At 37.2% G+C, this 72,089-nt stretch overlaps 1 pseudogene across 1 annotated transcript; it reads right to left on the bottom strand.

Moving 5' to 3' along the window:
- Window positions 1-18,823: 18,823 nt before the first annotated feature.
- LOC307061210 (nuclear pore complex protein Nup50-like) lies at window positions 18,824-70,788 on the bottom strand (annotated as a pseudogene). Its single transcript has 3 exons — window positions 70,743-70,788; window positions 19,558-19,728; window positions 18,824-19,466 (listed from the first exon to the last, which is right to left on the bottom strand). The product of its transcript is annotated as a nuclear pore complex protein Nup50-like (transcript).
- Window positions 70,789-72,089: the final 1,301 nt, after the last annotated feature.

Below are 72,089 nucleotides of genomic sequence, written 5' to 3'. Positions count from 1 at the left end.
TTTTTTTATCATAAATGGGTGATTTTGGCAAAACTTTTTCTGCATCAATTGAGATGATCATATGGTTCTTATTTTTCAAGTTGTTAATATGGTATATCACATTGATTGATTTGCATATATTAAAGAATCCTTGCATCCCTGGGATAAAACCAACTTGATCATGGTGTATGATCCTTTTAATGTGTTGTTGGATTCTGTTTGCTAGTATTTTGTTGAGGATTTTTGCATCTATATTCATCAGTGATATTGGTCTGAAATTTTTTTCTTTGTAATATCTTTTCTGGTTTTGGTATCAGTGTGATAGTGGCCTTGTAGAATGAGTTTGGGAGTGTTCCTTCCTCTGTGATTTTTTGCAAGACTTTGAGAAGTATGGGCATTAGCTCCTCTCTAAATGTTTGATAGAATTCACCTGTGAAGCCATCTGGTCCTGGACTTTTGTTTGTTGGAGGATTTTTAATCACAGTTTCAATTTCATTACTTGTGATTGGTCTGTTCATATTTTCTATTTCTTCCAGGTTCAGTCTTGGAAGGTTATACCTTTCTAAGAAGTTGTCCATTTCTTCCAGTTTGTCCATTTTATTGGCATAGAGTTGCTTGTAATAGTCTCTTAGAATGCTTTATATTTCTGCTGTGTCTGTTGTAACTTCTCCTTTTTCATTTCTAACCTTATTGATTTGAGTCCTCTCCCTCTTTTTCTTGATGAGTCTGGCTAATGGTTTATCAATTTTGTTTATCTTCTCGAAGAAACAGCTTTTAGTTTTATTGATCTTTGCTATTGTTTTCTTTGTTTCTATTTCATTTATTGCTACTCTGATCTTTATGATTTCCTTCCTTCTGCTAACTTTGGGTTTTGATTGTTCTTCTTTCTCTAGTTCCTTTTGGTGTAAGGTTAGATTGTTTACTTGAGATTTTTCTTGTTTCTTGAGGTAGGCTTGTATAGCTATAAACTTCCATCTTAGAACTGCTTTTGCTGCATCCCATAGGTTTTGGATCATCGTGTTTTCATTGTCACTTGTCTCCAGGTATTTTTTTATTTCCTCTTTTATTTCTTCAGTGATCTCTTGGTTATATAGCAACGTATTTTTTAGCCTTCATGTGTTTGTATTTTTTACGTTTTTTTCCCTGTAATTGATTTCTAATCTCATAGCATTGTGGTCAGAAAAGATGCTTGATACGATTTCAATTTTCTTAAATTTACTGAGGCTGGATTGGTGACCCAAGATGTGATCTATCCTGGAGAATGTTCCATGTGCACTTGAGAAGAAAGTATAATCTGCTGTTTTTGGATGGAATGTCCTATAAATATCAATGAAATCTGTCTGGTCTATTGTGTCATTTAAAGCTTCTGTTTCCTTATTTATTTTCATTTTGGATGATCTGTCCATTGGTGTAAGTGTGGTGTTAAAGTCCCCCACTATTATTGTGTTACTGTCGATTTTCTCTTTTATAGCTGTTAGCAGTTGCCTTATGTATTGAGGTGCTCCTATGTTGGGTGCATATATATTTATAATTGTTATATCTTCTTCTTGGATTCATCCCTTGATCATTATGTAGTGTCCTTCCTTGCCTCTTGTAACATTCTTTATTTTAAAGCCTATTTTATCTGATATAAGTATAACTACTCCAGCTTTCTTTTGATTTCCATTTACATGTAATATCTTTTTCCATCCCCTCACTTTCAGTCTGTATGTGTCCGTAGGTCTGAAGTGGGTCTCTTGTAGACAGCATGTATATGGATCTTGTTTTTGTATCCATTCAGCAAGCCTGTGTCTTTTGGTTTGAGCATTTGATCCATTTACGTTTAAGGTGATTATTGATATGTATGTTCCTCTGACCATTTTCTTAATTGTTTTCTGTTTGTTTTTGTAGATCCTTTCCTTCTCTTGTGTTTCCCACTTAGAGAAGTTCCTTTAGCATTTGTTGTAGAGCTGGTTTGGTGGTGCTGAATTCTCTTAGCTTTTGCTTGTCTGTAAAGCTTTTGATTTCTCCATGGAATCTGAATGAGATCCTTGCCAGGTAGAGTAATCTTGGTTGTAGGTTCTTCCCTTTCATCACTAAATATGTCATCCCACTCCCTTCTGGCTTGTAGAGTTTCTGCTGAGAAATCAGCTGTTAACCTTATGGGAGTTCCCTTGTATGCTCTTTGTCATTTCTCTCTTGCTGCTTTCAGTAATTTTTCTTTTCTTTAATTTTTGCCAATTTGATTAGTATGTGTCTCGACGTGTTTCTCCTTGTGTTTATCCTGTATGGGACTCACTGTGCTTCCTGGACTTGGGTGGCTATTTCCTTTTCCATGTTGGGGAAGTTTTCAACTATGATCTCTTCAAATATTTTCTCTGGTCCTTTCTCTCTCTCTTCTCCTTCTGGGACCTCTATAAGGTGAGTGTTGTTGCATTTAATGTTGTCCCAGAGGTCTCCTAGGTTGTCTTCATTTCTTTTCACTCTTTTTCTTTATTCTGTTCCACAGCAGTGAATTCCACCATTCTGTCTTACAGGTCACTTATCCGTTCTTCTGCCTCAGTTATTCTGCTATTGATTCCTTCTAGTGTAGTTTTCATTTCAGTTATTGTATTGTTCATCTCTGTTTGTTTGTTCTTTAATTCTTCTAGGTCTTTGTTAAACATTTCTTGCATCTTCTCGATCTTTGTCTCCATTGTTTTTCCGAGATCCTGGATCATCTTCACTATCATTATTCTGAATTCTTTTTCTGGAAGGTTGCCTAGCTCCACTTCATTTAGTTGTTTTTCTGGGGTTTTATCTTGTTCCTTCATCTGGTACATAGCCCTCTGCCTTTTCATCTTGTCTGTCTTTCTGTGAATGTGGTTTTTGTTCCATAGGCTTCAGGATTGTAGTTCTTCTTGCTTTTGTGCCTGCCCTCTGGTGGATGAGGCTATCTAAGAGGCTTGATGGGAGGGACCAGTGGGGGGTAGAGTTGACTGTTGCTCTGGTGGGCAGAGTTCAGTAAAACTTTAATCCACTTGACTGTTGATGGGTGGGGCTGGGTTCCTTACCTATTGGTTGTTTGGCCTGAGGTAACCCAACACTGGAGCCTACCTGGGCTCTTTGGTGGAGCTAATGACAGACTCTTGGAGGGCTCATGCCAAGGTGTACTTCACAGAACTTCTGCTGCCAGTGTCCTTGTCCCCACGGTGAACCACAACCCCCCTCCCCCGCCTCTGCAGGAGACCCTCCAACACTAGCAGGTAGGTCTGGTTCAGTCTCCCCTGGGGTCACTGCTCTTTTCCCTGGGTCCTTATGTGCACACTACTTTGTGTGTACCCTTCAAGGGTGGAGTCTCTGTTTCCCCCATTACTGTCGAAGTCCTGCAATCACTTCCCACTAGGCTTCAAAGTCTGATTCTCTAGGAATTCCTCCTCCCATTGCCAGACCCCCAGTTTGGGAAGCCTGACGTGGGGCTCAGAACCTTCACTCCAGTGGGTGGACCTCTGTGGTATAAGTGTTCTCCAGTCTGTGAGTCACCCACCCAGCAGTTATGGAATTTGATTTTACTGTGATTGCGCCCCTCCTACCATCTCATTGTGGCTTCTCCTTTGTCTTTGGATGTGGGGTATCTTTTTTGGTGAGTTCCAGTGTTTTCCTGTCGATGAATGTCCAGCACCTATTTGTGATTCTGGTGTTCTCACAAGAGGGAGTGAGAGCACATCCTTCTACTCCACCATCTTGATTCCTCCCCCCCCCGACCTATTATTTCTTATACTGTGTGTGTGTGTGTAGATATAGATATAGATACACAGGTGTAGATAGATGATAGATGATAGATAGATAGATAGATAGATAGATATAGTGAGTGAAAGAGTGGGGGGTGAGAGAGTTTCTGGATGAAATCACATATCTTCCACTTTTATTTCTAGTTGGTTAGATGTGGAATGGTTTTTAAAAAACCTTCTTCTCATTTTATATATTTCTTCAATATTTATCCCAAGCATACATAATTTTTATAAAATAATAAAGCCATTAATCTAAAAAAGTAAAATTTATGAGCACAATTTTTATGAAAATATTCAAGAGATCACCAGAGATATTCATTGTTTAGATTTTGTAGGCAATGCAATCAAATATATCTTTTAAAAGCCAAATGCTTTATAGTTAGGTAAAGAATTCCTCAAGCATTTTCATTATTTCTAATGGTATTTAACTGATTTGATAACATTCTAAAAATATTACCTAGTTATTTGGAAATATGCAAAAGTGTTTACATAATCATTTTTACCATTGATATTTTGGGCTCTATGGAATAGTAACATGACAGTTATAAATAACACTTTAATCTGTTTTATTTCTTCCAAAATGAAGTGTAATGATTGTCTGTCCTATCATTTTTTTTCCTTTTGAACCTCTAGCAAAAGAAAAGAATTTATGATCTATTGAAAGATCATTGAAAAAGAAGAAAATTGAAAGAGATAGAAATATAATTTTAGTTTTTTTCTCATTTGTTTGACTTTTATTATAAAACACATGAGAGGTTGCATGTCTTTTTCAAGAATTGTACAAATTCTATTGATTAAACAATATAGTAGCTTAAAAAAATGAAGAAGAATGTTGTAATGAGACAGAGAGAGAAAAAGAGAGATTGCAGTTTTTCTACTCTTTATCCTGTGGATAAGGGAACATTTTGTTCCTGATACGCATTTTTAAATCCCTTTGGCAATCTTTCTCTCATGGGTAATCTACCAACATTCCAACATTTTATGGTCTTCAATACTCTCCAAAAGAAACAGATTCCTTTAAACCATTATGTTCTTCAAAAGAGGTTGCCTTTCCACAGTCCCCTGCTTGGCTTTGGATGCAGTTAAAACAAGATAAATGGGGAGAGAATTTAGGATGGCTGATCAGATGCACCTGTTAAAGCCAAACCAGAAGGTCCCCTGCCGGCTCTCTAGTCCACGTGGTTCATCATCAGATTATTTTACTCTCCTGCCTAAAATCTTCCTATTGCTTCTCCTGACTTTTAGAATAGAGTCAAATTTTACCAGAGCCCACAGAGCCCTACACCATACGGCCCCTGACTACTTTTCCTACATCGTCTTTTACAGCCTGTTTCACTAGAACCCCACTACTTAATTTTCTTCCACTTCCACAGGTGATCAATCTTGTTCCTGCCCCTAGCTTTTCACACTTGGGGTCCCTCTTCTTGGGGCAGGTTCCCTCAAATTTCCACATGTCTAACTGCTTTGCATATATCAGGTTTTGGAATAGATATGTCTCCTCAAGGATGCCTTTTCTATCTCTATACCTAAAATACTGCATTCTCCAGTCATTATTCCCATATTCCACTACCCACCTTTATTTTCTTTATAACTCTGAAAAGCATTTGAAATGTTATCATTTTTAACATTTGTCTACATATTTCCATGCTGCCTTCCCCCAGTAGAAAAGAAACTCCATGAGAATAGGGAATTTGCTTGTATTGTTTACTTAACACCTGGTATGTGCCCAGCAAATAAATAAATGAATGAAAAGAAACAGAAAACGCAAATAACCTCTCTGTCAATCTTAACCTGAAAATACTCTCTGAAAGTCTGAGGAGTTGTTATCACCCTGAGGTGTTATGTGTGTGAATTTATATAAAACTGGCTTTTAGTTAATTTTATGAAACATATCTGTGTTAAGATAAGGTTTTTCTATCTACTGTTACTTATACCTAATGCCCTTTGATTACCATAAAAAGTTCTTTATTTACTATATACATGTCACTTGTTTATTGATCATATTTAACTATATACTCTATGTACCATTTTTACAATTACTTAATATGTCAATGATATTAAAGAAAATATAAATGTTGTCCCAAGGTACACTGGCTATTAAGAAAGAATATAATTAAAAGCAAAGGTTGAAATGGAGTGTATAAGAGGAAAGGGACACACATAGTAATGTTTCTATTTTGTTTCACTATGCTTATACTTTCAGATAAATAAATACATATGTATATACATACATATACATATATGCTAACCTATGAAAATTATATAAAAACATTAAATGGAGTCAAGTGATTTAAGAAAAACATTAATATTTTTGATATCTAGTCAGGGTTTTAAAATGTTTTATCTTTATATATCAAGATAATTTTAAATGATGCCAAAAGCAGTTTTGTAGGAGAAAAAATAAACCAGCTCCTTTTCTGACTTGGAGATGTTCTGTATATTAATTACAGAAATCTTCATTAAATATCTTTTAATATTGAGTTAGTACAATGTGATTGGTGGAACTCTGTGTTGTCAATAATTCAGATATAAAATGGAAGAGATAGGGCTTCCTTGGTGGTGCAGTGGTTGAGAGTCTGCCTGCCGATGCAGGGGACACAGTTTCATGCCCCAGTCCGGGAAGATCCCACATGCTGTGGAGCGGCTAGGCCCATGAGCCATGGCTGCTGAGCCTGAGCATCCGGAGCCTGTGCTCTGCAACGGGAGAGGTCACAACAGTGAGAGACCCGCATACTACAAAAAAAAAAAAAAAAAAGCACATACATATAAAATCTATATATATATATACACATATATTTATATATGCACATATATGTGCATAGATATAAATTAAGTCAACCTCTTTGCATTAAGTAACAGACTTTAACAAGTTTAATTTAACTTGTCAGAGTCACACAATTTTCCATTTATGCAATAAGTATGTTTTTCATTATTAATGTGAATATACCACAATAAAGCAATATTTTTAATACTATGAAATTGCAATGCACTAAGCACCTAACCAAATAATAATGGAAGAGGGTAATGTCCATTTGAAATGGAATACTACTCAAGTAGTAAAGTGATTATGAAATAAAAGTCTTATTATGTCTTTGAAGAATTCCCATTTTAAAATATAGCCTCAGTGTGTTTCTTTTCTTTGTTTGATTTTCATTGACTGAAATAATTTAACAGGAAGACAGGCATGCATGACTGTTATTCTGCTTCTTTGGAAATTCAGTCACTAATGTGCTCCGGAAGAGATAATGCTTTGCAATGGAAAATGGCATTGAGGAAACAAATTAATTACATTCTTGAAGGATGTGGATTTTTGCACCAAAAAATTTAGATAAATGTTTATTATATTCACTTACTTATATAAACTATTATCAGTAGTATAGTATTAATGCACAAACTGATTTTCCAGGAAATTATCATGAATATGTGTTTGAATTCAGTTTTGTGTCATATTTATTCCCTAAAATAATTTCTATATCTCATCACCTTGATCTGCTGCTTAGTGCTACAAAAACCTAAGCTGTGGTCTCCAACAATGTGTGTACAGGATATTTAATATAACATTACTTGCAAGGGCAAAAAACTGGAAACAATGTGAATACCCTTCAGTATGGAAATAGTTGAATAAATTATTATATATCTCTACTAAGTATGAAACTAGACATTAGAAGAATAATTTAGAACTCATACACTTTAACCCATGGAATATCCAAAAATATTGTTAAATCAAAAACATAAGTTGCAACAAAATGTGCATAATATATATGAGTTATCTCAGGATTTTTTTAAAACATGATTTGAATGTTTTCCTTCTTTTACTTGATTTGAAATCATTCAAACAGTATTGAAAGTATCTGATCATTAACAAGCTGATAGAATTTCCCTACAGAACCATCTTGACCTGGTATGTGTTGAACGTTCATTGGGTGGGTGAGCTTTTCTTTCTCTATATTTTCTGTGGTAATTAATCTGTTTAGATTTTCTGTCTTTCCCAACGTCAATTTTGATAAGTTGAACTTTTCTGGGATTTTCTCCATTTCATCTAGAGTTTCAAATTTATTTGCAAAGTTGTGCAAATTAGTCTCATCATTTTAAAAATTTTCTCTTTTTTGATAGTTATTTTCCACTTGTCATTTCTAATTTTGTATATTTGTGCCTTGTTTTTATGTTGGTAGGATAGCTAGTTGTTTGTTTGTTTCATTGGTAGCCTCCAAAATGAATTTTCTTTCAGCAAAGCATTTCCATAAACAAAATGGATATTTTTCAAATAATTTCCATTTAGACTTATTTATTAGGTCTACTATTTTTCTATTTCCAAATTCATTAATTTCTATTTTTATACTTACTAATTTCTTCTGGTGTTTAATTGTTCTCTTTCTACTTTTTTTAAGTCATTAATTTTATTATAGTATATAATAGTTACTTGAATATATTGCTGATTCTAGAACTGAGGCAGTGAAAATATGAGATGAGCCTGGAGTATCTCATAGTGCCACAAAGGAATGAAGTATTCAAAAGAAAAATGATGTGGTGCTGTAAAATAGATATAAAAGCCAATCTGAATAAGATTCTAGTGGCCAAAGAATTTGAGCAATAAAAAAATAACAATAGCACTGTTTTATAACCCAAAGTATAAAATAAATATATATGAGTACATACTGGTATAAATAAATTATTTTAATAAATAAACGAGGAGAAAGGGATAGTTTTTTTTTTTTTTACAAAAGAATTCCAAATACTGTATATAGATATTACTCTCTCTAGGAGTGGAGCTTAATAACGACCCCCTGGAATGTGAACTTGACCTAGTCATGCACTTCCAAAGGACACAGGCAGGAAAAAAATAATAGCCATGCAGTGGAGAAACCTGGAGAAACCTGACAAACACAACCTTAACTGAGTGATCAAGGTTAATATTATCAATATCATGTTGATGCCATATACTCCTAAATATATATATGTGATGAGATGGGTACTTCTTTTCTGTGGTATTCTTCCAAAATCCACAAACCCAGTCCTCATGAGAAGAACATTAGACAAACCCTAATGAGAAACATTATATAAAGTACCTGACTAGTACTGTTCAAAAATGTCAGATCATAAAAAACAAAGGAAGACTGAGAAGTCGTCACAGATCGAAGGAGACTAAGGAGACATCACAACTAAAGGAAATATATTATCCTGGATTGGATTCTGGAAATTAGTGGAAAAATTATTAAATAATTGGTTAATAGTAATGTACCAATGTTGATTCCTTAATTTGGACCAAAAGTACTATGATACATATGAATACAATAGACTCAGTGGCTTATAAACAATAGAAATTTAGTTGTCTCAATTCTGGAGACTGGGAAGTTCAAGACTGAGGTGTCAGCAGATTCTGTGCCTGGTGAGAGCTCACTTTCTGGCTCACAGACTGTAATCTTCTCCCTGTGTGCTCTCATGGCAAAAGGGTGAAGGAGTTCTCTGGGTTTTCTTAATAAGGGCACTAACCCCATTCATGAGGGCTCCACCCTCATGACCTAGTAACCTTCCAAAGACCCACCTCCTAATTCCATCATATTAGGAGTTAGGATTTCAACATAATGAATTATGAGGGGATACCTTCAGTCTATCACCGATGTTAACACTAGGGGAAACAACGTAAAGAGTATATGAAAACTGTCTATGTTATCTCTGTAACTTTTCTTTATATCTAAAATTATTTCTAAGTAAAAATTTTAAATCTAGAATGGGTTGCAATGGCATAAGTAAAATATAGCTTTATGAATTCAGGAAATGGAAATTCAGATATTAATCCATAGTTTCTTCATTAAGTTATTTATTCATAAATATGTATTGATAATTTACTGTATGAATAGCATTGTGCTAGGTTATGGATTGTAAAATGACCAAGTTATAATCCTCAAGGCAACTCATCATCCTAAATAGATATGCTCAGATTCTGTCAAATAAACTGTTGAGGTTTAATTAGGGACAGGGTATTATTTTTGAAAATGTAAGGGAAAAACTGACTCTAAGAGACAGATGCAATACCTGAGTCTTCAGAGAAATCCAACTATTTTTATGTCTTTTAATATGATCTTTTTATTGATGAATTCAAACTACTCTAGCTTTTTTAAATTATATGATCAGGCAAGTATTACTGTCAGAAACTAGCTCAAATCAAAATTATCATGTAACCAGTTAAACTCATTGCATTTGAATATTAATTTCTGTCAATCCATAATCTAATTGTTTCAAAATAATCTGTTTTTTACCAAGCCTAATGATTTCTCAAGGAATTAAACACTTGGGAAAACATTACAATGTGTTTTGCTGGGTGCAAACTAGCCCTTTAAATCTGTATTTTTCAAAACATTTATAGTGACCTATGGGTGAGCCATGATATTTTTAAGTATGTCTCTATAAGTATTTCATAACGAAATAGATAGAATATAACAGAGTACAATACAATACAAAATGGGAATAACCAAATGGCATTTAATACAATAAGGATAAATATTGTTTTGTAAAATTTGTTTTAACTTTGGGCTTCCCTGGTGGTGCAGTGGTTGAGAGTCCGCCTGCCGATGCAGGGGACACGGTTCGTGTCCCAGTCCGGGAAGATCCCACATGCCGCGGAGCGGCTGGGCCCGTGAGCCATGGCCGCTGAGCCTGCACGTCCGGAGCCTGTGCTCCGCAACGGGAGAGGCCACAACAGTGAGAGGCCCGCATATCGCAAAAAAAAAAAAAAAAAAATTTGTTTCAACTTAGATGTATGTGTGGGGTGTGTGTGTGTGTGTGTGTGTGTGTGTGTGTGTGTATGTGTGTGTGTTATGTCTGGCTATAAAATATACTTCTTATATATGGATCAAGAAAAAACAGTTCAAATCTTCTGCTCTTATGCCTTTTTCAGTGTTGTTCCAGGACCAGAGACATAGCATATAAGTCTTATAAGAGGAGTCATAACAATAAGCAACATGAAGGTAAAGAAAATATAAAACATCTTCCTTGGGGAATCAGAAAAGGCTTTTTGAAGGAGGTGAGATTTGAACAGAGTTTGGAAGAACTCATAATTACATACAAGAATCCCAATAGGTCGACATACTAGGAAAACGATACTTACTATAAGGTGGCTGGAAAGATGAAGACAAATGCTTCATGTGAATCAGAATCATCTAGATGCTTGTCAAAATGCACATTTGGAGGCCTTGCACCCAGATATTCTGATTCAATAGATCTGGAGTGTGACCAAGAAATCTGCATTTTTAATAAGCACCTGCTCCATAAAAACACTCCCTGGGATTCTGATTCATGGGCTCCAAACACCCTGCTAGCTTAGAGAAATAAAAGCATAAACAAATTTACAAGAGGTCAACTAGGAAAGTTTGACTGAAATAAAGTGAAGGTCCATAAAGGAAAATTTTAGAAGAATAAGCTAGAAAACCAGATTGAGCCGTGTTGGAAAGAGCTGGGTATTTCGATTTAAAGAGTATGCACTTTACCTCAAAGCCATAGGGAATAATTTTTATGGAACAGAGAGACACCACCTACAGTGATTAATTTGATGTTGGTATTAAAAGAAAGATAAATTGAAAGTGGAAAATTGGTCATAAGCATGTTGAATATTTAAGTATGAGTTAAAAGACCTGGCTTATTGCAGAGGAAGAGAAAATTTTGCACTTTGAGAGTGTCTTGGTTTTTACATAAAATATCAATTTAAGTAAAGTAATAAATTTTCAGACGACAGACTAGACTTAATCAGAATGTTTAACCACATATATCAGGTGCATCCATGACCACTAAAAGAACGGCTAATATTTTGTTCCAATCGAAATTCAGCATATCGTGTTGTCCCTGAGATTTAATAACAATGTTGTCCCCTGCGAAACCTCATTCTGTCCCTTGAAGAAAATAATAATCCTTTTTATTCCTAACAAAGTAAGAAAGCATTCGGCAAGTTTTGAGGCATTAAGTTTCAGCAGAATTGACATTAATTTTCAAAATAAACCACCTTTGTATTAGAGAATAATAATTCATTCCTCATTATATCCATAATGTTTTCATTTAGCCTTAAGTATGCGTAAATGCAATCTCCAATATCTGCTTATTTTACCTAAATTATGTGTTTCTGGTAACAAATCTTGCTTGTTCAAAAATGAAAATAAATTAGCATTAATTTTCATATCCTTGAACCCTGATATCTATCTATAAAGTCACTATTTATTAATCTATTTTAAATGGTCCCTGCTCATTTGAAGGGATATAAACGTGTTTCTTCTGCAATGTGAACAACTCAAAAAAAAATAGAGCAATGGAAATGAAGCCAAGGTGAACTGCAGAATGCGCTAGATTTTTTTTTAATTTTACTTTTTCACAAAGAAAACTGCATGGGGATGTCTGGAGGCCAGGGTTGTCTTTATTAAGGAAATTGAACTTTAAGGAAAAACAGATTTGACCTCAAGCTACACATGCATAGATGGAACTTGGCAAACTTTCCCGTGGTCTAATGATTCTGGGAGTAAACAGGGTGCATGCATCCCCACCAAATAGCATCGTGCAGTCAGAATAGAATAGGACTCCTTCCTCTACAAGCCTCAAGCTGAGTAAAACAACACATTTTCAGATTATAGACTTAATCAAAACACTTAACCACAGATGGCAGGCACATCTATGACCACTAACACAATTGCTAATATTTTGTTCTAAGAGCCTACACTGGGTTCTGTTTCTCTAAAGCACACTTATTTTAATCATTAGAATCATTAGAACTAAATTTGATCGTTCGAATTTCAAGGCCACAACTCAGATTAGAGTTTACAAAAGCAGTTCTCTAATTGTTCAAGCACAATAACCACTGGTGTCTCGTGTTGGAAGTGACTTTACAGCTAAATTGAGAGTCTTAATATTAGCAGTGTTTTCTAAAATCAACTCATATACCATACAGTCTTTGCTTTTGAATTTTTCAATGCTTATAGGATATACACTATACTAAAGGCCAAATTTACTTCTATTAATAAACTGTGTCTATGGGGTTGCTTAAGCTAAATGTCTATGGCAGCATTTATTAAATTTATGTTTATTAAATGCCTGGCATTGTACTAAGCGCTCTCTATATGATCACACACACATACCTAGAAGAGGAGTGCTATTGTTACATATGAATGAAAGCAAACTGAACCTTCCCATGGTAACACAGTTAATAATTGCAGATTTGAGATTGAAAACCAAGCAGTCTAGCTCCAAAGCCCATGATCTTAACTGAAATAAAAATTATAAATATTTATTGATGAATATCTAAGGAAACCATAGCTTTAAAGGATCCATCCCTATGTGTTCTGATTACCTTTCACTACTGAGCCAAAATAGAAGGTAGAAATGAGAAGCTATTTTCCTCTGTAAGCTCCCATTTGAAAGCAATAAAGGAAATGTTTTTCGGATGCCTTCTGCTCTATTATTGCACATTATCAACTGGATCACATTTCCTATTACTTTGCAAATTATTTGGCATTTATTTGTTATATTTAGCTGCAATTGGTCATTAGTCTACTTTGCTGGGTAAGTTGAATTCTCTAAGTAGGGTTTTAAAAAGTACTAAAGAATGTATTTTTGCTACAAAAAGTACAGGGAAGAAATTTAAAACCATTATTATTCCCACTATCCAAAGCTAACCACTCAACACATTTTGGTATAAATCATTCCAGGCATTTTTTTTCCCCTCTGCTTATATGGACAGATAATTTGTTCAGTGTTTTCTTCTATCTGCTGTAGGTATTTTTCTTCATTTATCCTGAGAAGTTAGCCAAATCTTGTCTTTCGGTAGCTTCTATATTGCAGAAAAACCACAAGACGTGATGGGACTTTTGTTGAGAAGCTAAGAGATATGCAAGGTTCCCCAAATTAAGAACTGAGCCGTGGAAGGCCATAGGAAACTATGCTGGACCAAGGCCAGCAAGAATGCACTCAGGACCCCCACCAACAAGCTCAGAACGATTACCTCAGTGGTAACCAACACAGAATGAGGCTTTTCCTCGAATGGGACATGTAGCATAAGACAATAAGAACTTTTTTATGCCCCCTGAAGAGACAGCAGGGAGAAAATTAAAAATGTGATGTCTCTTGTACTCTGTATCAAAATAAATTTATAAATATGTGTAATTTCAAGCTGAGTATAAATTGGTATGTGAGTCTGTCAAAGTCCCATGCATTTACTTGCCTGAATTAATGTGATAAAGACTTTTGTTTGTGACTGAAGTCCTCCTTCAGTTTTTTTTAAGCGTTTTTTTTCTTTTAATTAATTTATTTTATTTTATTTATTTTTGGCTTTGTTGGGTCTTTGTTGCTGCACGTGGGCTTTCTCTGGTTGTGACGAGCAGGAGCTACTCTTCATTGTGGTGCTCGGGCTTCTCATTGCAGTGGCTTCTCTTGTTGCAGAGCACGGGCTCTAGGCATGCAGGCTTCAGTAGTTGTGGCTGGCGGGCTCTAAAGTGTAGGCTCAGTAGTTGTGGAGCACGGGCTTAGTTGCTCCGTGGCATGTGGGATCTTCCCCGACCAGGGCTCAAACCCGTGTCCCCTGCATTGGCAGGCAGATTCTTAACCACTGCGCCAGCAGGGAAGCCCCTCCTTCAGTTTTTGTATTTTTTCATTAAGATATAATTTACATACCATGAAATTCACCAATTTAAGGTATGCAACTCAGTGGTTTTTCCTACATTCAAGAGGTTGTGCAGCCAATACGACTATCTAATTTCAGAATATTTACAATCACTGAGAAAAAAAAAACCAACAAGCAAACAAACAAAAACTTGTAGTTGTTTGCAGTCACTTCCATTCCCCTCCTAATCCCCAATCTCTGGCAACCACTAATCTACTTTCTGTCTGATTTTCCTTTTCTAGACTTGTCATATAAATAGAACCATATAACTGTGGCCTTTTTTGTCAGAAAAAGGAAAGCACAAAGCATGTTTTCAAGTTTCATCCATGTTGCAACACTTATCAGAACTTTATTCCTTTTTCCAGTAGAATAATATTGCATTGTATGGACATACTGCTAATATTTATCTATGCATCGGTTGGTAGACATTTGGTTTGTTTCTACTTTTTGGCCATTATGAAGACTGCTGCCGTTAATATTTGTATACAAGTTTTTGTGTAAAGTGTTTGTGTGTTTTTATTTCTCTCGTGTACATACCAAGGAGTGCAATTACTGTGTAATATTGTAACTCTATATTTAACTTTTTGAGGAACTGCCCAAGTTTTCCACAGTAGTTGCAACTTTTTGCATTCCCACAAGCAATGTATGATGGTTCCAATTTCTCCACAACCTTGCCAGCACTTTTTATCATCCACCTTTTCTATTATAACTACCTGAGGGGTTGGAAGTTGTATATCATTGTGGTTTTGATTTGCTGATGATATTGATCATCTTTTCATGTGCTTATTGGCCATTTGTACATCTTCTTTAAAGAAAAGTTTTCAGATACTTTACTCATTTTTAAATTGAGATATTTGTATTTTTATTGTTGAGTTGTAAGAGCTCTTTACATATTCTGGATACTAGATGCTTATCAAATAAGTGATTTGCAGATATTTCTCTTACTCTCTAGGCTGTCTTTTCACTTCCTTGATGCTACCCTTTAAAACGCAAAATTCTGAATTTTAATGTTGTCCACTTTATCTACTTTTTCTTTAGTGTTGTGTGCTTTTTGTGTTATAAATAAGAAATCATTACCTAATCCAAGGTTGTGAAAACTTACACGTATGATTTTTTCTATGAGTTTTATAGTTTTAGTGCTTACATTATGTCCTTAATCAATTTTGTGTGAATTATATTATATGGTAAAAATAGAGGTAAAAATTCATTTTTTTTTTTGCTTATTGATATCCAGTTCTCTCAACATCATTTGTTGAAAAGAGCACTCTTCTTCATTGAATTGTCTTGGCAACCTTGTCAAAAATAAATTGACTATAAGTGTTGATATCTGGATTCTCAATTCTATGCTATTAGTCTATATGCATATCTTTGAGTACTACAGAATCTTGATTTATGTATCTTTACAGTAAGTTTTGAAATCAGGAAGTATGAGCTCTCCAATTTTTTCTTCTTTTTCAGGATTTTTTGGTTATTTTGGGACACTTGCAATTCCACATAAATTTTAAGATCATCTTTTCCATTTCTGTAAAAAAGGAAGTTGGAATTTTAATAGATATTGTGATGAATGTGTAGATTAATTTGGGGATTATTGCTATTTTAACAATATTGTCTTCTAATCCATGAACACAGGATGTCTTTCCACTTATTTAGGTTTTCTTTCATTTCTTTCAACAATGTTTTGTAGTTTTCAGTCTATAAATCTTGTACATTTTTTGTTAAATTTATTCTTAAGTATTTTTAATGTTAATGTAAATGGAGTTGTTTTCTCAATTTCATTTTAGAATTATTAATTCTAGTATATAGAAATACAACCAATTTTTATATTGATCTTGTATCCCGCAACCAAACTACACTTGTTTTTTAGCTTTAATAGCTTTTTATGGACTTTAAAGGATTTTTTACATGAAAGACCATATAATCTGAAAATAAAAGAGATCTTACATCTTCCTTTCTAATCTGGATGCGTTATTTTTCGTGCTTAATTGTCTTGGCCAGATCCAGTAGTACAATGTTGAACAGAAGTGAAAATTGCTGGCATGTTTGTCTTATTCCTGATTTTAGGAGGAAAGTTTTCAGTGTTTCACTACTATGTACTATATTAGCCATGAGTTTTTCATGTATGTCATTTATCAAGTTGAGGAAGTTCCCCTCTCTTCTTTATTTATTGAATGTTTTTTTTCATTAAAAGGTGTTGGATTTTTTCAGATTCTTTTCTGCCTCTCTTAAGATGATCAGGTGGTTCGTTTGGTGTATGCATGTATGTGTTTTTCCTTTATTCTACTAATATGATGTATTACATTGATTGATTTTCATTTGTTGAACCAAACTTGCATTCTTGGGATAAATCCCCCTTGGTCTTGGTGTTTAATCATTTTCATATACTGCTTGTTTTGATTTGCCAGTATTTTGTTGAGGATTTGGGGGTTCATATTCATATGGTGTATTAGCCTATAGTTTCCTTTTCTTGTGATATCCTGGTCTGGTTTTCCTATCAGGAAAACACTGGCCTAAAATAGATAGGAATGTTTCCCTTCTCCCCTATTTTTTGGAAGTTTCATTAATTTTCTCTATATCTTCTTTTTTCTATTTAATTGACTTTTTCACTCAAATCCGTATTATTTCTTTCTTTTGGTTAGTTTGCCTTTCCCAGTTTCTTAAGAAGGAAGAAGGAAGATTAGGTAATGGATTTGAGATTTTTTTTTTTATTGTAAGCATGTACATCTATAAATTTCCCTTTTGCTATTGCTAAATCCCATAAGTTTTGATATCTTTTCTTTTCATTTTTATTCATCTCAAATAATTTTCTAGTATCTCTGATGTCTTCCTTCATTTATTAGTTATATAGAATGCATTGTTTAATTTCTACATGTTTATGAATTTCCAAAATATCCTTCTGTTATTGATTTCTAATTTTAGTCCATTGTGGTTGGAGAACATACACTGTAAGATTTATATCCTATTAAGTTTTTGAGGCTTTTTTATGGCCTTGATATGATCTATACTGCAGAATGCTCCGTATGCACTAGAGAAGAATGTATAATCAACTGTTCTTCAGTAGAGTGTTCTATAGATGTCTGTTAGGTCTAGTTGGTTTATAGTATCAATCAAGTCTTCTATTTCCTTGCTGATCATCTTTCTAGTTGTTCCATATATTTTTAATGAGCTATAATAATAATCTATTATTGTTGATATATCTATGTTTCCCTTTAATTCTGTCAGATTTTCTTTCTTCTATTTGGGGACTCAATTCTTTGTTTGTTTATTTTACTAATTCTGCCAATCTCTTCTGCCTTTTAACTGGGGAGTTTAATAAGTTTACTTTAACTAAATTACAGATAAGATTTATGCCTGTCATTTTGCTCTTTATTTTCTATATATCTTATGTTCTTTTGTTCCTCCTTTCCTCCATTTTTGTCTTCTTTTGTGTTAAATGGCTATTTTCTTGTTTACCATTTTAATTCTCTTGTTGCTCTTTTACTATATAATTTTTAGTTTTTGTTTTTGTTTTTTCTTTTAGTGGTTGCATTGGGAATTATCAACATCATCATCTTAATTTATAACAACCTATTCAGTTTAATATTAACTTAATTTTAGTAGTATACAAAAACTTTCTTCTAATATATCTCTGTTCCCTACCTCCTTTAAGCTGCCTGTTCAAATCTGCTGTTGAATGCCTCTAATGATTTTAATTTTTTATTTCAGTATTGGACTTTTCAATTCCAATGAGAAAGTGAAAGGAAGAAAAAAATAAAGGGGATGGCTCCTCATCCTACCCTCCTCATAACAGCCTGGCTAGACCAGTCAAGGCAACCACTATGGAACACCACTTTGCTCTGTTTTGCTGGAAACAGAGACAAGAAGGTCCACAGGGCCCCCTGCAGTGCAGCATTCCTTTCAGGGGCTCTAGCAGCTGTGCTGTTGGTGAAGGGCGTGTTTCTCAGATTGTTAGCACAGTGGACTTCACATAGGCAGCCTGAGTCAGTGACCACGAATACACTATTTACTGACACCTGTGAGACAACCTTGAGGACTCCCAGGTACACCTGGAGACACTATAAAGTAACACAGAGGTGCAGCATATTTTGAATATTAAATATTAATGTGACATCATATATTCTCACAGACTCCCTCCACCTTTTAAGTAAATTTCATTTTTTAGAGCAGTTATAGGTGGGATCAAAACATTCAGCAGTGGGCTTCCCTGGTGGCGCAGTGGTTGAGAGTCCGCCTGCCAATGCAGGGGAAGCGGGTTCGTGCCGCAGTCTGCGAAAATCCCACATGCCACCGAGCAGCTGGGCCTGTGAGCCATGGCCGCTAAGCCTGCATGTACGGAGCCTGTGCTCCGCAGCGGGAGAGGCCAAGGCAGTGAGAGGCCCGCGTACCGCAAAAAACATTCAGCAGTATATTTCCTAAATTGGTGTCTGCCTGCACTAAACGCTGTGCTTCTGACTTGCTATAGGTTTTAATGCAGGGTACGTATACCCTTCTCTTTAAATTCATTTTCTTATAAAATAGTTTATAGTTTTTGGAGTAAAAAGCATCTCCTTTTTCTTGAGTAATTACTATTTTGGGTGGTTCATCATCCCTTCCTTTATCTCTACCTTTGCATTCATTTCTGCCATTTCTGCTTGGTTCACCAATGTTTTAGTGAAAAATGGTGAAGAAACTGGTTTACTTTGTGTGATATTTTTGCCAAAAAAGCTGGTTTGCCAAGGGAAAATAAAAATCCAGTCAGGGGGCCAAAGCTTAACAAGCCTAAAACAGAGGTAGCAATTTTCTTGCAAAAGCATCTGTTGCTCCTAGCAATGGGTACATTTTCTTTTCAGACACAGACTTCACTTTCTTTTCAGATGTAGCTTTAGTTTTGCTGTCATGAAACAAAAATGATGATTCTTGTTGTAATTTGTTTGAACCAAATAGGGAAAGAGACTGTGTTTCAACCAACATTTTGTTAGTTCCATTTTGATAATTATTACTGCCACTGTCCTCATGTTTAATGTTTGCTAAATATTTCTTACAGTCTTTAAAGATAGGTGCCAGATCAGAGTGGGTTTGTGTCACATGCTTCACTATCCAATCATGAAGAAAAAGTTTAACACAGCTGACTGCTTGTTACTAACATTCCATTGGTATGCTTTATCCCAATAAAGACAGGAAAAAGGCCATTAGTTTGGGGATTTGAACTCTTTTTCTCACCTTTTGAAGTAATAGAATCAAAGGCTGCCTTGGTCCACGTCCCAGTCTTTGGACTATTGAGGGAAGGGGCAGTATTTACTGCTTTTTCCATTTGACAGTCCTTGTGAAGGTTGAACTCCAGTGCCTTTACCAAATCCAGAAAACTGTCCTCCTCCAGAAAGTACAACCAAACTGTTGAAACATTTAAAAGCCCCTTCACCATCAGATTGAAATTTAACCTTCCTACACTTTGCTTTTTTTAATGACTCTATTCCTCAAGACTTCCTCACTGACCACAGAGAATGCTCCCACATCTTCTGCTTTGTCATCTTGATCCCAATTTCTGTTTATTCCTTCTCTGTGATTCTTTTGGCAAGTCCAAGGTCACAATAGAGTAGCTCGAGTCTGAGGTAGATGCTGGTCTCATGGAAGAGCACTTGGTTGCTCCCAGTGAATTTCTAGGGCTCATGTTATTCCGAAAACTTCATGGTTATTAAGCCCAGAGTCTCAAACACTGCTTTTCCCAGGGGCCTCATCACTATGTTCCAGAGTGAGGAGGAGACCATCTCCCACTTCACTAAAGGCCACTGTAGTAACAGTGTCAAGCTCTGGGCTGCCATCTTGTAACTACAAGGGCATTTTATATTTTTTAGTTACTAAATCTGGCAACCCTATACTGAGGAGTGAGATATTTCAGGGAAAGGATGAAAGACATAGTCAAGACTTAGCAGATAGACATTACTAGAAGGAGCTAAGAGGAGGGTCTTGTTTGTAGGGAGATATAACCAAGATCCCTGCACACTGGTGGTACACAGGGTTTGGTTCCCCTTGAAACCCCTAGATAAGGGAAAATCACCTGGAAAAAAAGGTATTTTTGTATACTGAACTACATATCCTGAAAGCAACTATTTTGAAACAGTGCTCCTGGAAGTGGCAATATTAAGTGTTTTCCCCTGAACAGAAATAAACACTCTTGGGAAAGTTTAAGTTACATTTCAAAAAATATGAGTTTGTGACTGTAAATTTTAACCTGTGACAGTTGCCTCTTTGAGACGTGTTGCCAGTGCCAAGATATATTATCAGGGTTGCATATAGCAAGAGAATGGGAGCAGGGGCACCCCTCACACAGCAAAGGATAGTGCCTTTACTTTGCTTCTGTGACAGTGACCACTGTAGTTGCTTCTGTGACAGTGACCACTGTAGTTCCCTGGCTACTAACCCACTTCTTCCCCAGAAGAGCCAGGGATAGCAAGACTTGTGTTCATAATTTCTTTATTTTAAAAAAAGAATTATCTTATCAAAATAATATCCCTATTTTTAACGAGAAAAAGTAAATAGTCCTAAAATCTTATTTAAAAGAAAAAATAGCAATACCTTGCCTTACAGTTCCTCATCCAGACCCCTACTCCCTAAAATTTAACTGAGACCTTTTCTTTGCCATTTGCTCCTATTCTGATTACAAGTTTATACCTTTTCTGTTCTTCTACACTAATTCAAGTGGGGTTTGTGGAAGATTTTCAGATAAATATGTGTGTCTTCAATACGAAGTCTGGAAGTCTGATTTTCTTTATACTTCTTCACGGTGGCTAGCATAGTGATCTATCCAAAAGGACAAATCAGTAAACAAAACTGAATGTTACTGAGAACATAGAAGAAAACAGCTGTTCTGAAAAACAGAAACTGGCAAATTCCCACTGGTAAATCTGTTTTTAGTGATGACCAAATACCTGTGGTCTGGATCTGCTGCACATCAGTGTTCTTGTAGTTCTTCAACCATGTGTAAACAGTCTCCAAAATTATTTGGAGATCCATAAGAGCATCAGAGCACATGCATGAAATCGGTGGCCACTGCCAATTTTTCAATGTCATGTCTCTCTCTTTTACTAGGCAATAGAGTCACAAAGTCTTTCCTCTGTGTGCTCATGGAGAGAGCGATTTCTGATGTCTTTTCCTCTTCTTATGAAAACTTCTTTTGAGGACACAATTCCTGTGGAATTAGGGCCACATTTAACCTCATTTAAATGACCTCATTTAATCGTAAATACCTCCATATAAAGCCCTATCTCAAAATACGGTCAAATTGGGGGTTAAGGACTTCAACATATAAATGGGGATGGGCACAATTCAGTTCATAACAAACAAAAATCATCTAAATAAATATTCAGTGGTTACATGTTATGTACATTAAAAAGTATATTTAATGCTCAGGGGGAAAGTTGAAAGCAGGAGTTAAACAAAGACACAAATTTTCAGTTTTCCCTCAATTTCACTTGAAAATAAAAGCATGACTTTAAATATGTCATTGCAAGGCCGGAGAACCAGCTCTATAAATCAGGATATTACATTTCAGTTAGTAAATACCTCTTCTAAAAGGAAGTATCCTTAACAGTTGCTATCTAGTTTATAGAAATTTACTAAAAATAGGTCAGACAATTATTTGAACCTGGAGACTATATAATCTCAGCACCCTCTCCCCACAGATTAATTGCAACTCTGAATGTACAAAACTTGAATAAAATGTTAACAGTAAGCATACTTCCCTTAGGAATTTATTATATTACTGGAAATTATGCAAATAGCTTTCCCCAAATTTTTTTCAGAAAATATTTATTGACAAACCTCGTGGCATTATCTCAACTATTTACATGGCTGTTAATTTCTCTTAAAGTCTGCATCAATTTATTATTGTATTTCCTATTTGTGCGGGTTGTCATACTGATGAAAAGAATAAAAATAGCTATTGCACTTATTTGTTTTTTGTTGTTGTTGTTGTTTTTGCCTGCAGCATGTGGGATCTTAGTTCCCTTACCAGGGATCAAACCTGCACCCTCTGCAGTGGGAGTGTGGAGTCTTAACCACTATACCACCAGGGAAGTCCTTTTCTGCATTTATCTGTAACTGTGCAAGTTTTGTTGCATGGAAAGGACCAGATTTATCATTAAGTTTCAGGATACTTTTAAGCAGAATTCAGTCTACAAATAATATGGGGGAAAAGTGTTTCTTTTGAAATTATGACAAAAAGCCTGTAAAATAATTATATCATTATATTACATAAGTATGAAACATGTGACCATATGGAATCATTCATAATCAGAGGAAGTGGGTCCAGAGGATGGCTGAGGGATTTGAAGGGTGTACGGCAGGAACAGGGTCCAGTGGCGCCTGCTGCTGATTTGCTAAGCAGAGAAGGGATCAGTCTCCAGTAAGAGACTCATGTTATTCAAATTGCCCAGGAGAGATCCAAGGAGAGGACTGGGGTTAGCTGTGTGAACACAGCCTGAAGGGGGCTAATGCACCACAGTTAGCCTGGGAGGGAGTCCAGGAAAATGTCTGGAACTGCCTAAGAGGCAAGAGACCATTGTTTCAGGGTGCACGAGGAGATGGGATTCAGAGCACTGCCTAAATGAGCTCCAGAGAAGGGCGCGAGCCACGGCTATCAACGTGGACACCAGAGACGGGCATGAAACGCTAAGGTTGCTGCTGCCGCCGCCACCAAGAAGCCTGTGTGCGAGCACAGGTCACTCTCCACACCTCCCTTCCGGGAGCCTGTGCAGCCTGCCACTTCCGGGATCCCAGGATCCAGGGATCCAGGGACAACGTCCCAGGGAGAACGCACAGCGCGCCTCAGGCTGGTGCAACGTCACACCGGCTTCTGCCGCCGCAGGCTGGCCCGACATTCCGTACCCCTCCCTCCGCCCAGTCGGAGTGAACCAGAGCCCCCTAATCGGCTGTTACCTTAACACCCTCCTGTCTGAGCGAAGAACAGATGCCCTCAGGTGACCTACAAGCAGAGGCGGGGCAACCCAGGCAGCTGTGCGAACAAAGAAGAGAAAGGGAAATCTCTCTTTGTAGCTCCAGGAGCAGTGGATTAAATCTCCACAACCAACTTGATGTTCCCTGCATCTGTGGAATACCTGAACAGACGATGAATCATCCCAAAATTGACGTGGTGGACTTTGGAAGCAACTGTAGACGTGAGGTTTGCTTTCTGAATCTAATTTGTTTCTGGTTTTATGTTTATCTTAGTTTAGTATTTACAGCTTATTATCATTGGTAGATTTGTTTATTGATTTGGTTGCTCTCTTCCTTTTTTTTAGTATATATATATTTTTTTTCCTTTTTCTCCTTTTGTGTGTATGTGTATGCTCCTTTGTGTGATTTTGTCAGTATAGCTTTGCTTTTACCATTTCTCCTAGGGTTCTGTCTGTCCATTTTTTGTTTGTTTGTTTGTTTTAGTATAATTTTTAGCACTTGTTACCATTGGTGGATTTGTTTTTTGGTTTGGTTGCTCTTTCTTTTTATTTTTTTATTTTTAATAATTCTTTTATTTTAATAACTTTATTTTATTTCATTTATTATTTTTTCTTTCTTTCTTTCTTTTTTCCCCCTTTTCTTCTGAGCCAGGTGGCTGACAGAGTCTTGGTACTCCAGCAGGTGTCAGCCCTGAGCCTCTTAGGTGGGAGAGCCGAGTTCAGGACATTGGTCCACCAGAGACCTCCCAGCCCCACATAATATCAAATGGCAAAAGCTCACCCAGAGATCTCCATCACACACTAAGACCCAGCTCCACTCAAGGACCAGCAAGCTACAGTGTTGGACACCCTAGGCCAAACAACTAGCAAGACAGGAACACAACCCCACCCATTAGCAGAGAGGCTGCCTAAAATCATAAGTTCACAGACACCAGAAAACACACCACTGGACGCAGTCCTGCCCACCAGAAAGACAAGATCCAGCCTCATCCACCAGAACACTGGCACCAGTCCCCTCCATCAGGAAGTCTACACAACCCACTGAACCAACCTTAGCCACTGGGGGAAGACACCAAAAACAATGGAAACTACCAACCTGCAGCCTGCAGAAAGAAGACCCCAAACACAGTAAGTTAAGCAAAATGAGAAGATAGAGAAATACACAACAGATAAAGGAACAAGGTAAAAACCCACCAGACCAAACAAATGAAGAGGAAATAGGCAGTCTACCTGAAAAAGAATTCAGAATAATCATAGTAAAGATGATCCAAAATCTTGGAAAGAGAATGGAGAAAATACAAGAAACATTGAACAAGGACCTAGAAGAACTAAAGAGCAAAAAAACAATGATGAACAACACAATAAATGAAATTTAAAATTCTCTAGAAGGAATCAATAACAGAATAAATGAGGCAGAAGAACGGATAAGTGACCTGGAAGATAAAAGAGTGGAAATAACTACTGCAGAGTGGAATAAAGAAAAAAGGATGAAAAGAACTGAGGACAGTCTCAGAGACCTCTGGGACAACATTAAATGCACGAACATTCAAATTATAGGGGTTCCAGAAGAAAAAGAGAAAAAGAAAGAGACTGAGAAAATATTTGAAGAGCTTATAGTTGAAAACTTCCTTAATATGGGAAAGGAAATAGTCAATCAAGTCCAGGAAGCACAGAGAGTCCCATATAGGATAAATCCAATGAGAAACATGCCAAGACTTATATTAATCAAACTATCAAAAATTAAATACAAAAAAATATATTAAAAGCAGCAAGGGAAAAGCAACAAATAACATACAAGGGAATCCCCATAAGTTTAACAGCTGATCTTTCAGCAGAAACTCTGCAAAGCAGAAGGGAATGGCAGGACATAGTTAAAGTGATGAAAGAGAAACACCTACAACCAAGATTACTCTACCCAGGAAGGATCTCATTCAGATTTGATGGTGAAATTAAAACTTTTACAGACAAGCAAAAGCTAAGAGAATTCAGCACCACCAAACTAGCTTTACAACAAATCCTGAAGGAACTTCTCTAAGAAGGAAACACAAGAGAAGGAAAACACTTACAATAACAAACCCAAAATAATTTTTAAAATGGTAATAGGAACACACATATTGATAACTACCTTAAATGTGAATGGATTAAATGCTCCCACCAAAAGACATAGACTGGCTGAACGGATACAAAAATAAGACACATATATATGTTGTCTACAAGAGACCCACTTCAGACCCGTGGACACATACAGACTGAAAGTGAGGGGATGGAAAAGATATTCCATGCAAATGGAAATCAAAAGAAAGCTCGAGTAGCAATTCTCATATCAGACAAAATGGACTTTAAAATAAAGCCTATTGCAAGATACAAAGAAGGACACTACATAATGATCAAGGGATCGATCCAAGAAGAAGATATAACAATTGTAAATATTTATGCACCCTACATAAGAGAACCTCAATACATAAGGCAAATGTTAACAGCCATAAAATGGGAAATCAACAGTAACACAATCATAGTAGGGGACTTTAACACCCCACTTTCACCAGTGGACAGATCATCCAAAATGAAAATAAATAAGGAAACACAAGCTTTAAATGATACATTAAACATGATGGACTTAATTGATATTTATAGGACATTCCATCCAAAAACAACAGAATACACTTTCTTCTCAAGTGCTCATGGAACATTTTCCAGGATAGAGAATACTGGGCATATACTCTGAGAAAACCATAATTCAAAAAGAGACATGTACCACAATGTTCATTGAAGCACTATTTACAATAGCCAGTTCATGGAAGCAACCTAAGTGTCCATCGACAGATGAATGGATAAAGAAGATGTGGCACATATATACAATGGACTATTACTCAGCCATAAAATGAAACAAAATTGAGTTATTTGTAGTGAGGTGGATGGACCTAGAGACTGTCATACAGAGTGAAGTAAGTCAGAAAGAGAAAAACAAATATCCTATGCTAATACATATATATGGAATCTTAAAAATATATAATAATAAAGCAAATGGTTCTGAAGAACCTAGGGGCAGGAAAGGAATAAAGACGCAGACATAGAGAATGGACTTGAGGACATGGGGAGGGGGAAGTGTAAGCTGAGACGAAATGAGAGAGTGACATGGACTTATAAATACTACCAAATGTAAAATAGCTAGCTAGTGGGAAGCAGCCACATAGCACAGTGAGATCAGCTCGGTGCTTTGTGACCACCTAGAGGGGTGGGATAGGGAGGGTGGGAGGAAGGCTCAAGAGGGAGGGGATATGGGGATATATGTATACATATAGCTGATTCATTTTGTTATACAGCAGAAACTAACACAACATTGTGAAGCAACTATACTCCAATACAGATGTTAAAAAAAAAAAAAAAAAAAAGGCCCAGGAGAGAGATCAAGTTTATTCACAGTTTCGCAAGAGTCTGAAACTCAGTGTGTGATTTTTTAACATAAGATAATGTTTTGATGAATATAGTAATTTGTGAAAGTTTGAACCATGTATTTTGAAAAATAAGAGACTAAACGGAAGCATGGTCTATGAATCATTTTTCACAAATTTTTTTTCAGTCACTGTTAGCCAGTTTTCCCTCTTTTGTCATAAATACGTCTGTCCATCATGGTAGGAAGTTCTCGTGTGAGTTCAGAAAAATTTTAAATTCAATGCCTGTGGATTCACTCATTTAAAAGTCTGTATTGAGAGTGTATTTGGTGCCTTGTGCTTGGTGCTGGGACAGAGCAGGAAGAAGCCAACCTTCATTACCTTTGCCCCCAGGTATCCCGGTCTGTGGATACTTCAGAGTTAGAGCTGATTGTCCACTGAGACACATGCAAATTGGCTGTTTATGATCAACTTCCATTCTGATTGGCCAGTGTTCTATTTTGATGGGCTACTGTCTGTGCCATAAAAGGTGCCTAAATATTCTGAATATCTCCCTGATGATAATGTTATAGCAAGTATTCAGCTTAAATTTTCAAATGGTATTATTTCAGTGATACGTGTGTGTGTGCATACACTTGTTTTCACTTTATAGTAATATAAAAATTCTGAATATCATTTGACAGGTTTCACAACTTCATAGTAGACAAAATAAGCCAATAGGAAGCCAACTGACCCTATTCTTGGATGTTGTATGCCCTACAAAGAGCACCATCTCTTCACGCTACTAAACGGTCCTGCCTAATACGAGCAGCATCATTGTATATGAAGCAGGGCCTGCAATAATGAAGGAGAGACTTAACCCAAGTCTCAGTTTTGAGAACTTGCACACATCATCACCTCTGTAAGTGAAAGCCTCCTTACCTCTAAAATAGAATCAAACAATATGACCTCATCTTTTCCAAAAGGCTGCTGTGAGAGGCAGGTGAGAAGGTAACACAAATGTGAGGTCTTATTTTTCATTTTGTTTCCACTGGCTTTTAAAATCCAATCCATGAAATTATCTTAATTTTAGGGACGATGCTTAAACCAATTCTCTTTGGTTCACTTGGATTCACTGTTTACACTGAAGAGAAAGTACCTACAGCAGAATTCTTAAGAAGTTGGCCCTGATAACTGGTTGTTCCCTCATTTTTCTCCCATTAAACTGAAGTTCTTGGACCATCTTCTATACTAAAGAAACCTAGTGTCATTGTCCCCACCTCCACGTGTTCAAGTCTCTTTCAAATACACTTTCCCCAGTATATGATATGAAGTGACTGGAGGCATATCACATTTTTATTTCATACAACAAAGCAAACATTGGATTTTTTAAACTGTCACAATGGCTGCACATGGGAGGTAAACATAAAGTGAATTTTGTTATAGCCCCTCCGTCAGAGAATTATTTTTACACTTAATAAAAAGGGGAATTTTATGACAGGTTTAAAATCTGTTGTACAGTGTGAGCTAGAAACACAAAGGCCACATAACTAACTGCAAATGTGAGACATGGCTGAGCATGGAAGAGTGAGTAGTGGGGACAAAGGGTAAGCATTGTGTGTGGGGAACAACCTCTTCTCCTGTATTTAACCTAAGTTGTAACTCTGTGGTTTTTCAAATTTACAAACACTTTGCCAATCTTATAAAGAATCCAAAGGCATACTCAGTCATGATAAAAATAGAAAATCATATCTAGCCACCTCTGTTGTAAAGTGGGCATGGTAGCCAAGAAAGGGGAATCCATGCCAGCACCTGTGGGTCAGCTGACTTCACAGAGCCTGATCACATGGATGAGTAGCTCTCGTGTCTGCTAGACAACTGAGGAAGACAAAGTATTCAGGACTAGCATTATTTTTGCTTAAAGATTCCAAGAGGGAGAGATAGACTATACTTAAAATAATGGCATTCTAAAAGTCACAGGTGGTTTCAGAAATTCATGGCAGTCCCTCTACCCAGAGCCTTTATCAAAATGTCAAGGCTGTGAGGACTTGGGAAATGTGGTTGCTGGTTGAGCAGCTGTTTCCCAGAGACAATTCTATACCAAGAAAGGAGAAGTACATGTTTGATGAGCACTAGTCATCTCTGCCACAGCTAAATCTTTGGCTTTAAAACGTTTGGGTAGACAATTTGCATACAATTTTCAAACTGAGCTGTGTATGAAACCTTGAACAATATTATTTCCTTGAGCGATTTTTATGATAAGTCTAAAATTGAGATTTCATTTTAAATGGATGAAGGGTAGAGCCCGGCTTCCAATATAATCTTTGATTACATTGTTAATCAAAGTGAGATGATTAATTTAGGGAGTGTTGTCTTACGAACGGTTTTTGAGGAGGAGCTGTCTTTGTAAGCCAGCTGAGTTTGCTTCATCTTTGGTCTCGGCTGCGTCCCAAGTTGCTGACTCTCCTTTTGTGGCCAATGAGCTCTTATGACAATCACAAATCTCACTTGTCCAAAAATTTTTCTCTATTGAAAGACTTTCCTTATGCTACCTAGTGAGCAAGATTACTACCGCCTAAGAAAACAAGACTCCCAGTAGATTAAAAGTCATTAAATGTATAGAAATTGGGGGGATTTGAGGTAGGGCAGAATCCAGATGTTTTAGAATGGTATGACGGATTTTGCATGCTTGGTTTTAGTTACTGTTACCACTAATAGCCATATCATCAAACCACTTAAGCCTAAAAACATCACACAGTAAAATCACTCAGTTTTCACTTAAATGACAAATGGAAGAGTTTATATATACACTAAAAACCCATAAGTGACAAGGAAGGAGTAAGTCAAAGAAGGACATATACTCATTTTCCTATGTGTCCTTTTTTGGCTAAATAGAATTCTAAACATGAAAATAATTTATATACGGATTAGGAAAATAAAGCTTGTAACTTACTCTCATGTTAGGTGAAATTTAGAATTTTAAAAAGGGAATGAGATGTTAGTAATCAAGGTTACAGAAGCCAGAGGATTAACATCTGAATGGGAGCAGGAGCTGGCACTTCTATGTAAAGAAACACATATAGAATATCTCTTATATTCATGAGGAGTCTATGATTATTACTGTTACAAAAGAAAAAGAAAAAGACACAACATTTTGCTTACAATGTGAATTAAGCTTGTGTGTCCTACTCTGAATGCAGAGGCATAAGCTATCGAACAGCAATAGATTTACTGAGCCAAAAAATGAGATAAAAATTTATTTTAAAATACTTAACCTCGGTTCAGGATTTCAGATACTTTGGTAAAAACAATTACGTTAATAAGAACCTTTTGCTTCTACTATCAATAAGTATTTTGTAATACATAGATATATATATAAAGGTTAACTTTAAATTTATTGTATATTTTTTAATTCAGTCTAGGAATGTATTTTGGCATCTATAAAAAAGTTTTGAATTCAAATTTAAATATTTTTACTGTCAGAAAGGTCAGTAAATTCACTGAATAAAAAAAGCCTACTATAACTTTATTAAACCTTCAGTGTTTGGTAAATTCCACATAAATCAGACTAAAAGCAGTGATCACATTTCAGCATTCTACCTTATGACAGTATAAAATACACCACAGATCAAGATCTTTAGGTAAGGGATGTTTTCTGATGAGAAAAAAAGTGGAAATTCAAAAGGATAAGCAAATTAGCTTGAAAAATATTTTTATACATAATCATAATAAAACTTTTGAATAAAAATCAAGTTTTTTTTTAGAAAATACAGTTATGAAAATAAAATTTTCTTACATATTCCCTATGGATATTTTTAAATTATTTTAAATGTAAGAATTTGTGTCTGGTTAACAGCTTAGAAGTATATATTTGTTTACAACTGTATAGTCATATTCAGCAGAAAATGGCAACTAAATACGAAGAGTCATAAAAAGAAAGCTATATTTTTTCCCTCAGCTTATTTTAGTTCTTGGATTTATTCTGGTGCATGGTCAAATGTCCTAAATCATTGCTGGGGTATGAGGTTCCCAGAGCTGCTATAACAAAATACCACAAACTGGGTGTATTAAACAGACATTTACAGCCACACAGCCTGGAGGCTAGAAGTCCAAGATGAAGGTGTAGGCAGGGTTGGTTTCTTCTGAGGGCTGTGAGGGAAGGACCTATTCCATGCCTCTCTCCTTGGCTTGTAGATGGACGTTTTTCATGTTCCTATGGCTTTTCCCCTGTATGTGAGTCCATCTCCAAATTTCTTTTTATAAGGAAAACAGTCATATTGGATTAGGGCCCATAATCACCTCATTTTAATTTGGTAAAAACCCTATCTCTAAATAAGGTCACATTCTGAGGTACTAGGGTTAGGACTTCAGCATATGAAAGGGGGAGCCCAATTCAGCCCATCACAACTGTAAGTCTCAGTAATCATGAGTGCAGGTATCAGAGGATATATGATTGATGCAGGTATATATATGTATATATACATCATCTTTCCAACTCTTGGGGAAGCAGAGGGTCTTTCCATCCAGGGGAGAGCACTGGCAGCCTTCTCAGTTTTCACTAGCACAAAGTAGTCATAACTCCTTCTTCTCTGGCTTCCCAAAGTGAATGTGTTGTTTGACAATAAGTGATATATGATGTCTGCAATCCAGAATGAGTGCTTTGTGAACATTCATTTAAGGATTCTAATGCTACTCTTGAATCAAATGAGTCATTAAAGGTCTACTTGAGAGCTCTCCATACCAAATAAATACCTTAATATTTGTTACACTAACTCCTTGTAGGGGGTTGATCACAGACTTAAAATGTAGTTTTTGCCCTTGGAGTTTATCAAGGTGAATGTTGGAAATAAACCTTTGAATTCTGATTCTACATTTACTGTAAAACTACTGTTGTCCTTTTATTTTTAAGTTTGGTAATTAGGAACAGAATTGTCTTTCTCAATAGCCAGCCTGTTCTCCCTTCTCTGATTATGAAAATATGTAACTTAAAATGCTATCTTTTTGGCCTTTGTGACTGTTATCAGAATTTATGCTGTCAGAGGAATTATGGAGCATAATTGTTTTTCTCCTCTTAGATGCATTATTATCTTTTTAAAATATTCCACATTTAATCTGTGTGTGTGTGTGTGTGTGTATGCACATTTACCTGTGCATGTGTGTGTGTGTCTCTTCTTTGGCAAGTTTTTCCTTAAAAATTTTGTAAATACATGAGGGGAAAGTGAGTCAATAACTTAAAATTTAATATCACAAGGAAAAACCAAACAGTTTCTTGTTTCTTATACTGTCTATTAATCTACACCACCACCTATGATGACACAGTTACTCTCAGTAACTAAGGAGAATTAAGCCAATTTTATCTGTCCACAAGCAAAATGGTTCTTAGAGTCTATAAATGTCAGTTATTCCTACTGCATCACGTGATTAATATGCAAACACTGAATGGTTTAAGCAGATGTCACAACTGAAATATTACAGGAATCTTCGCTCCTGCTACTGAACCATTAAATATCACCTGTTGCTTTAGTACCATAGGATTCATCAAGGACTTAAGTAAAATTAAGTCTCTAATAGTACTTTCAGTAGATTTAAAGTTGAGGTTACACTTCTCCAATGCCTGGACATTTGTGTTAATTTATATATTACTCATAGCTATAAGAGCATTCTATATCAATTCTACAAACAAATTCAGAGGCATCAAATTTAAATCATATTTCTTCTTTAATATGTCTTATAAAGTTAATTTTTTTTGCTTTGACCTGTGATATCACCAAAATGTGGTGAACAATTGAGACTAAACAACATTCTAGGCATGTACATTTATAAGTTGGGTAACAATTAAACAAATTCTTTAATTTCTCTATCAAGATCTCCCATATCAGATCATTACACGTTCACATCAGGGTTGTTTCATTATTGAGTTGTATATCCCATCTCAATAATTGATACATAACTCTTTTTTTTTTTTGTGGTATGCAGGCCTCTCACTGTTGTGGCCTCTCCCGTTGTGGGGCACAGTCTCCAGACACGCAGGCTCAGCGGCCATGGCTCACGGGCTCAGCCACTCTGCGGCATGTGGGATCCTCCTGGACCGGGGCACGAACCCGTGTCCCCTGCATCGGCAGGCGGCCTCTCAACCACTGTGCCACCAGGGAAGCCCAATACATAACTCTTAGAGATATTAAATTGCCAATTGGATAATAACCATGGGATTCTCATTTCCCCACTTCTAAGAAACTGTTTGGTATCTAGGGTATTTTTTTTATTATATAGCTGATAGGATCAATCAAAGTATTATTTTAATTCACAGATTTTCTAGATCAATTGCCGCTTTCTATCTTGTCTGTAAGAGTTTTGTGTAACAAACACTATTAATTCAGAATCCTTGCTTACCTGAAAAGTTCCTTCATTTCACGAGAAAACCTCATTATCCAACAACTCCTCTCACTAATTGGTCTTAATACCATTCTATCTTCTGGGCCTGTGTTTTGATAATTCAGCAGCATTTTTTGCTCATGATGAGGAGTATGTTTTTATTTTTCATTATAATGTGGTTGCAGACCACTGCCTGTCTTGTCCTCAGAATCACCTGTTCGCTTTCCTGGGTGCAGCCTCTGAGTATTTAATCCAAGTAGAGGGATCAGATGGGATTGTGATGCCTAGAAATGAGGCAGACAAGTGTATGCAGGGAGGAGACACCCATACTTTCAACAGAATATATTAATGAATCCTTTGTGGATTCCACAATGTTCTTTTCTAAAAATAGATGTAATATTCTAAGTTTCAATAGAAAGTCTGAAAGTCTAAATTAGAGTGTGAAACTTTCCACTCTTCAAGTTATAGAATAACGTATTTTCCCAAGCCATTCATAACAGTTTGTACCAAAATGAAATGTGTTGCTTACATCAGAGCCTTCTAGAGCAAAATATCTATGCCAAATTGTAGAGGAAAAAGTAACCAAGATCCATGAACTAAATATCTGAATTTTTAGAAGTTAATGTATCATGTTATCTGCAGTTCAGAAGTTTCAATTTGTCAAAATTGGAGGAAGGTTGTTGGGTTGCTGAATGTCAATGTCACACCTTATTCCATACACACAATAGTTTCTTTATATGCATATATTATTATATTTTCATATACTTACTATAAATAATGTCATAAATTATGTATACCATTTTATATGTATACATTTCCATAGAACAAGTACCTTTACACTTGTAATCAAAGGGATAAAATTTTCCATGTTTATTTTTAAAGTATATTTCAGTATTTGTGGGACTTAATACTAGAGATTTTGTCTAAATAGATAGCTGGATGATAATTCAATATTACTTTTCAACTACGGTTTTTTAACTAAATTGCAAAGTTCATCTTCTCTATATCTATAGTAGCTATGAAAAACCTCTCATTTCTCTTCTCTTATTCCAGGAGAAACCTGGTACTAATGTGTTAAGAAAAAGAAGTAAACAACCTTAAGATATTATAAGTGGTAGCAACCAGAGAACATTGTCAGAGCTTTAGAAATTCAACTTCATAATCCCATAACATACATTGTAGATATATTTGATGATGAGACCATCTGCAACTCTTGGTGCTAACAGGAAACGTCTTTACATGACAGATTTAGGGTATTTTTTAAAGTACTTTAATCTTATTTTATCCACCCAGAATGTCAGTTCTGCTCTCCAAAGAAACTTAACAGTTACTCTATGTAATGTTTGCATTAAAAGGTGCTAAAAAACAATCATAAGTTGGTGTTGAATAGTTTCCAGGCAGCTAAACACAGAGTGTGAGGATGTACAGAAAATATTCAGTTGTTAATTTACCTCATGAATATTATTATTAAAATACAAATCTTTTATACTTCAAGTAACAAAAATTTATAGGATTGATAACATGCTACAGTAATTTGCAGTCAAGTTTCCGTTTGTCAGCCTACATTTATAAAATTTTTAAACTTATTATCTGTTAGAAATTATACTAAGATGCCATCATGGGTCCTATAACTCAATAAGTTAGAATGGCCATCATGAGATGATATCTCAGTGTGATTTTGATTTGCAGTTCCCTAATGATTAGTGATTTTGAGTGTTTTTTGTACCTGTTGGCTACCTGGATATCTTCTTTGGAAAAATGTCTATTTAGATCTTCTGCCCTTTTTAAAATTAGATTGTTTTCTTGTTATTGTGTTTTGTGAATCCATTATATGTTTTGGATATTAACCCCTTATTAGATATATGATTTGTAACTATTATCTCCCATTTGGTAGGTTGCTTTTTCATTTTGTTAATGGTTTCCTTTGCTGTTCAGAAGCTTTTTAGTTTGACGCAGTCCTACTTATTTTTGCTTTTGTTTTGCAAAAAATCGTAGCTAAGATTTATATCCAAAAGCCTACCACCTGTTTTCTTCCAGGAGTTTTATGTTTCAGGTCTTAAATTCAAGTCTTTAATCCATTTTGAGTTGATTTTTGTGTATGGTGTAACATAGTGATACAGTTTCATTCTTTTACACATGACTGTCTAGTTTGCCCAACACCATTCATTGTACAGTTTTGACTTCTTTATCATAAATTAATTGACCATATATGTGTGGGTTTACTGCTGTCCTCTTTTTTTGGTTCCAATGATATATGTGTCTGTTTTATGCCAATACCATACTCCTTGGACTACTATAGCTTTGTTGTCTAGTTAGAAATCAGGAAGCATGATGCCTCCAACTTTGTTCTTCTTTCTCAAGATTGTTTTGGCTGTTCAGGGTCTTTTGTGGTTCCATACAAATTTTAGGATTGTTTGCTCTATTTCTGTGAAAAATGCCATTGGAATTTTGATAACAATTGTATTGAATCTGAAGATTGTTTTGGGCAGTATGGACATTTTAACAATGTTAATTCTTCCAATCCATGAGCATGGGACATCTTTCCATTCATTTGTATCATCTTTAATTTCTTTCATCAATGTCATATAGTTTTCAGTGCACAGGTCATTATTAGTGTATAGAAATGCAAAGAAAACTTAATATGTTGATTTTGTATCCTGCAACCTTACCAAATTCATGTATTAGTTCTAACAGCTTTTGGTGGATTCTTTAGGGTTTTCTATAATATAGTATCATGTTATCTGCAAATAGTGATGGTTTTACTACTTTTCTTATTTGAATGCTCTTCATTTCTTTTTCTTTCCTAATTTCTCTGAGTAGGACTTCCAGTACTATGTCAAATAAAAGTGGCAAGACTGGGTATCCTTGTCTTGTTTCTGATCTTAGAGGAAAATTATCAGCTTTTCACAATTGACTATGATGTTAGCTGTGGACTCCAATCAATTTCTTTTGCATAGAAATTAAACACTACTGATTTTACTAGATACCTACCATGTTTTTTTGAAGGGTGACTTATTATGCTGTATAGTTTATGCCCAGCCAAAAAGCTTGAGTGACAACCAAAATCTTTATTGCTTCACTCACCAAACATTGTTCTTTGGCTTCGGTTCTTATCAACTCAGAGGGTGAGTCTTTTTTCTAGCTTGTCAATTCAGACTGTACCTTTTCTAAATAACTGTATGTGATGATGGGGTAGTCCCATCTTTGGGGTCATTTTATTTTCAGTTTAAACTATCCAAAGTTTCCTTTCAGGCTAGGAAGTTCATATAATATCAATCTGAGAGGTTTGTCATTTAAAAGCCTTCTGGAGGGGACTTCCCTGGTGGCACAGTGGTTAAGGATCCTGCCCACTAGCTAACTGTTTTGCATTTCGTAGTGTATATATGTTGATGCAGCAGCATAGCACAAGGAGATCAGCTCTGTGCTTTGCGACGACCTAGAAGGGTGGGATAGGGAGGATGGGAGGGAGGGAGTCCCAAGAGGGAGGGGATGTGGGGATATACGTATGCATATGGCTGATTCACTTTGTTGTACAACAGAAGCTAACACATTATTGTGAAACAATTATACCCCAGTAAAGACCTATTTTAAAAAAAAGAATCTGCCTGTCAATGCAGGGGGACACAGGTTCAAGCCCTGGTCCAGGAAGATCCCATATGCCATGGAGCAGCTAAGCCCTTGCACCACAACTACTGAGCCCACATGCCACAACTACTGAAGCCCACATGCACAAGCACTGGAGATTATACAGACAAAAAAAGATGGGGAATCCCTAAGTTGGAGCACATTTCCCCACTTCCACAGATCATCAGTGGGGGTGGGGTTGGAGGGGAGACCAGAAGCCAATGTATTACCAGTACTTTTCCTCTAACCTCACTTCTTAACTGTCAGGTGTTAGGTGTAGAGGTAAGAGTGGGTTGTGTGAGATGGAAAACAATATCCCCATAGCCAACTCTGCAGTTTCAGAACAAAGGTAACTTTGGAGGAAACAAATGTACTGACTTAAGAAGTAATACTGTCAATCAAACATTTTTCTAAACTGTATTCTCACCAAAGTGCTGGCACATCCAGAAGCAAAAGTTGTGTCACAATTTGCCAACACAATAGTCTCAAGCAATTAAAGAAAAATCACTCAAACAAAGAAACAAAACAGAGAAAAACAAAAACTCAGATTGTAGCTGCAAATAACAAAGTCAAGGAAATTACAACTACACTATTCTGGAACAAATAATAGGTGGAGAAATAACCATTTATTCCAAGATGTGTAGATAGAAAAATATTGCAACCTGAAACTTTGTCAAAAAGACTTCAGGTATATATTACAAAAGGTACAGAGGATGTCAGAAATGAGAAGCAATTTTATGAAATTGAAATATATCACAAAGAATTAAATAACATGTGTTCTGTACTTTCAAGGAATGTTGAGAACAGTAACTCTATGAAACATGCTGAAACATGAGTTAATAAGGCATTAGGGTGGTATTTTACTTTTAAAATCAAATAGGCACAAAGAAAAACTACAGAGAAAAATAATACTAATGAAGGATTTATAATTTAATTAAAACCATTAATACACAGGAGACTCTAATGATGGTATGGAAAAGTAACACCAGAAAAATTACACAAAATGAAGAAATGGACAAAGAGATAAAAATAATTAGAGGTAGATATGAAGACAGATATTGGGGACCCAAAATATGGTGTTTTTTGAAAAATGACTAGGATAAATGGGAAAGGGAAAAAACCCTCACAGATATAATAGAGGGCTTCCACATAAATATGACAAGCTAGCCACGTGTTTCTATCCTCCCTTACATAACTCTGCACTCAAATCACATTACAGTAATGAAAAGTGGTAATGAAAGTCCATATGGACAAAAGAATTTGAAAGGGGACACCAGTGAGATAAGATTCCATCCAAGTTTGGGAAGAAGGAAAGCAGATGAATTACAACATTAGGGCCATGGAAAGCAATATCGAAGAGAGGTTCAGAATTGGGGCAAACCGTGAAGTTGGAAAGTGAGATCCTTGTTTCAGGCATCCCAAGACCACCCACAATTTCGATGATTCACTAGAAGGAATCACAGGATTCAGCATATAGTTGTACACACCACGAAGATTTATTACAGTGATACAAGAAGGATCAGTAGGAAAGACATAGGTGGAGTCTAGAGGAATCAATGTGAGGGCTTCCTACACTCCATCCTCTGTCACACAGAACACACATTCCTGCCATTGAGGAAAAAGCAGCAACATGTGTGACGTTGCTGCTCAGGGAAGCCTGTTTGAGACTAAAAGTTTAGGGTTTTTACTGGTGGCTAATCATGTAAGCACCTTTTGCCTAGCAACTACAAAAATCTACACTCCCAGCAGGAAAGCAGGTATTCACCATAAATCACAGTGTTGTATAAACAGACGAGGCACAGCAACTAACCTTACCACTTAGGGACAGAGGGAACATTTTGAAAGCCAAGGTACAAGAAGCCAGCCAAAGGCCAACCTTGCAAGCAGGTCCTTCTAAAGACAGGAGCTTCAGCCTGCAGTGCAATGTCTCCCCAGACCCATCTCAACTTTTACAAAATGACTTCCTCTTCCTCCACTCCTTTGCCAGGTAAGAGAGATTTATTCCCTGGAGAAATTGAACCAGGCTGTTTTAAACTGGGGATGCAGATTTCATGTAGCACAAAGAATGAGGCACAGGATGAAGTGCAAGGAGAGTAGGTAAAAGTCTGTGCATTGAGCTATGGAGTTCTTGGGCCACCACCACTAGAAGGTTGGAAGATTCTAGTCTAGAGAATGATTCCCCAAGAAAATTATCCTGTACTTCAGGTAAAGATTTTCCAATGAAAGAATTTTAAAGATATTTAAATGCATTTCTCTCAATTAACTGACTAAGTTACTTTAGTAGACACCTGAGCTGGTTTGCTAAGGATCTCCTGTCTACAAACTGCCTCTTCCCCCATCATTATGGTTTAGATGGAAATGCTTCTTTCAGTACAGTGTGACCTTGTCTCTTGGACCAATTTGATTTATGTTTTGTGCTCAACTCAAGTTGAATCCTTTTCTAGGATATTTTAATTCAGCCCTAGTGAGATATCTTGAGGTCATTCTCTTCCTGGTGTCTTAAAGGATGAAGTATAAAGATTGAAAGCCATTGGCAACCACATGTTCTGCCATGTGGAGAAGTGTGTTTTTCAATGGAAGAGAATAAAGTTCAACAACAGACATGAATGGTGACATTTGAGTACCTGGCGTGGAATGTGTCTCACGCCCAACTGCATCCTTGCCCTTTCCAGGGTTTGGTAGTCAACATTTTCCTGAATTCTATAAGCCAACCCATTTGCCTTTATTCATACGCCATTTGGGGTTGGCTTTCAGTCATCTGCCAATAAGTGTTATTACTAAATATATTACGGTAATAAATCATTCCTGTTAGGTGAAGTTTTAAGTTTATTTTTAGTTTTATGCATTCTTCTGGAACCCAAATGACATTTTACCAATATTTCCTCTGATTCAATTATTTCGTCTGCAAGATAAAAGGTTGGACACTGGTTTTTCAACCCTGGCTGGGCATTGAGAGTCACCTGGAGGGTTTGTGTGTGTGTGTGTTTAATGTCCAGACCCCACTCTGCATGCATACTTTCCTTTTCTTCTTCAAATACTAAAATTTATTAGTCTATGATTCAACATGAACATTTATGCAATACATTAGGCTCACCTGAGGGATAGTTTTGGTGGTGAAAGGTTTAAGAAAAACTTAATTGACATTATATAATAGAATATAAATCTAGTCTAATTTATCAGTATTCCAAAAGAAGCTAGTCAGTTAAATGTCAGATTTGCTGTGGTTGTTATCTTTTACTATAATAGCAGGAAAGGAACAAAAATATCTGAGGCAAGAGAAAAATTACGTAGTATGTAAATAATACCCATGCAGAATATTTTTTTAAAGAAGTAGTATTTAAGGAAAATCTCACTGTACAAAGGCAAGAATCTCTTAAAGAAAATAATATTAAATCTGGTCATCTGCAAAGAATTCAAGAATTGCTTTCAAATGTCTATTTTGTCATAGAAAACAGCTATAAAACAAAGATGAACAGCTCTTGTAGTGGAGCCTTGCAGACCTCCAGCCTTGTATAAATACCCTGCAAAGTCCCACACACCAGAGGTCACAGCCTTTTTCCTCCTTCCCACAGAAAAAACAGAAGAAACACGTCTCTTTCTCATTTTCATTCAAGTCTTAATCATAATCCAAAGCTTTTATCTGCCATTAGTTTTTTTCATTATTTTTCACTGAGTCAACTAAATATTAAAGCATCTATTCTAGTCAAAATACAAGGCCAACTCAAAGGAAAAAAATAAAATTAAAATACAAATTCTACTCTACTCTGAATTTGTGGGGATAAAGCAGGTCTACATATAAAATATATGGGCACCACAAATATATAAATACCAGATGAGCTCTAAAGAGAATAAGATCAAACACGAGAGCCATTGTAGAATGAAGGGTTAAAGTCTAGATTTTGAATCCAGGCCATTTTCATTTTCCTGCTTTGTGACTTTAATAGGTATTTAGTCTCAGCTTCCTTATTTACAAAATGGGGTTGATGATATCCCCATTTTGAATTTTTGAAATTCAAAAAGTAGTTGTAAGAATTAAATTGATTAACATATGCACCATGACTATCACAGTACCTAGAATAGGGTAGTCATAAACCAAAAGAATTGTCGTAGTCAAGGCTCTTTTGAGGGCAAGTTTCAGAGAAAAAAAAAAAACTTACTACCTTAAATGGGATTATCTCAAGGAAATCAAAAGAAGAAATTTCTTAGGGAGGAAGAAAGGACAAAAATCACGACCTAGCCTCTGGAAGTCTCAGTAGCCATTCTCCCAGCTGTCTCTCCTCCTCTTTTCCTTTCTCCTCACATAGCCATAACACATACAAACCCACACTTTACAACCTGGAAATATCTCCTAAACAACCATCAGGCACCAGTTTAAATTTGATTTGTTCTACAAGTTGCTCACAAATGCCCCAGAGCAGAATTAATTACTCTCCTTTCTATATTCCCGTACACACTGTATTCTCATACCTACATACATACATACATACATACATACATATGTAATACTCTGTGCAGGTCTGATCTCTTTGAGGGTGATCAGAGTGAAAACCGCAGAACACATGAGTACAGAAGCCACTCAGAACCAGTTTGATCTTTCCTAAAAATGGTTTCACCTAGCTGCCTCTTCCATTTCTTAAGTTCATAGCTCTTCCTTTTTGGCTTCTTGGATCAGGAATTCTGGAAGAGCATGGATGGGGTGTTCTGAGTCAGTCTCTCTCTGAGTCAGTCAAATGTTGGCTGCAGCTGGAGCAGGTGACTGGCTGGGATCTATTTTTCTAAATGCAGTCTAAGAGCTTCTCCATAAGGTCTCTCCATGTGGGGTAGCTTGGGCTTCTCTGATGAATGGCTTCCCTGGGGCAACTGAGCTGCTTACAAGGCAGTTTAGGCCTCCAGTACTATTGTTGCATAACAAACTACCCCAAAACTTAGTGACAACAAAAAAATCATTAATTGATTCATGAATGACTTCAAATTTCATGAATCTGAAATCTGAGCAGGACTCAGATTTCACAGTATCAGCTAAAGCACAGCATCAGCTAAAGTCATTCAACTGGGGACTGGATAGTTAACTCTCAAGATGGCTTATTCACATGACTGACACACTGGTATAGACTATTGGTGGATAGCTCACCTACAAGTACAGAACAAAACCCCATGTTGGCTTTTTCATAGGTTTCTTGGGCTTCCTCACAGTGTGGTGTCTGGACTCCAAGAGCAAGTGTCCCACAAGAACAAGGACATTTGTGGCATTTTTAAATCCAGCCTTAGAAACACATAGTGTTAATAATGTCACATTCTATTAATTATAAGCAAGTCCCAAACATGCCAAAATTCAAAAGAAAGGAATTAGGTCTTACCTCTTGATGATATCATGTTAAGGTTCTAAAAGAACATGTGGAATAGGAAATTTTGTTGAGGACATTTTTGGGAAACAATCTTCCACAGCATATCCTTAAGAATACAGGAAATCTTATCTGAAAGCTTTGGGACTGTGTGGGTTTAAAAATCCAGAATTTTATACCTTTTAGAAAGGTAACATGGTATCTGAATGCTTCCTATATAAAATCCCCAGCGCTTGGGAAGCAAATGTAATCAAGAATAGTAATATTTTCCCAGTGCAACAGTCATTCTAAGTAAAGTAAATAAACCTTGGAATGACATTATGTCAGCTCAGATCCTGTTTTGCCACCAAATATTTGCCACATATTTACAAAAAAAAAAACATATTTTCAGAGCTTTTTGGGGGGTTGGATTTGTAAATAAATGATTATACAACAAAAGTTATAATTTTTAAGAAAAGATTAATGTCTTAGTGATACCTCATGGATATATATCTTTAAACACTGTATTTCTTTTATTAATTATTTATTTTTTTAAGTCATACATCCTTCAAGTAGTACTAGTTTGTAATTTTTATATCTTGCTGTGATACACGGAAAGCAGAATATTAATTTAACATCTCAAGATTTCAAGATTTGGGGGAAAAAATTTCCAAAATCATGTTGACAATATCCAACCATGAAAACTGTCTTCTATCCAGAAGTAATAAAGAATATGAAGAAAAAACAATGGTGTTAGAGAAAAGTGGGGTTTTTCAAACACCAGTTGAATGTTTATTTGGCAACACAAATGTGGTTTGGAGGAAGCTCAGAGCCATTTGTTGTCTGCAGTGTTGAGACACCATTGCTCCAGAGTTATTTAACACTTTTAAATGTTTACTATGAACAGTTATCAAGGACAATTTAATAATAAATAATTATTGGATAAAATTTCAGCTTTCCTCCATTGCCCCAGAGGCTCATTCTATGATGGTGATCTTCAGCCTTGACTTAAACTAGGCATTGATTTTAATGCACAAACTTCCAGCATCTGGCCAAAATGTGTATTTTGTTACCTCTTTGAACAGATTAATCTGTAAAACCGTTACTCCTTCATTAAAAAAAAATTATCTTGACTACAAGAGCAAAATAAGAATGAATTAAATATTACTTGATCTTTAATAACTTTTATTTTTCAAAAGCAAGATGTATAGTACTCACTTTATAGTGTTGTATGTTTTTTAAATCAACTATCCTTTACATAATTAAGAAGATAGCAGAATCATTGAATTTTAAAGCATGGAACATTTTTATATAGTTAATCCAAACTGACTTTATACGTGAGGCAACCAAAGCATAAAGCAGCTAGCAGATTTGCCCAAGGAAGTTTCTTTCATTGTTATAGAAATTTTCTCCGCTTTCTTTTTCTCAATAAACCCATTTAAAGTAAACGAAATGAATCTTTTCACAATAAAAGATAGCCGAAGCTTTGCTCCTGACTTCCACATATTTCCAGAAACCAAAAAAAAGGGAATTCCTTCCACAACTTTTCTTCAGTAAAACTTTTCTTAACATCTCTTTTTAATCAAATAATTATTAATGCTATGCATAGTTTTCCTGAAAAAGTAAGTGATTTCTCAAGTGATACTTTCACTCTGTTTAGTAACAAAGTATAATTAAGAAAAAAGCAGCTGGGGACTTCCCTGGTGGTCCAGTGGTTAAGAATCCGCCTGCCAATGCAGGGGACACAGGTTCGAGCTCTGGTCAGGGAAGATCCCACATGCCGCGGGGCAACTAAGCCCGTTCGCCACAACTACTGACCCTGTGCTCTAGAGCCCACGAGCCACAACTACTGAAGCCCGAGTGCCTAGAGCCCATGCTCCTCAACAAGAGAAGCACCGCAATGAGAAGTCCGCCCACTGCAGCGAAGAGTAGAGAAAGCCTGCTCGCAGCAACAAAGACCCAGCACAGCCAAAAAAGAAAGAAAGAAAGAAAGAAAAAGGCAGCTGAATAAAATATGTGATGTTTGAAGCTTAAACGGTATCAACAAAATTGCACATAAAAGATTTTTAGTTTCTTTTTTTCCAAAATGAACCTAAAGGGTTTGTGCAGTTTGGATCTGACATAATTCAGTAGAGTACAAATAACAAGCCAAATTACATTTACTCTTTCTTTTCTTGAAATCTAATTGAGAAAGTTTGTAACCGTCATCATACTTAACACCCCTGAGGAATGCTTTTTGGGTGAACACAACTTGACTTTCATTTTGATAAAATAGCTGATGTACCTGAATTCAAAATTTATAATAATCCAATCCAGTTTCAGCATTTTTTCCAGAAAGGTTTTTACATGCTATATTTTTCTGGAAAATATGAACTATAAGTCATGTATTCACCTTCCTCAACTTCATTTCATCCTTTTCCCACTGCTTCATTTCTCAGAAAGAGAAAATAAAATAAAACTGATGCGACAATTTTAATATTAACCTCAGCTATGTCTGCAAGAATATAGTGATGTGATTTTTGTTTTGAAGTTTCTTTTTTTTCCTTTTGGAATGTGGAACGTTAGGTCATGCCTCAATTTTGTCCAGACTTAACCACCCCTCCTCTATTTTATATGTCTTGATGGGGCCACAGAGTCTGAGAATGGGACGGAGGATGTTTCCACATCTGGGAATGGGACGGGGAACAGATTATATCTATTTTTAAATCTTCAACATTTTTGTAGTAGCTGAAACCTGGAAACTGGACTTGAATTATCTCATTGTTGGCCCTCACCTAACACCCACTTATCCTTTCCCGCATGTGGTCACTTGGAGATTTCTCCTGCCATTTCTGTGCTTCCTGCAATGTTGTCAGAGGCCACCATCACTTCCTCATTCATTCCCCAACCACTAGCCACCTCAATACTCTAACTACATGATAACCTACTGGCTGGAAAGAGTTAAGATAGCTTTCTAAAGGCCAAAGTAAATTCCATTCAGTAAAGTAATTGGATGGTATCCTTGTGAGTTTGAATAGTTAAATAACGTCCACAGGAATGGAGACTAACAAAATCCAACAGAGCAGACTAACTAAGAGACTGGAGCCTCACACTCTGGGGAGGGGAGTTGAGTTTTTGTCCCTTTAAATAACACTGATACATGAGTAATAAGCTGAATATGCTACAGCCACTCCATTTCCAGATGTATTCCCAATGGGTTCTTCATCCAAGATTCAGTTTAACTGAGTACATGCTAACTGAGTACTTCTTGCAGGAGAGGCTCTGTGTTTATTATTCCTCTCTGTCAGACTCTGTAATAAGAAATGGGTCCCATGCATTCTCCTTCCTTGATGGGTTCATAGTTTAATAGGGAAGAGAGACACTGACAACTCTATTAGAAAAGGGTTGACCTGGAAATATAGCCAGAATGAGCTGGGACCCCAGCAAAGGGACACCCATCCAGCCTGAAGATAGAAGAGAATAGTTTCCAGAGAGAGATACCTGGTAGGTGACAGTGGGTGGATAACAAAAAAGGTGGGAGATGAGAGGAGGTGCTTTTAGGCAAGGGGAACAACACAGATGAAAGCATGTAACAAAGCACAGTATGTTAAGGAACAACAAATTGTTTGGTGTGCTGGGAGCACATAAGAAGGTGTGAGCTGATACGGGCTGGGGAGATAATAGCACGAGATAGTATCATGAAGGGTCTTGTATTCCCAGTCTACAGAATGTGGATTTTATCTACAGGCAATGAGGAACCATTGAATCAGTGCATGATTTAACCAGGGGAAAGAAGAGATTTTCATTAAAAGAATTACGGAAGTAGGATGCTGAGTTAGAGTTGTAAACTAAAGCAGTGGTCATGGAAATGAGAAAGAAATTTGGAAGCTGTTTGGAAGTGCTCTATCACTCTTGATACAGGGTATTTGGGAAAAGAAGCAAGTTAGGGAGGGAAATAATGTGAGAGGAATAATAGAAGCAAGTTAGGGAGTGTTTTGATGTAGGTAAGTTTGAGGTGCCTGAGAGACATCCAGGAAAAAGTGGAAATAATTTTACATGTATACACCAATAATGCAGCTCAAGAAAGAGTTTTGGACTAGAAAGTGATATGATGAGCTCTTGAACAAAGCTCACATGTCACAAAAATATTCAAAAGATAAACAAAGCACAAGTAAGTGAGAAGTTAACCCAGGAATGCTCCTTCCCTGAGACTTTCACTCATGAAGGCATTTGTTCAACCCCATCTCTTGGAGGCTGCTGAGGGATAGACTCTCTGCCAGGGCTTTTAAAGATGAGTAGACTCCAGCTTCTGCCCTCAAGTGCTCATAGTGTGGGGAAGGTTCTTAAATGGGAACAAACAATAGAATGTGAAGAATAAGTAAGAGAGGCACACTACAGTGGTTGTTTAGGACATAATTTGTTTTTCCTAGGAGACAGAGTCATAAGGAGACAGTGTCACAGAAAGCTTCACATAGTAAGAGTGACATATAAGAAAAGTCTTGAATATCTTTAAATGTAAATTAAATGAAGAAGAAGAGAGTACTATAGCACAGAGTTTAAAATTCCACATAGTTAGACTCTCTAGAGTTCAGTAGTGCTAGACACAGACCAGCGTTTCCAAAAAAAAAAAAAAGGAAGAATGGCTAAAGATGATATAAGGGTTAGTTCTTTATGTTTGTTTGCTTATTTTGAGTTTTCATTTTCAAATAATGATGAATTAGATTAAGCCATGGTTTCTCAAAATCAGCATTATTGAAATGTTGGACCAGATAATTCTTATTGTGAGGGCTGCCCTGCATGCTGTAGGATGTTCATCTGTAGCCCTATCCTTTACCCACTAGATACCAGTAGCACCCTTACCCTCATTTATGACAACCAGAAATGTCTCCAGACAGTTCAAACATCTCCTGGGGGGAAAACAACCCACTTGAGAACCACTGGGTTAATTTATCCATACTTTCAATTTCCCACATCACACATAAAAGACAATAGTTAAAAGGCCCATGTGCCTTTTCTGCATTCTAGTACCTAAGTTTTTACCCATACAACAAAATTATATTCATATTTGAATCAGGGATCACTGGAATAGTAATTTCCCAGCCTCTGAACAAGATTCAACTTATACTTCTGCTCTCCTCTGATTATCACTAAGTGATTAAATTGAGCAATATCTATGCCTCCTGGTCTCCTTTTTATTTCTATTATTTTTTCCTTTTTATTTCCATAACAAAAGGTACTTAACATTACTACAGTACTTTATAGTGTTCAGAGTTCTTCCACAAAGAGAAACAATTAGGCATGTTCCGTGGTTGTGAAGACAGGGAGTTTGGAAGTCTGTTATTGACAAATCTTGGAAATGAGAAAAAATAAAGAAGTAGACATAGTAACTAAGGAAATAAGCTATACTGGGAAACAGGAGGGAGAGAGGGAGGAAGAGCAGCAGGGAGGGAAGGAAAGGGGCCTCCTTAATAGACACGACCTCTTTTCTCTCCCTTCTCTTTTGAGAAGCCCACTGCGCCTTCAGAAAGAGAATGATTCATTTTTATATACCCTTGATATTCTGTAAAAGTCCATAATTACATTAACAATGAAAACATCATGGATGCATTGGAATAGTGCTAAGGCCTCCCAGGTTCAATACCCTACAAATCATTTAACAGAAAACAAACACAGGGCAGTCATGCAACCAGGTCACCACGTAAATAGGTTCCATCCCCATCTGCTCAAACTTTTGACACATTGAAGCCTCAATATCCTTTCATCCAAGAAATTTTCAGAAATGTTTTATTTTGAGAAGAGCCAAAGGAAAACCTCTTTGCATTTCAAATACCTTATTTAGACATTGAGTAGCTAATGTTTTATTTAGAAAAATGAGTAATCATCCTGCAAGACTTATAAAATGCTTATGAGGGGAAAAAAAAGACCTTTAAGTTGGAAAATTCCTCTCGAAGGAATTCTAAATGTTGCAAAGAACATACTGGACCAATTTTTTTTTTAATTCTCTTTGCATCAGCGTGTATAATTCACATCTGGGTTGCAACACAGAGGCTGAGACTGTTTACAGATCATCATTATCAGAGACAGAAAAATGTAACTCTAGTGAAGTGGGGTCCAGGGTGACTGAAATCACCAGCAGATCTCCCCAAAGGAAGCCCTTGAATCTGGCCTCCCCTGCAAGCCAGAGAGGTGGAGCCAGACCATGAAAATGTTTTTGTGTAGATACATGCTCCGCCCCGCAGAGGACTCCCTGGAAGGACAGAGACTTCTTGGTGGTTAGTGCTTTCCCATCATTTCTGTCCCCTTCAACCAGTCTGCTTCTGGACCAACTTTACAAGGTTGGATAAGATAAATGTTTTCTGTTAGCCTCCATGTGAGCTGGAGAAAGTATACTCCAATCCTTTCTCTGAAATGAAGAATTTACAGCTTCCTACCAGTAGTTTGGGTTTACGTTCTGGGCCTCGAGGCAAGATTTCTGTGACAGCTTCACTGCCCCACAGACTGTTCACTCTACGGATCCTCTGACTGGTCCTCCTTGAAACCCGGTCTTGCCTAACAGAGAGTCCTTCCAAATCCAGTGCCTGAGCAAAACAGGGCCGTACTGGGAGGCCAGGGACACCCTGGGTGGATTAGAAGCAACAGAAGAAAACAAGGAGTAAGGGGAGGATGTAAGAGAATCCAAACAGCTAAGCATCCTTTTCAGTTGTTTAAATGCCCTCTTCCTCCCTCCAGACCCCCAGGAGGAAGGGTTGTATTAATTTGTTGCCTCTCCTTTTGATCAAATGCTCTAGAGCTCAGCTGCCACAGATAGTAAAATAAATCAACGTCTAGAATCCTGCCAGAAGGGAGGTGCTGCTACAGAGGGTGTGAGGAACCAGAAGTGAGTACAACAGCCGTGTTGCCTACAGAGAAGCTGCCCTCCCTGGGTGGGTCCCCAGCCCTGGATGAGGCAGCTTAGTTACTTTTATGTCCATGGTTTCCACAAAGGTATGATCCTGATCACTGTTATATCTGTGAAGAACAAACTAAAAAGGTTTTTCTCTCAGTAAATGAGCTCCCCAGTAAGGAATAGAAGAAGGTCTTCTCAATGAACCTTCTACATAACATCAAGAATCCAAGGACAACTCTCCATGGAATAACTTGCCAATCCTATGATCAGCTTCGGGCATTAGAATGGACACCATCATTTGTTGTCCAAATGAAATGCAAACCTCAGAATATTTTAAAGGATATCAGTATTTCTTGGGAAAATAAAGTATTAACAGAAAATACTTAATTAATTCATGATGAAGTTGTATTTGCTTATAAAGCTTATGTTCGATTTTTTAAAATCTGGTGTTTATCCTTTCTTCTACAGTTATAACTTGACCCTATTTGTCAAACACCAGATGTTTAAAAAATTATTTCTGCTAATATTGTGTTTTTAAAAATTGTATCTCATTAAAGTTCTCATTTGCTTTTTTTTTTTTCCATATTAGTACTGAGATCATGATTTTTCTTTTCATATGTTTGAGTCATTTCTATTTCTTTTTCTCTCTGGTCACATTCTTTGTGCATTTTATTGTGGTTTTTCTGAACTTTTTTTAAAAATCAATTTGTAAAAGCTGTTCATATAGCAAGGAAATTAACCAGTTAGCTGTCTTATGAATTTGAAATTACTTTTTTTCTGTCATGTTATTTGTTTTGACTTTTTATAGTATATATGCCATATACAATCTTTTTTTTTCGGACACCACTTTTCTTTCTAGAGTTATAATGGTATATAATATTTCTGGGTTGTGATTATATGTTCTTATCTGTTTCTTTAAAAAGTATTTGAAGGCAGGAACTATATTCATCTTTACAGCCTCAGCATAGTGTCTGGTACATATTGGATGCTCAATGAATGTTTCAGGTACCTCATGGCAGAGGTTTTCTCCATTTTGTTCACTGGCTTGTACCTAGGACCTAACCAGAGACTGGTTCTAGTTCTCAAAAAGTATTTGTCAAATGAATGCATGAATGAAGAACTCAAATAATGTTCTGGGAGAAACATTAATTCAGGCATCATTATTTTTTTTCTTTAGAGAAGAAACACAGATTTTTAAATATAATACAGTGTTATCAGCTGTAGTCCCCATGTTTTTACATTAGATCCTCAGAAGTTATTCACCTTATAAGTGAAAGGGGTTTTTTTGTTTTGTTTCGTTGGTTTTTTTTTTTTTTTTTTTTTTTTTGTGGTATGTGGGCCTCTCACTGTTGTGGCCTCTCCCGTTGAGGAGCACAGGCTCCGGACGAGCACGCTCAGCGGCCATGGCTCACGGGTCCAGCCACTCCACGGCATGTGGGATCTTCCCAGACTGGGGCAGGAACCCATGTCCCCTGCATCGGCAGGCGGACTCTCAACCACTGCACCACCAGGGAAGCCCTAGCTGAAAGTTTTTACCCATTTCCAACCTCTCCCTATTTGCCCCTTCCCCCAGCCCCTGGCAACAACTTTCAACTCTCTATTTCTAAGAGTTTGACTTTTTAGTTAGATTCCATATATAAGTAATACTGTGCAGTATCTGTCTTTCTCTCTCTGGCTTATTTCACTTAGTATAATGCCCTCAAGTGCCATCCATGTTGTCACAAAAGGCAGGATTTCCTTCTTCCTAATGGTTGAGTAATATTCCACATCTGTTTTATCCATTTATCTGTTAACAGACACTGAGGTTATTTCCATATCTAGGCTGTTATGAATAATGCTGCAACAAACATGAAAGTGCAGTTATCACTTCGATATCCTGCTTTCATTTCCTTTGGATATACACCCAGAAGTGGGATTTTTGGATCATATGGTAGTACTATTTTTAACTTTTTGAGGAACCTTCATACTGTTTTCCACAGTGGTTGCACCCATTAATAATCCCACCAACAGTGTACTAGGGTTCCCTTTTCTCCACATTTTTACCAATATTTGTTATTTACTGACATGAAATGCCACCTTCACCATATACAAAATTCCCACGTGAATATTCAGTTTGGTTCCATGGATCTATTTGTGTTTTCATGGATCAATGTTGTTTTATTCATTTCTTGAACAAACTTTCCTGAGTGTCTACTATGTGCCAGACATTGTTCTGTTTCAGGCACTAAAGATACAGCCTTTGGAGGGTTTTGAGCAAGGGAATTATATGATATGCTTTTTGCATTAAAAAATTATGATGAGAAATGTATTGAGAATAATTACAGGTTGAAGGTGTAGAAAAAGGGCAACCAATTTAAGAGGTGAACAACAATGGTAGCTTAGAGCTAAATGGTAGACGTGAAGTTGGGAAGAAGTGGTAATAGTATGGATGTATTTTGAAGGTAAAACCAATTGGATTGACTATCAGATTGGAGGTTGAGTGTGAAAGAAAGAGAAACATGGAAGATAAGATTTTTTAACAAAAAAAAAAACAGAGCAAATGGAATTGCTATTAAGTAAATTGGGAAGAATATGAAAGAAACAGGCTTGGGGGGAACTATCAGGATTGCTAAGAATTCTTGTGCATTCCACATCTGCACCACAGATGGGCAAGTTAAAATAGCAAAAGCTAGAACCAATTACTATTTTGCTCCAAAGATTATAAAATTCGTTAGAGCTGTTCACAAACATTCCAGTTTTCTTTCCAGGCATCTGGTAGTCTTACAATTCCCCATCCAATTTGAAGTTAGGTGTAGCCAAGTAACTAGCTGTAGTCAATGAATGGTAGTTACATGGAGCCTTCATCAACGAGAGGCTGCATCAGTCTGAGTCCCTGAACATCCACAAGGAAAAAAGTTCTTCTATTATCCTGTGTTGGACATGTAGCTGGAGGAGGAAATAAACTTTGTTGGGTTAAGCCACTGAAGTTTTAGGGATGTTTTGTTACTACAGCATATTCTAGCTAGCACTACATAGCATATTCTTACTGATACAGAAATTAGCACTTAGTGTGATGTGCAGTCATGATATGTAACATAAAACCACAAATACATAGCATTGCTTAGTAATCAGGTGATGGGCAGTTGGACACTGTTATTGGAAACTGAAAGGATGAGGATCAATGTTACATACCAGTGATATTTTTGGTAAAACTGTTGCCTGAAATAACTTGGAGGGAAGGTAATATGTAGAGAGAATCTGTAGCTTTAGTGAAAGAGATAAGAAAATAATGTTACTGTTGTGTGCTGCTTGCTGTTAGCTTCGTTTGATAAAGTATTTTGAGGAATAGATGATTTCAGAAAAGAATTGGCTATAGCTTCAGGCAGAAGTGAAGGCAAATAAACTGGAATAGATAAAATCCAGAAATAAAAAAGCTGCAAGAGGCTACTAATTCTCCTTTCTCAATTTGTAAAAGAAAGAATTAGGGATGCCTGAGAATGATAAAGACCACTTAGAACGCATGGAGGATAAAATCAAGGGCGTGGCTTTCAAACTCATTGTTAAAACCTCTGAATAGGGCTTCCCTGGTGGCGCAGTGGTTGAGAGTCCGCCTGCCGATGCAGGGGACACGGGTTCGTGCCCCGGTCCGGGAAGGTCCCACATGCTGTGGAGCGGCTAGGCCCGTGAGCCATGGCCGCTGAGCCTGCACATCCAGAGCCTGTGCTCCGCAAAGGGAGAGGCCACAACAGTGAGAGGCCCGCGTACCGCAAAAAAAAAAAAAAAAAACCTCTGAATAGATTAAGGAGACAGCACAGCAAGGTACAGCTAAAGGTTTAATGATTATTTCTTCCAACTGGAAACAGGGTTTAGGGAAAAAAGATAAAATCTTCATACACTCTTAATTAACTCAAGTGGAGACAGGAGAACTTCAGCAAAATGAATTAGTATGTCTAAAATGAACTGGTTATTGCAAATATAACTGAATGGAATCTAAAAGATATGGTGCTTGCTATTTTCAACAGAGTTATACTACCACAGAAACTATATATGTAAACTGAAAAAGGGTGGTAACTGGTCAAGACTTAAAATGATCTCAGGTCTCCACAGGTATGAAGCAGATTGATAAAACTGCTCAGTACTCAATGACAGACAAACTTCCCAGTATCTGTTTTGGTTATCTCAAAGAATAATGGAAAAGAAAGAATATTCTAGAGCAACAGATTCAAAAGCCATGGGGAACAGTGGACCAGGAAGCTCTCCCAATGAGCAGAGTTGGGGTCTAAATCAAGGAATGTTCCTCACTGTCTGGATTTCAGAATTGCTATGGGACCTGAAGCTGTTTTGTGTCTCCAGTTCTTCCCTCTTTCTAAATGGGAATGTTGGTTTTGGGTGTCCTATGCCTCTCCCACCACTTTGTAATGGGTGTGTGGGAGATAGGTAATTTGTCTATCACATTCACAGATCTTCAGACTAACAGCGGCCATGTCTAGACCTAGTAAAGGCACTCTGCAGCATCACTCAGAGATTTTGGACTTGGGGCTGAATGCAATACCTGGATGGAACTTTTGGGTAAGAGGTAGCCAACTATTTGAGGACCAGAAAAGTAGACTCTGGTGGTCATTGGCTGATAAAAACTGACTAGAAGTGAGAGAAGTCACTTCCAGACAGAAACGTTAAGAATGTAGGATTCCCTCACATTCCCTTTTTCCTCCATCTGTCAGTATAAAAGTACACAAGGGAGTGGGTAAGTGCAACTCATCCAAGTGGCAGCAAGGAGAGCAGAAACCCCGGTGAGCACCAGAGTCTGCCTGTTCTCAGAGAAGAACCGTTAGCCCTGAGGTATTCTAGTCTCAGCCTCCTTTCTGCAAGTGAAAGGGAAGTAAAAGAGCAGACCCTGCCCACTCCCATTCCAGATCTACTGGCAGAGAGGAGGAGCTAAGTGTTCAGTCAGAAAGGAGACCAGAGTTTTAAAATCGACTCACTTTAAATCATCCAAAGTGACCCCAATTCTAATCTGGCCAAGATGTTGTCCAAGATACAACAAAGAGAAATTCGTCTGAGCATGGTCCCAGTCAGTGACTACAGGAAAACCGGATGGTTTTGTATTCATTCCCCACTGAGTTCAGACTACTTAAGAAACCAGTTACAGCTGTGACCCCGTCGGAGCCCTGTTGTGCAAAGATAAACGTGGACTCTCAAAACGACGGATGTGGGAAATACCAGTGGATGTGACAGAACTGTGTTTGAAAGCATGTACAGAATGCTTTAAATCTCCTAAGAAAGTGAAGAGTAATACTCAAAAAGTTTAGAAAGGAAAAATAGTTGAGAACAATCTTAAGAGTTTGCCAAAGAGGTGGATTTCTCTGTCATTACTAGAGAAACACCAAAAATAGAGGAGCATAGAAAGTGATTTTTGAAATCTCTGTCTCAGATCCTGAATTTCCAAACAGGAAACGTCTTCATAAACAAGAAGTGCCCATGATGACCTGGATGCCAGAGTCCTGGGGTATGAAAACACTCCCATGGTCCCTCACTTAAACACACCACCCAAGACAGCAGCTAACACACCGAAACAGGCAGTGGGGGGAAGCTGTATTCCCTTTGATGTAAAAAGTAAGTTATCAATAACTGAGTTTATTTTCCAAAAACAGAATTCCCACCCATTAGGGCTTCAGTGAATTTGAATGACTGTCTCACTAATGAAAACAGTTGCCCTGATGTGTTGAATACTAGAGATCAGAGCATGTCAGTTGTTTGAATGAATGCCAGGAGGCCAGTTGAACAGGTGTCTGTGTAGATACGCACTACAATGTGGACGGATTGGAGGGGTTCTAGCCACGGTCCCTTTAGACTCAAGAAATGTGGATGGTCTCTTAAAAACAAGTATAGCAGGACAATTTTCAGCCACTTGCTTTGCTCTGAGATCAATCTGACTAAACCCTGACACATCTCTCATTTTTTTCAACTACCGATGCCATTATAGAAAAAAGCAGAGGAAGACAGTGATGGCCCACATCCAATATTTGAGAAACAGGTGTCAAATGGATGATTTCAGGGGAACTGATCTAGTCTGTAACCAGCTAAAGTGGACAAGAGATTATCAGAGCAGCTGAAAGCTCAGTCAGCTGCTTTGTCAGCTTTTGGGAAGCCTGGGGTCAGCATCTTTCCTGAGGCCCCTTCCAAAACACACTGGCAAGATAAGATAGCTCATACCTACCAGTGGGCAGGCCTGTCAGTCTGCTCGCTTGTGACTAATCAGTGTGACTAGTCGGGCAACAGGCAAAGGTCCAGGGTTTGCAGGAGAAGGACTGAGCCCACAGTGAGGCTAAGAACCACACTGCACAACCACAACAAGGGGGTTGAGAAGTGCAACTGCTCATTGGCTAGCTTTACGTGTGGGCAAGGTGAGTGGGCTGGAGCAAGCTGCACGCAGCAATCTGAAATCAAGGGCATAGGCATCACGTGAAAGCAAAAGCAGGCCTGGTGGAGCTTGAAAACCACAAACCAGTTGGGGATAGAGAATGTCCTGGTCCCCCAAGAAACTAGTCTCTGATCCAGGTAGGGAAGAGAAAAAAAACCTGAAATTACACCTGGTGATGGACATGCAATAGAAAAGGGATGGGCTGCGAAGTGGCAATGCCAGCCTCTCCTGGGCCCAGGAAGGGCCTGCAAAGTCCACAGCCTGGATCCTCCTCTCCCAGGGCCCTCTGTAGAAATAGAAAGGGGATTAAAACATGAAATTTTTGAGATTCTCAGAGATTCTGGTTGGAAGATCAGCCCAACTTTCAGCTCAAAATTAAATCCTACATGGCTTCCTTTAAGACAAAGGCAGCTTCTCACTGGCTGATGAAGCCACTATCACTGGCTGATAGTGGCTGCTATAACCATGGGAAAGTGAGGGGCTCAGAGGGTCCTGGCCCAAGTTTTCTGACCAGTTAAGCCCCTGGAACTTTTGCCAAAGCCTCTGGAAGAATAGATTCTTCTAATAAAGGCAGAACTGCAGTTAAATTTCCCACCAATAAAGCACAGAGCCAGGAAGCCAGGTTATATTTGAGTAACAAAATATATTAAAATGTGACTTTTTTCCACCTGAGTTTCATGGAGCAAATTCAAATCTAAATACATATATTAGATAGATAGGACTCCAATCAATAGCTACTCTTTTATACAAAGATATTTTTTGTATTATTAGAAAACATGGATAAAAAAGAGAAGGAGGGGGCTTCCCTGGTGGCGCAGTGGTTGAGAGTCCGCCTGCTGATGCAGGGAACACCGGTTCGTGCCCTGGTCCGGGAAGATCCCACATGCCGCAGAGCGGCTGGGCCCGTGCCCCATGGCCGTTGAGCCTGCACGTCCGGAGCCTGTGCTCTGCAATGGGAGAGGCCACAACAGTGAGAGGCCCGCGTACCGCAAAAAAAAAAAAAAAAAAAAAAAAAAAAGAGAAGGAATATCTGCATGATTTTGCCACTAAAACTTCAGGCCATTAGTGACTAGTGGGTATATGTCTTCAACCAAAAGAGTCATTCTAATGGCTCAGACAGCATTATGTACCTCTTGGAACCAACAGCCCTGGAGTTGTTCAAGGTTTGATATAGTTGCTGTTATTACTCCCAGTCTCATACTTTTTTTTATTGAAGTATAGTTAATGTACAATATTGTGTTAGTTTCAAGTGTACAGCACAGCGATTCAGTTATACATACATAAATGTATACTCTTTTGCTGATTCTTTTCCCTTATAGGTTATTACAAGATATTGAGTGTAGTTCCCTGGGCTATACAGGTCCTTGCTGGTTATCTATTTTATATATAGTAGTGTGAATATGTTATCTCTCCCCCCACCTCCTTTTTCCCTTTGGTAACCATAAGTTTGTTTTCTGTGTCTGTGAGTCTGTTCCTGTTTTGGGAATAAGTTCATTTGTATCTTTTTTTAAGATTCCACACATAAGTGATATCATATGATATTTGTCTTTCTCTATCTGGCTTACTTCACTTAGTATGATAAGCTCTAGGTCCATTTGCTACAAATGACATCATTTCATTCTTTTTTATGGCTGAGAAATATTCCATTGTGTGTGTATGTGTGTGTGTGTGCATATACACACACACACACACACATATATATATATATACATATCACAGTCCCATAATTTAAATACCATCTATATATTCTAATGATTTCAAAGTTTATATTTTCATCCTACACTCACTTCTAAGCTCCATGCATTCAACTGCCTGCTTTATACCTCTGCCTGTTGCTCACAAATCAAACTTGGTTTGCACATCTCCTCCTCCAGTTGTGCTCTCCAGCTTAACTGGTGCCGCTTCCATCACCCAGTCTCTCAAGCAGGGATTCTGAGAATCACTCTTGATAGTGCCTCATCACTCAGTCTTCATTTTTTAAAAAAAATCCATCCCAATTACTGTCAGTTCTACACACAAAATAGATTTCGAACTCATCCACTTTTCACGAGTTCCACTGCCCCTCCCTAATCCGTAGTCCCAGGCTCCATCATCCCTCCTCTAGGCCACCACTGCCCAGCCTCCTCTTTTGTCTCCTTTTCTTCTCCTGCTGCTCTCAATGTTATGTCTCCATCATCCAGTTTTCTTCTACCACATGAGGTCTTCTTTCAGTTCTTCTTGCAGCACTGGCACCGTGGAAAATGAAAATGCCCATGGAAATCCAACCTCAATCTAGGATCACAAGATCCCTTCCTTCCCAATGTTTCTTTCAAGTTTGCTTAAAAATGTAAAACATGAAAAAAATTGCACATGATTTTGAAGAACTCAAACATTGTGGTTCAGCAGAGCAGACTTCTTTTTCCTACCAACCAAGACTTTCCTTCCTTCTAAAGCCAATTTATGCTCAAATACCGTTTTTCCCTTAACAACCTGAAGTGTGAAAACATAGGCTTTCCTCTGCTCACACCCTGTCCGTAGCACATCCTGTAAAATTCCATCCTTCAGCAGTTAACTTATAGCTGTAGAATGATTATAGGTCTTAAAATGAAAGTTTGAGGGCTCAAGGAAAATAGTGGGTTCCTAATGTAAATATCTCATGAGGCCAAACATTTCAGCAAATATTTGAGTTCCATAAACTTGCCTTTCTTAAAGGAGTCTTTGGAGAGCTATTGCTTTTTTCGTTTCCATTTAAAAATATGAAGTTTGTGCAATGATCATTTCCCCTAGGTTTGTAAATGGAGGCAAACTGTACTTGGCTCTCCAAGAAAGATCACAAAGCCTAACCTTTCAGGTTACTTTGGAAAAATGAACCATTTTTAAAGCAGTTCCTGCACGGTTGGGATAAATTGCAGTACTGAATTCAGTGTATGCCTCAGTCTGGAAAAAGAAGTTTTTAAACCCTCAATAAACTTTTTCATCTAATATGAGGATGATCCAAAAATAGATAAGGTGGCATTGTTCAGTAGCTAAAAGTTAGATGGCAAAATGTACTGTAGCCAAGCCATTTCTGTATGGATCCCATAACCTCAGAAAACAGTGCAGTGAATGAAGTGAGTATGAATATCCCATATTCTGTCAAAATCTATAATAATGACGGGAGTAAGGAGAATAAAATTTATAATTTTAGTGCAGGTGGATTCAATTAGGGGAAAACAATGTTTTTTGGATCCAGAAATTGTAGAGGCATAATAGGTATCTTTTGAATGAAATAAAAGAGGCGGATAGTCTTTTATTAATAGCAATGAGCATACATAACTGAAGGGATAACCAGAAGAGAAAGATGACAGAAAACAAATCACCAGACCTGGAAGTCCATTGTAGCAGAGTGGTTGACACTGTGTGACTTATTTCAAGGGCCGACTGGTAACTGGAGGCAGATTTCTCTTCTATGGGACTTTGGCATCACTTGGTCTGTCCCTCGTCTGTTTCCTAATGTAAAGGTTGTGTGAGATAATGTCCAATGGCAATGTTTGCATGAATGGGCTGTACCATGTCCCTAAGAAAGAATCACACCTGTGCAACCTCCCACAGGCATTAAAATGCCAGAAAATACTAAGTAGCCTTTCCAAAGGATAACGGTATTCTATATCTGGAATCTCAGATGCATCTTGTTAAAGAAATACTGAGTTCAAAACTGACAATTAATATGGATGATTCGGGGGGTGGGTGTTTTGTTTTGTTTTGTAGCATTAAAAGTAACCCTAGGGCTTCCCTGGTGGCGCAGTGGTTGAGAGTCCGCCTGCCGATGCAGGGTACACGGGTTCGTGCCCCGGTCTGGGAAGATCCCACATGCCGCGGAGCGGCTGGGCCCGTGAGCCATGGCCGCTGAGCCTGCGCGTCCGGAGCCTGTGCTCCGAAACGGGAGGGGCCACAGCAGTGAGAGGCCCGCATACCGCAAAAAAAAAAAAAAAAAATAGTAACCCTAGATCATGCCGAATAACGGGAGGGTGGAGAAAGATCAAAGTCTGACAAGTAGAAGAATGACTGGGCTAATTGTTATGTTGTCTTGATGAAACAGTATGCAGCTATTGAAGATGATAATTATGAAAATGAAACATTAAAACCATTATAATTTAATCGTCATTGATAAGAACACAACATTGATTACAATCATGGAAAAATATTTTTTGCACAAGGGCTAGAAGGGAGTATAACACATGAAAGTTATGCTTGGATGGTTGTATGATGGATTTTTAAAATTTTTTAGATCAATTTTAATATTGTTTTATAAATTTTAAAACAATTCCTGACTACCAAGTGTATTATACTCTGTATGTTTAATATGAAAATAGAAATTTAAAATTTGAAATTAAGCAATTTTTATCTTCATTAAAGAGGTACAAGAGCATAACATTCGGCTGGTTCAAAGCTTAGCTCTGCCCCTAGATAAGGGGGGGTTAACTTTAGATAAGTTAGACTTTCTGCACCTCAATTCTCTCCTCCACAAAGCGGAAATACTAACCCCTCATGACTATTGTCAAAACTAAATTAGATAATTCATAAAAAGACTTAGCAGAGTACTTGGCACATAGGAAATGACAACTACTATTGTGAATATACAAAATATAAAGCTCATTTATATATGTTTGTATTACATATATGTTTATGTATGTAAAGGCACTTAGCACATGCCTGTCATATACACTCAGTACGAGGGAGCGATAACATGATACTCATATAGCTACATCTATGAGCACATACTATATGCCAAGAATTCTGCTAAGAATCTTTTTTTTTTTTTTTTTTTTTTTTTGCGGAACGTGGGCCTCTCACTGTTGTGGCCTCTCCCGTTGTGGAGCACAGGCTCCAGACGCGCAGGCTCAGCGGCCATGGCTCACGGGCCCAGCCACTCGGCGGCATGCGGGATCCTCCTGAACCGGGGCACGAACCCGTGTCCCCCGCATCGGCAGGCAGACTCTCAACCACTGCGCCACCAGGGAAGCCCCACTGCTAAGAATCTTAAACACATACATTATGCACTGTATGTGACATGTTATATGTTCTATATTATAACATCTCATTCTTACAAATATTCTGAGGGTGGGGAATTATTTTCCCCATTCTACAGATAAGGAAATGGAGGCTCAAAAAGCTTAAATAACTTCCCCAAGATCACAGAACTGCTAAATGCCATAGCTAGACAAGAACAAGGTTAGCTGACACCAAATACAAACTCTTCACTGCTAGCCATACTGCTTTCATTAAATGAGAAATAAGATATACTTAGCTCATATTTCAGCCCAGTAGATGCTTCAATGGTCTGGTGGCACTCAGTAAAACAGAGGTGCCAGTTTTTCCTTCAATCACCTGTGAGTGTAAAGTCCTGTTGTGAAGACCGTGACTTTTCTTGTTGCTAAGAATCCTGGTCCTTCTGACCTCAGCTGCACCCAGCAAAGGCTGTGGGCTCCTCTAATTTGAGAAATGAGGATGAGAGGTGTGAGGTCATCCCAAACTGGTGTTAAGGGAAAATAATTCCCCATTAGCAAGATGTACAAAGAAAGTCTTCCTCTGCCAACATGTCATTTTAACTATTAACACTGTTAAAGAAGTTTTTTGTTTGGGGGGGGGTTGTTTTGTTTTGTTTTTACTTTTGGAACTCCTTTAAGTTTCTAATGTGCTACTATGAAACTTGGATCCCCAAGAGAAGGATTTAACATGCAGTATTTCCAAGACTCTTTTCCTCCCTAGAACCCTTTGTTCTGGGAGCTCCAATTAATACCTTCTGGAATGAGTGTCCCTAGCCGCCCATTCCGGGGATGCTGATCGAGCAGAATAAGCCACTGTCTGGCATGAGGAGATGGAGTCTGCGTCCCAGCCCTCCACGCACTCCAAGTGATCTTAAGCAACTGCCGTGAGCCTCAGTTCTCTCCTATAAGATTAGGAGATGGTATCTAAAATGCTATGACTGGTACAGGATGTCTTTCTCTGTCAACTTCTGGAAAAAATCAAGCCATTCAATTACTCCACACCAGTGTGGCTCTTAATTCGATCCTTCCATGTGGTTGAGAACTGGTTGATACAGGAACAAGTGTTAAAAAGATTGAAGCCCATATTGTTTGTTCTCAGCATAATACAGGAGGAATGTAAGAATTATAAAGCTAATAATGGAAAACTTAACAACTTAACAGGGCTCAGGAAAAATATTCTTCTGCCAGGCAACACACTGACGCCATGCTCAGAAAGCAGTCCCAAGTGTTTTTATTGTGGAATTTCTCTCTTTGCCTACCCAGCCCTACCTCCCACCACTCTCCAATACCCCCTCTCCTCCAGCCAAGCCAATGCCTCAGGTAAACAAAGCTCACCACACCTAAAATGCTTACTCCCTTCCCATAATGCTCTATTCTTTTGCCCAAAACAGTGCCTCTCACCTGACATGTGATGCCTTCCTTGATTCAGGAGATTCTGAGCTTCTTGAGAATAAGAACTCTGTCTTCTTGAATTTCCAGTTCCTCACATAATACTAGGCATATTGTAAAGACCAAATGATAACACCAGCTTATCATGTTCTCTCCAATTGCTAATGCCTTTTCTACTTCTGTAAGCATACAAATAAGCATTTAAAATGATAATCTGCCCCATATAATCATTTTTTCCATATTTTTCATGGCTGCTTGTGGTATCTCTTCAGGAGGTTATAAGAGATTTATTCCTGCAGGTCATAATACCAAGAAAAGTATTAGGCAAGTGGAAAGTATTCCTTGAATACTTGGGATTGTCTAGTTGATTGTAGCCCTTTTTTAAGAACCATTATAATATTAATAATATTGCTAGATTGTGATTAGCACTTGACACATATTATTTTCTTTACCCCTCATACTTAACTTTGACATAAGTAACATCATCCCCATTTGTACATAAGAAAATAAGACTAATGTAGTTAAGTGATTTTCTTAAGGTCATGCAGTTACTAAAATAAGATGTCTATAAAATCTGTTGTCAACTGCGATACATCTGAACATAAGCAAAAACACTAAAAGTCATTAAAGTTATAGGACTTTTTGAAATATTTATTAACTGAGAGTTTGTTTTATTACATTAGTAAACCTACTAAATAATTTTATTTGAAATTTTTCAAAATTATAATTGTTTTAAAATAAAAATAAAGCAAATTGAAAAAATTCATGACTAACTGTACATTAAAAATAACATAAATTAATAATTAGTTATGATACATATTTCAATATCTAAAATTGTTTTATAGTATCTTTTGAGGAATTTTATTTTCATGATAGTTTTATGATTTTTACATTTTTCATAAAGTTTCCTGAAATCTTCTTCAAAATTGCATTTTTGATAAGTAGATATAAAATTATAACACTTTCAATGAAATTTTTCCTATGAAACATACTTTTTATTAATTAAGAAAAATACTTTCTAAGGTTTTGAGGTACTCAGAAAAATGTCTGCTAAAGGAAGTCTATCCTCATTTCTATTTTCCTCATCTTTTTGGTTTTGGAACAGATCAATTTTGTAGGCCAAGCAATTTCATTCAGCGTTGTCTATTCAAAGAATGTTTCCTTTTAAGGAAAGTTCTTAAAATAAGTTGATTTATTACCCCTGAAATACTTTCCCAAACACAGACCCTGCAAAATTATAGGTAGGCACTCTCATTCCACTGCAATTCCAATATATAATAAATATTTATCCAATTAAAATAGGAGTTCCACCAAAAGGTTCTTCCCATGAGTCAAGATATTCCAAAATACAAGTACAGAATTTATAAATCATCTTTTTTTCAGCTTTACTGGGGTATAATTGACCTATGAGATTGTAAGATATTTAAAGTGTACCTTGTGGTGATTTGCTATAAGTATACATTGTGAAAGAATTCCCCTTATCTAGTTAATTAACATGTCCATCACATCACATCTTTCTGTGTGTGTGAACATTTAAGTTTTACTCTCTTAGAAAATTTTGATTATACAATACAGTGTTATAAAATATACTCACCATATTTTATATGAGCTCTGAGGACCTTATTCATCTTATAGGTGAAAATCATAGCAACTTTTTTACCAAATTTTTCCTATTTTCCTCACTCTCTAACCCTTGGCAACTACTTTTCTACTCTGTTTCTATGAGTTCTGACTTTTATTTTTGATTCCACATGTAAGTGATACCGTGCATGACTTGTTTTTCTCTGTTTGGCTTATTTCACTTAGTATAATTTGTCCAATTAAAATAGGAGGGTCCATCCATGTTGTCAACAAAGGGCAGGAGTTTCTTCTTTGTCATGGCTGAATGACATTCCATGGTGTGTGTGTGTGTGTGTGTGTGTGTGTGTGTGTGTGTGTATAATACCACATCTTTATCCATTCATCCATCAGTTATTGACATATCTTGGCTATTGTGATTAATGCTGCAATGAACATGGAAGTACAGATATCTCTTTAATATCTTGCTTTCATTTCCTTTGGATATATACCCAGAAGTAGAACTGCTGGATTGTATGGTAGTTCTATTTTTAATTTTTTGAAGAATCTCCATACTGCTCTCCACAGTGGCTGCACCAACTTACATTCCCCCCAATAGTGCACAAGTGTCCCCTTTTCTCCACAGCTTACCTGGCACTTCTTATCTCTTGTCTTTTTTCATGAGAGACATTCCAGCAGGTGTGAGGTGATATCTCATTATGGTTTTGCTTTGCATTTCCCTGACGATTAGTGAGGTTGATTATTTTTAGATAATTGCCTCTTCATCCAGGCAATAAGTTTCTAAAAAGCAGGAATTTCTAATTATTAAAAGTTGTCTTTCTAGTTACTACTTTATCATCTCTTTTTACTTCAATTAAATAATTAAATCGGCCCTTTTCTAAAAAGTAGAATTTTTTTAATTAAAACATTTTCGACTCAGAGGTTTCTGTAGATAGAAACAAAGCTATGCCGTGGAGCAAAATCTCATCACTAACTCATAGTGTTAGTGTTTGTAGCAGGTTGTTACAGAAATGGCCATTGTGGATTTTATTAGTCGATGTGTTTTCTCTATATGTGATTAATTTTTAACTATTTTCCAAACATTAGGGACTTTATAAGGTCCTAGAAGTGCAAACACACAGTGAGAATGTTGAAAGTATTATTAAAAGGCATAAAATTACAAGAGAAATAAAAATAGAAAAAATAAAAATGAAAGTGGAGAAAAAATGACAAATGTTGTACCCCATACAGGATGAGTTGTTTGACAATGGAAATATTTGTGAAGAATAAAGAAGGAACTATGCATGCAAGAGTTGCATCGTGCCTGTGCAGTGACATTAATCCAAATAACTCAAACATGAGTTCCATGAGGACAGAGATCCTGTCTGACTTTTCAGCTTTGTCCTCTGCACCTGATGCATGTGCTGCAAATATTTGTTGAATAAGTTAATTAATCAACCAATCAACCAAAGACAAGGAAATGTAATTGGCCAAATAAAGACATTTTAGTGTATATTTAGAGAATCAGCATCCATGTTTCTTAAAGACTGAAGGGAAAATTTACATGCTGAGCCTGATAGAAGCACTATCACCCACAGATTATGACCACCCAGGAATAATTCAGTGGGTTCACGACGCTTTAAAGTCATCAGAAGCAGAGAGTGTGTGGCAACGTAGTGTGGCTTCCAAGGAGCTTCCTGCCTCAGTGGTGTCACAGTCTAGAAAAATAATTAATTTTTTAAAAGATGCCTGAAGAAAGTTTTCAGCCAGAATTACAGGACTGCACTGGTTTACAAATGAGCAAGGAAAATACATCTACCCTTCCTCACAAGTCCTCATCCTAGGCAGAAGAGAGAGAGATCCTAACCTTGCAGACTAGGCCATCTCAACATCTTCCAGTACAAGGGACAATTTTCTGTGACTCTGTCTCTTTTGAATAAAGGCTTAATCATTCACATTTCCTCCCCTCTCCCCTCCCCTTCAAGATCGATCTGGGTTAAAGCAGGAGGTGTAGGAGGTCCATATGCCTTCATTGTGGGGGAGGAGAAGCAATCCTTGTCTCCGCCATCTGGGGGGATTTCTGATCTCCATGGTGCTGTCTCCAGTCAGCCTGGTCATTTGTACCCTGCTGGCCTCCAGGCAGCTGTGTTCTCTTGTCTGCATATCTTGATGACTAGGCTTACTGTAGCTTTCACCTGCACTTGGGTCTCCTCTGAGGTCTGCCTGTGACTTCTATTCCATCCTGCCTCAACAAGTCTGCCTTTCTCCAGTCCTGGTGAAACATCCAGTCAACTCTACTATGATAAACCCTCTGGCAAGTTCGCCAGTCAAACTCTTAAATATATTCCACTTAATCCACAGAGCATGTCTGAATTTCTGGGCCCCTTCCATGATAACAGAGTCCAAGGTCAGCTTGACACAAACAAGCTTGTTTTTCCAGACATCTTTTTCTGCTACTGCTACTCTAATGGGAACCACTATTATCCCTCTGCCATGTTGTTTTTGAGACCACACACTAAGACAAACTCTTTCTAAGGTTCCAAAAGGGGAGTGGCCTAACATTCCTCTGCATTGGGTTTTTCCCTTAAACTAAATGACACAATCTGTTCCTTAAGATTTGAGCCTAGAGTTAGAAGTTTTGTCACTTATTTAATCTCCATCTATCCCTTTCCACAATCCCTGGGAGAAACTGTTGGCTTCCTACTCCCTCTTCCTTTCTGGGTGGAACTTTGTCTATATCTTACCCTACTTATTTCAGAGAAAAGACTGCTGGTCTCCATCTTAATGGCAAAAAGTTATCCTTTCTTTACAATGGGAAAATTTAGTGATCTAAATCAAGCAATGAAAGATATTCATAAATAAGAGTTTAATATCCAAAATATATGAAAAATTCATACAACTCAATGGAAAGAAAAAACAGATTAAAAATGAGCAGAGGACCTGAATAGACATTTTTCTGAAAGAAGGCATACAGATGGCCAGCAGGCCCATGAAAAGATGCTCAACATCATTAATCATCAGGGAAATGCAAATCAAAACCACAATGAGATACCACTTCCTAGCTGTCAGAATGGCTATTATCAAAAAGACAACAAATAAGTGTTAGTAAGGATGTGGAGGAAAGGGAACCCTTGTGCACTGTTGGGGGGAATGTAAATTAGTGCAGCCACTGTGGAGAATAGTGTGCAGGTTCCTCAAAAAATTAAAAATAGAACTACCGGGACTTCCCTGGTGGCACAGTGGTTAAGAATCCGTCTGCCAATGCAGGGGACACGGACTCGAGCCCTGGTCCGGGAAAATCCCACATGCCGTGGAGCAACTAACCCCATGCGCCACAAATACTGAGCCTGTGCTCTAGAGCCCGCGAGCCACAACTACTGAGCTTGCGTGCTGCAACTACTGAAGCCTGCGTGACTAGAGCCCATGCTCTGCAACAAGAGAATCCACCGCAATGAGAAGCCCACACACCACAACGAAGAGTAGCCCCCCTCTATGCAACTAGAGACAGCTCGCGTGCAGCTATGAAGACCCAGCACAGCCAAAAAATTAATCATTTTTTAAAAAAATAGAACTACTATATGATCCAGCAATTCCACTTCTAGGTGTTTTTCCTGAAGAAAATGAAAACACTAATTCCAAAAGATATGTACACCCCTATGTTCATTGAGCATTATTTACAATAGCTAAGATATGGAAGCAACATAAGTACTCATTGATAGATGAATGGGTAGAGGATATGTGAGATATCTCTATATAGGTAGATATATATACAATAGAATATATATATCTTATATATAATAGATAATATATATAATGTATAATAGAATATTATTCAACCATAAAAAAGACTGAAATCTTGCCTTTTGTGAGAACATGGACAGAACTTGAGGGCATTAATCTAAGTGAAATAAGTCAGACAGGGTAAGACAAATACCATATGATTTCCCTTATACATGGAACCTAAAAAACAAAGCAAAAGAGCAACCATAACAAGACAGAAACAGAGTCGTAGATAGATACAAAGAAAAAACGGGTGGTTGCCAGAGGGCAGTGAGGTGGAGAGATGAGTGAAATAGGTGAGGAGATTAAGAGGTACAAAGTTCCAGTTACAAAATAAATGAGACACGGGGGTGAAATGTACACAATGGGGAATATAGTCGATAATAAGTTAATATATTTGAATGGTGATGAAGGGTTCCAGCTATATAATAAATAAGCCCTAAGGATGTGATGTACAACATGATTAATACAATGAGTGCTGCTGTGTGTCACAGATGAGAGATGCTAAGAGAGTAATTCCTGAGAGCTCTCATCACAAAGAAAATATTTTCCTATTTTGTATCTACATGAGATGATGGACATTCACAGTAACTGTTTTTAGAATTATATACTCTATATATTAATAAACATGTATTACTTATAAGTATCATAAAAGCTTAAGATTCAGAAGTAATGTGTAATTCAAATACTATTCAATTGCTTAATATGACACCACAAAACTAGGAATTTGGCTATAATTTATTCAATTAGCCTGCATAAATACCTTCTGTTGTGTCCTAGATAAGCTCCATTAGTTAAATATAAAGAAGTGAAGAAAAATTCAAAATCTGTTATTATATGTGCCAGTTTAAACGTGGACAGAGAAATATATATGCAGCAATAACCCATCACATTTTGTAATTATTTACAAAATAAATCATTAGAAGTTCAAGGAAGAGTAATGAACTATACTACTACTGAGAAATAATTTAAAATAACAAAATTCTTAACTTCTTTCAACACAGAAAAGATTAAGCCAATAAGAGAAATTATTTAACTCTCAAGGACTGATTATAACTTTCATCTACACAGCATGAGAACTATTGATCTCACCTTTACATTTCTAAATAAAAGTTTTCCATGTTTCTCTTTCTGTTTTATTTTCATGGTGTACATTAAACTAAGATGTAGTGTGTATATATTAGATAGTTTCAAATAAAAATAGCCTTTTATTATCTTAGAGAATCTCTCTTTGGGATGCCAAAAGAGTAATCTTCACTAGTCCATCAAATAAGGCTTATTTCACGTCCACTTTGTGTAAAGAGTTGGGCTAGAGGATGGAGACTTAAAGATGCTTAAGACACAATGAGGGACTTCCCTGGTGGCACAGTGGTTAAGAATCTGCCTGTCAATGCAGGGACACGAGTTCGAGCCCTGGTCCGGGAAGATCCCACATGCCGCGGAGCAACTAAGCCTGTGCGCCACGACTATTGAGCCTGCGCTCTAGAGCCTGCACGCCACAACTACTGAAGCCCGCATGCTCTAGGGCCCATGTGCCGCAACTATTGAGCCTGCATGTCGCAACTACTGAGCCTGTGCTCCACAACACAAGAAGCCACCGCAATGAGAAGCCCGTGCACTGCAACAAAGAGTAGCCCCCGAAATAAAATCATACAAATTCAGAAAAAAAAAAAAAAAAAAAAGAGTAGCCCCCGCTCGCCACAACTAGAGAAAGCCCGCGTGCAGCACCAAAGACCCAACGCAGCCAAAAATAAAATTAAAAAAAAATTTTTTTAAGTATGTTGATGAAACATCAGAGATTAAAAATAAAAAAGACACAATGAGTATTATTATGCAGTTATGGAAATACAATTTTAAAATATTTTAATATAAAAGAGCTAAAGGTAAGTGACATACATGTGAAACTTGTCACTGATGAGTGCTCTGGTGAGCCCCAGTGGGGTGCGGAGCAGCAGGTACTGGATTATGGAGGAAGGAACCTGGTCCTTGAAATCCAACAGATCTGTATTCCTCCCTGTTCTGCAATTTACTAGATAGAAGAACTTGGGTAAGTCACTTCATGTCTCTGGGTCTGTCTACAAAATGGGATGAGAACATTCATGGGGGTTACATAAGGGCTCAATGAGATGTCGGCTTTAAAGACTATCACAGTGACTGGCATAGATGATACATCACTTCTCCTCCAAAGACCCCATACAGGTTATGTTATCTATGTTTCCTTCCCCAAGAGCTGTATTTGGTCCTCTGAATTTGCTCATTCTCTTTGAAAGCACTGTGTAGCTCATTTGTTCTAGAATATCCATCTTGTTCTTTGGGGATAGAGAAGAACAGGACAGGGTAGACTATGGAGAATCAGCTGTTTTATGGTGAGAACCTCTATTCCAGCATTTACACAACATATTACAATGTTCCTCTATGATACTTAATAACATAGTAATGACACACATAAATTTTTTTTACTTTATCTCATTTTATGGTGCCTCTACAAACTTTAATCTGGTAAACTATTTCAGATGAAGAATTTAACTTTATTTTGTCCTTTCCTTTGTATGTTTTATATGGAATCTGTTCATTTCTGCTTTTACCATCTGGAGACTTGGTGAATTCAGCAAGTACATTTGGTTTCTTGAATTGCCTTGTTCACATTTGGTTTAATCATATAAAAATGTCAGAAAAAAATAGATCACTATGTAAAAATACCTAGTGTTTAAAATAATAATAATAATAATCAAATAAGAAATTAAGAAAGTGCTCCATTGATTGGTATTTATAATTTTTCACCAGGCCCCCAAAATGATCCTTTTGTAAAATTATGGACAAACAACATTTAAATATGTTGAACAAAATCTACCTTAATAAAAACCAAATCCAGTTGAAAGCAAAGATCCAGAACCTGGAGCCCAGAATAACAGCAAATACTGCCATTTGAGAATGCCACTCTTCCTTTCCTCAAAGTGGTGATTTTACCACCCACTCTCTGTCCTCTGTGCACAATTTTAACAAGCTCCTAGCATGGACATATATACACTACCAAACCTAAAATAGATAGCTAGTGGGAAGCAGCCGCATAGCACTGGGAGATCAGCTTAGTGCTTTGTGACCACCTAGAGGGGTGGGATAGGGAAGGTGGGAGGGAGGGAGACACAAGAGGGAAGAGATATGAGAACATATGTATATGCATAACTGATTCACTTTGTTATAAAGCAGAAACTAGCAAACCATTGTAAAGCAATTATACTCCAATAAAGATGTTTAAAAAAAAAGCTCCCTTAAAGTTATTTTTAAAAAAAAGGAGATAAATGCATGTTCCATTGAATGCTATGATTTTGAGAATTTTGTCACTTTTTTATTATGATATAAATCAGTTTCTAAGTGCGTGTGTGGTGTACAGAGAGATAGACACAGAGATGGATATTGATTAAATGTACTTAAAGTTCTAGAAAGATGCACTATGACCTGTTAACAGTGCTCAACTCTAAGGAGTGAGATGACAAAGGTAGATTTTTCTCATATAGTTTTATATTCTTTGCATTTCCCACAAATATTACACTTAAAAATATTTAAGTAAAGGAAAATATTTCTTGGTGCACTTAACGTAACAAAACATAGCAAGCTACATTCAAGGGTTAGGATAATTCTTCCCTCAAGTTTTCCCCCCTCAGAAAAGAAAGGCAGCATTCGCCCTCTCACATAGGAGCAAAACGTAGGATTCATGTTTGCTTCTCTTTCCTTGACACGGTACTTCCAGCAAGATCTGTGGGGTCCTTACCTCCTTCACCAGCAGCAGGCCAGGTCCAGGCCACGTCCTCGTCCATGTGGGCTACAGCACATGCCTGGGAACTGGTCTTCTGCTTCTGCTTCACTCTGCTAAGTCACTCATGTCAATCCCCCGTGCAAAAACCTGTTCACACTTACTAGGAACAAAACCCAGCTTCCTTATCACCACGTGATCCCGTCCCTGTCTGTCTTTCCAGTCCTATCTCGTACCACTCACTGTTCCCTTCTCAGTCTGATCTACCTGCCATTCATCAAACATATCAAGCTCTTGACAGTTGACATACTTGTATTAGTTGGCGTGGGCTGCCATAACAAAATACCAGAGTCTGGGTGGCTTAAACAATAGAAATTAATTCCTCACAGTTCTGGAGACTGGAAGTACAGGATCAAAGTGGCTGCAGGTTTGGTTTGTCCTGAGGCCCCTCTCCGTGGCTCACAGATGCTACCTTTCCTGTGTCTTCACATGACCATCTCTGTCTGTGTCTGTGTCCAAATCCCCTCTTCTCATAAAGATACCAGTCATATTGGATTAGAGACCACCCACGTGACCTCATTTTACCTTAATTGCCTCTTTAAAGGCTGTATCTCCAAACACAGTCACATTCCGAGGTGCTGGGGGTTAGGACCTCAGCATTGCAATATGGAAAGGATACAATTGAGGCCGTAACAGTGCTCTTACCTCTGCCTAAAATGTTTCCCAAGGACTTTCATGGTTCCTTCTTTCATATCATTCAGCCCTCTGCCTAAATATCATCTCTTCAAGCAGGCTGTCTTCTATACCAGTTTACAGTAGCACGTAGGACCTCTTCATCCTATACCTTACATACTTTAGTTTTCTTCATGGTACCTCAATGCTTTAGTAGCGCTATATGATTTTTTTTTAATTTTCATTGTTTCTTCACCCTCACTTCCAGCACACATGCACACACTTGCATTCACATGCATGCACACACACATAGACACACACACATTAATGTATGTTTTATGAAGGCAGGGATCTTTATGTCTTATTTATTGCTGTAATTCAGTGTGCATAATTCTACCCAGAGCACATTCTCAGCTCAGCAAATATTATTTAACTAATTAATAATATTTCAAAGATTTTGCAAAGAAATTTCCATGAGGTCTTTCTAAGAGCATAAAGGCACAGGGTAAAAAATAAACAATTCCTTATATAGACCATGTACAGAAATGAGCATGGAACATGTTATTTTGGTCATGTTCCCTATAATTAATGTTTGCTGTTGGCTATTTAACAACAAATTTAACAGAATGTGTTTTACCATGATTGATGTAGTTTATTAATTATGTACTGAATTAGACCAGCTGTTCTCAACCA

The sequence above is a fragment of the Hyperoodon ampullatus genome, assembly GCF_949752795.1.
Source record: "Hyperoodon ampullatus genome assembly, chromosome: 12".
In the NCBI taxonomy this organism is placed as follows: domain Eukaryota; kingdom Metazoa; phylum Chordata; class Mammalia; order Artiodactyla; family Ziphiidae; genus Hyperoodon; species Hyperoodon ampullatus.
The sequence above is the reverse complement of the archived record's forward strand: the minus strand, read 5'-3'. Positions and strand labels throughout refer to the sequence as shown.